At 39.1% G+C, this 72,089-nt stretch overlaps 2 protein-coding genes across 3 annotated transcripts; one reads left to right on the top strand and one right to left on the bottom strand.

Moving 5' to 3' along the window:
* The first annotated feature begins 11,684 nt into the window (after positions 1-11,684).
* LOC104230509 (uncharacterized) lies at positions 11,685-17,063 on the top strand. Of its 2 annotated transcripts, none has more exons than XM_009783339.2 (4): positions 11,685-11,894; positions 15,739-15,835; positions 16,391-16,445; positions 16,542-17,063. In XM_009783339.2, exons 1-4 carry the CDS (start codon positions 11,754-11,756, stop codon positions 16,663-16,665), a joined length of 417 nt encoding a protein of 138 aa, XP_009781641.1. In that variant the 5' UTR covers positions 11,685-11,753; the 3' UTR covers positions 16,666-17,063. The 2 variants fall into 2 exon arrangements, with proteins under 2 accessions (XP_009781641.1, XP_009781643.1); XM_009783341.2 differs by having other exon boundaries at positions 11,687-11,894; positions 16,535-17,063.
* A 776-nt stretch (positions 17,064-17,839) lies between these two features.
* LOC104230510 (serine/threonine-protein kinase BSK2-like) lies at positions 17,840-33,877 on the bottom strand. Its single transcript, XM_009783342.2, has 10 exons — positions 33,532-33,877; positions 33,106-33,311; positions 32,753-32,888; positions 31,071-31,204; positions 30,077-30,182; positions 29,034-29,119; positions 28,067-28,255; positions 27,823-27,981; positions 27,411-27,524; positions 17,840-18,605 (listed from the first exon to the last, which is right to left on the bottom strand). Exons 1-10 carry the CDS (start codon positions 33,614-33,616, stop codon positions 18,354-18,356), a joined length of 1,467 nt encoding a protein of 488 aa, XP_009781644.1. The 5' UTR covers positions 33,617-33,877; the 3' UTR covers positions 17,840-18,353.
* Between the last annotated feature and the right edge of the window lie 38,212 nt (positions 33,878-72,089).

Raw genomic sequence — 72,089 nt, forward strand, 5'->3', positions numbered from 1 at the left:
TAAGATGGAAAAGATATTTCCATGTGATGACCCAACCCGTCGTCAAATGAGAACCGCTTCGTCTTTCCCATTTTATGCTTCTTCATGTTTCGTTATCAGTCTTCGGTGTGTTAGAGTTAAATCGGATTGGTTTTGATAGGAAATGAGACACTTAGTCTCTTTAAGGAAGGCTTATTTTGGAAAAGTCAACCGGATGTTGACTTATGTGTTAGAGGGTTCGGATGTGAGTTTTGATGGTTCGGTTAGCTTCGGAAGGTGATTTGTGACTTAGGAGAGTGATCAGAAGTGGTTTTGGAGGTGCGGTGTAGAATTAGGCTTGAATTGGCGGAAGTTCGTATTTTGGCGAATTCCGGTTGATAGGTGAGATTTTGATCCGAGGATCGGAATGGAATTCCGAGAGTTTCTGTAACTTCGTTATGTCATTTTGGACTTGTCTGCAAAATTTGAAGTCATTCGGACGTGGTTTGGTTGGGTTTTTTATCAAAAATGGAATTTGAAAGTTCTTGAGATTCATAGGCTTGAATTCGATGTGATTTGAGGATTTTTGGTGTTAGTCGAGGTGTTTTGATGATTGGAACGAGATTAAATAATGTTTAGGATGCGTTGGTGCTTTTGGTTGAGGTCCCGAGGGCCTCGGGCATGTTTCGGGTGAGTTTTGAGCGAGTACGGACACCCCGAAACTTAGAAAATGGAGGGGGCAGCAGTTGTGGCGCGGACCGCGCTCCTTTTCGCGTTGGGTGCGCTGGCCAGCGCTGACCGCGTCAAAGTGGGTACGGACCGCGGTCACTGAAGATTGCAGGTTGCTGGTCCTACTTCGGAAGCTCATATATTTTGATCCACAAGGAATTTTGAGGTTATTCAAAAACAAAAGTTGTAGCCCTTTGTGTCTAGTTTCCAGAAAGGTAAACATATCAGAATTTGGACACTTGTAGCAAAAGTTATGGCCAAAATACTGAAGACTATCACTACAGTCAAAAGTTGTGCGGCCGCAGTCATTTTTGCGCGGACCCCGCTGATTTTGCGCGGATCGCGATCATTTTTATGCGGTCAGCGGTGTCGGAATCCAAAGGGTACTATATAAATATGAGGGTTTGAGTTTTATTTAATGTTTTGACCTAGAGAGCTCGGATTTTGGTTATTTTTCGAAGGTTTTTCAAGGAACTCATCGGGGTAAGTGATTTTAACTCAGATTTGGCTAGAATACATGAATCTATCACTGAATTCATCATTTAATTCGTGATTTGAGATGAAATTTGGGAAGAAAATTGTGAAACCTTTCAAAAGTGTAAAATGATCATTTGAAAGACCAAATGGTATCGGGATTGGATAATTTTGGTATGGTTAGACTCGTGAGGGCATAAGGATTCTAAAAATATAAATTTTACCCGATTCCAAGACGTGGGCTTGGGGCTCGGGTTTTGCTAATTTCGAGATTCTTGATATTTTTCGATTGTTTTTGATTGGGTATTGTCCCCTTAGCATATTGTGATGTATTCGCTTTGATTTTGGTTAGATTCGACGCGCGTGGAGGTCGATTGGAGGGGAAAAGGCATCGCGAGCTAGAGATTTCACCGGTTCGAGGTGAGTAATTATTGTAAATAATATCCTGAGGGTTTGAAACCCCGGATTTGCACATCGTAGTTCTATAGTGAGGTGAGACACGCACCCTATGACGAGTGCGGGTTCGTTTGTTATTGGGGATTGTGACTTGGTCCGTCCCGAGAGATGTTTCTTCTGTGTTTTCGGCTAGACCTTACTTGATAATCCTCCTACTTGGATTTATTTGATATATCTGGGCTTCGCGCCAATTATTTGAATCCTTGAGGGATTGATATCACTGTTTTTGCATATGTTGCATATTATTTGATCTCAGTTCAAGGTTTTAAATACTGTTTTGCAACTCAGCCATCTTTCTAAGATTTGAAAACTTAAATGATATTTCTAAATGATATTTCGGGCTGAGAAATACTGTTATACAAATGCCCAAGGGGCTTATTATGATTTCTGGACTGAGCATGGATCGGGCTGCGCGCCGCAGCAGTGACTTGAAATAGTGGTAACAATGACACTGTATGATGTGACTTGAAACAGTGGTAACAATGACACTGTATGATATAAATTGGTCAGGTAACAATGACTGACCAGGACTTGATTGATGCCACGAGATGGCTTGTTATTGCGCTTGGGCTGTAGGAGCCCCTCCGGAGTCTGCATACCCACAGTGAGCGCGGGTACCCATGTGATTTGAAACAGTGGTAACAATGACACTGTATGATGCAATTTGGTCAGGTAACAATGATTGACCAGGAATAACACCGTGCGGTCAGGTAACAATGGCTGACCAGGAACTAATTGTGACCGAGGGGCTGCTACTATTCTATATGATTGCCTGAGGGGCGAGGTTTATGTGTTCATTTTGCGTACTTACTTGTCTTTTACTTGTTTAACTGTGATATTTGTGCCCGAGGGGCGGATTTCTGTGCATAGAGGCACTAATTGTTTTGAAATTATTTCACAACTGTTGAAAAAGATCATTTTCAAAAGAGGTTTAAAACTGAGCCAAGGTATTTTCTGAAGAACAGTTTCACTGGTTTTTCTCAAGGAGTTTTTACACTACTTCTATATAGCATGTCGGTTGCTTTACGTGGTTTCTTGATGCTCAGTTATTATTTACCTTTATTACTCACTAAGTTGGAGTACCCACTTTACTCCCTGCACCTCGCGTGCAGTTGCATGTATTTTTTTTTCACCCGGTAGCGGGTATTGGCTGTGTGGAGGTAAAGTTATGGAGGTTTTAGCGAGGTGACTGCCAGCGTTCGCAGCACCACTGTCTTTCTATGTTATTCATTATTCTTGTTCAGTGTATTTCTAGACTGTAAAGTGGAAATTTCATTCTTATAGATGCTCGTGACTTGTGACACCCTGGTTTGGGCTGTGTCAGGATGGTTTCTACTGTTGTTTTGTTAAATTTCGTAATTTATGAAGATTATAGTATATGTTATTACTGTTTATGATATTTAACTGTTTACGAGAGGTGTTCTGTTTAGTTTGGCTGGCCTTGTCTTCACGAGATGCGCCATCACGACCGGGTTCGCGAATTGGGTCATGACAAGTTGGTATCCGAGCTAGGTTACATATGTCTCACGAGTCATGAGCAGGTTTAGTAGAGTCTCGCGGATCGGTACGGAGACGTCTGTATTTATCCTCGAGAGGCTGCAGAACCTTAGGAAAAACTTCACATTCTTGAATTTTTATCGTGCGTCCTTGATTCAGCTTGAAAAGTAACTCTTGAAATTCCTTCCACGTGTCCGTATGAACGCATGAGTGCTCAGTATCAGATGTGCCTTGATGGCTTGTGAATCCCCGATCGAGGGGCGAGATGTAATCCCTGTGAGTTTATGTTGGGCCAGTCTGGAGGACTTGAGGCCGGATTTTTGCCTATGGCTTGAGCACCGAGGTGTACGAGTAAGTGTTTTGAACTTATATGTTCAGTATTGTCCCTAATAGTGGGAGTGACAACTGGATAGCTATGTGATGAATATGCTAGTACTGCGTGATGTTTCTATATGACTTGGAAGTGTCGAGGAAGATTTGTTGGATGATAGATGGACTACTAAATGTAGGATTTCCATTGTGAGTGGAAGTGTAGTTCCGAGATTAGAGGTGTGTGAATAATCTTTTCAAGTCTCCTAGTTGAGAGTGAAGTAAATTTCACGTTGTGGTATGAGTACATACTCAAGAAGATCAAGTGACTGCGTAATGTTTATGGCGGTGGAAGTTATACGAAAAGGTTATATTGAGGCGAAGCAAGTGGGTTATCTCCCGCAAAGTGTGCTGAGGCGGTGTGATCCTTATGTGAATGATAGAAGACCTCATGTGCCAGTGAATTGTAAGTGTTGAAGTTTGAAATTTTGGGGTCGCACAAGAGAGTGAGCTTAACTGTTGCGAGGATGAATGTGAGATTTGCAGAAGATTTAAAGTACTAGATGATCTGTGTTTTCACAAGCTTACAAATGATTTGAGTTTAATCTCACTATGGTATTAAGGCAGCGGTGGAGTATACATGTTATGAGTGTTATGTGTTCTGTTCTATGGCTTCGAGCCAAGTTGGGGAGCTTGTTATTGGTCAGTTGATTGTATGGTGGTGTTGCTATGCTGGTTTTGAATTGAGGTCTGCTGGCGAGTGGAAATCGAGCCGAAGATGGCACGAGTGAAGGAAACTTTTAATAAAGGTTATATGGTGCTTCGTAGATGTGTGAAAATAATAGGATGTCTTGAGCTGTTGTAAAGAATGCTCAGCGTATAGAGAAGGAAGATGCTTGATTGTATTGGGATAAGGTTGTATCTTGCGGTGTTAGAGTGCTAATGAGGCATAGGTGGTTTTGTTAGTTGAGCAGGCTAAATGCAAGTTGAATAGAGTGAATGACTCTCGAAAATGGTCCTAATGTGTTCGAGGTTCCACATGTAACAATTGGGTATATTAAAGTTATATATGGGGTTAGAAACTGTGTTTTCATTGGATGAGGTCAAGACTTATGATATCTCTATATCGATTATAAGATCCTATGTATCAGTATCAGGAAAGCAAAGGTAACGGATTTAGATTCGCAGGAAGTTCTTCGGAGTGAAGTATGTTGGAATGTGGGGTATCTGGAAATAATTGAGAGAGGATTCAGTGGCTTATGGGTCTTAGACGGTGTGGTCTTGTGCTTGGGTCTCGCGTAGTGAGCCTGGGTTGAGGAATTGTGGTGCTACAGCAAGGAGAAATATCAAGTTGAATATGAATCAGAAGGAAATTTAGATAGATGGAGTATGATTAATTCTTGGTATGTGTTCGAGGTAATGAGTTCATACAAGTAATTTGTAGCAATGCTCTTGGGTTTTGTTGGCTTGCTTAGCTTGGTCGAGTTAGAAGGATTCCGTCCTGGCAGTTTAATTTATGCAAACGGAATTGAGAGAGTTCTTGTTGATTTCTACCGTGGTTGAAGAGGTACATTTTCTATGAATATGAGAGACATGGGATGTGTAATGATTTTTCTTCTAGATGGGATCGATGGAAGTTCTTGACTAGTGGAGTGCATAGATGTCTATGGCCCGGAAGGGAGGAAAGGTTTTCATGTATCCTCGGATGGTATGTTATATGCGGTATATTGTAGAGGACCGAGACTTGCGTGTGTTAGGTTACAGTTCGGTTCAGAAAGGAAGCTCATGAAACACTTAGGCAGTGGGTAGCCTCAGATAATCAAGGAAAATGGTACTGCTATTTGAAAGTGATTTGACGAGAGTATATGTTTCAGGAAAAGGGCAATGTGATTAAATGGATGGAACTTCGGTGGTATTGCGGCACTTTCTTATTAGATCGACTGGTGATATTCGGGTTGGCTTGGTAGTACAGGGAACTTTTAGAGTCTATCGTGGAATTATTGGGTATTAAGGTGTGGTATGCTTTCGAACGGTGAAATTGGGATATGATGTGGTGATTTATGTATCGCATGGATTTGAAGACGTAAGTTCTCATATTCAGGCTATGTTGTGATTGTGGATCGTGTGTAACGGCTATCGGGATTTGGGGGCCCGAGTGGACCTTTCCTTGTCTGATATATCAGATTTTGGATATGATATCGGGGTTTAGACTGGATTTATCAGTGTTGGATTATTATGGATTATTGTGTTATGGGCTATGCCGAAAATGCCACAAGGTGAGTGGCGAGGTGTGTCGGAGTATTCTCTAGTAGAGTGGTTTATGTTTCAAAGAACCAGCGAACGGCTGGGAAGGGTTGCTTTCCTTATTTGGGCCTCGTGATGGATGTCAGTGCAGAGGTTGCCATCATTGATTCAGTTCTGATGTTGAGGGACTTTTTGAATATGTTTCTTGTGGCCGGGCATGTCGCCGGACGGAGTTGTGGATTTCGGTATTGATTTGGTGCCGGGCACCGTATCGTATGACTTTGGCAGGAGTTATGGTAGTGGAAGAAGCAGCTTCAGGCTTCCTCGGTAAGGAGTTCGTTGGCAGGCTAATGTGGATGCGTGTTCTATCTTGAGTCGGCTCGGTTGGCTCCGAATTGTATCGTTGAGGGTTAGGTTGACTTGACCGTTATTGAGCCTATTAATGATCGGGAGGTCCGTGAGTTGCCTTCTGTGTTGCAAGACGTTATGATTTATTGGTTATGGGCACCAATGGTGCGATTCTGTTGGGGTTCATAGTGGAAGTCGAGCGGAAGAATAATTGGGTGTTGCTCAGTAGATGGCGTACCGGTTAAGTCCTATCGGGTTTGCATGGTATATGCTACTTGTCTCACCGTGGGTGTAATGATCTACTTTGGTTTCAAACATCAAATTGTGCGTGGCTGTCGATTTTGAGCATGGTGACTGTAGGTGTTTTATGTATAACAGTGATTGAATAGGATCGCGCGTTGTAGCGAGGCCACATGGAGATATGACCTTTCAGGGTGGATTCAGTGTTCTATTTATATGATGTGAGACGGGGTCTCAGCCTTGTGTTGTGATGGTATTGATGAGCTTGAGGTACAACTCTTTCATTTGAGTCATTTTTTTTTATGATTTAAGTATGTTCAGACCGTTTCTTATTGGTGCGTGTATTATGCAAGTTGTGGCTTAGGCCTGTATTGAGGCGTCATATCACCAGAGTGGTGTGTTGGATTCGAGGTGATCGTTGGGGTCATTAATGAATACGAACAAATTTGATTTCAGCTTGTTAGAAGGATAATATCGAGGTTCGGCTCAGAAACCTGTTATGGTATTAGTCAAAAGGGAAGTGGCTTCATGAGTGGTTGATCTGAGAAATGGTTATGGTTTGTTGCGTGTTTCATTTATCGTTGGTAGTATATGGAAGTGTTAGAATAATACCTTAGTTGATAAGAGGTTTCCTACCGGTATTCGGGCACTGTGGGCAACTGCTGTGAATAGAAGTTATTGTTTCGAGTGTTTGGGTTATGTAGTATATCATATGATTGAGGGTTATTACAGCTGGTTCGGGCCTATTCTGAGTATGGATGTGAGGATCGGATCTTGTGTATGATTTCGGAAAGTGCAATGTGGTTCTATGGTTTATAGACTAGATGGATTGTGAAATTTCAGCTATGTTGTGTTATCGGACCTATGCGAGATAGGGTGATGTAGGATCACCCCCGAATATATTCTTGGTAAGGTCATTCAGCTATTGGTTAGCTTCTAGGATAACTCTGGGTACGCTCGAGGACGAGCGTTTGTTTAAGTTGGGGAGGATGTGACGACCCAACCCGTCGTCTCATGAGAACCGCTTCGTCTTTCCCATTTTATGCTTCTTCATATTTCGTTATCAGTCTTCGGTGTGTTAGAGTTAAATCGGATTGGTTTTGATAGGAAATGAGACACTTAGTCTCTTTAAGGAAGGCTTATTTTGGAAAAGTCAACCGGATGTTGACTTATGTGTTAGAGGGTTCGGATGTGAGTTCTGATGGTTCGGTTAGCTTCGGGAGGTGATTTGTGACTTAAGAGAGTGATCAGAAGTGGTTTTGGAGGTGCGGTGTAGAATTAGGCTTGAATTGGCGGAAGTTCGTATTTTGGCAAATTCCGGTTGATAGGTGAGATTTTGATCCGAGGGTCAGAATGGAATTCCGAGAGTTTTTGTAACTTCGTTATGTCATTTTGGACTTGTCTGCAAAATTTGAGGTCATTCGGACGTGGTTTGGTTGGGTTTTTTATCAAAAATGGAATTTGAAAGTTCTTGAGATTCATAGGCTTGAATTCGATGTGATTTGAGGATTTTTGGTGTTAGTCGAGGTGTTTTGATGATTGGAACGAGATTGAATAATGTTTAGGACGCGTTGGTGCTTTTGGTTGAGGTCCCGGGGGCCTCGGGCATGTTTCGAGTGAGTTTTGAGCGAGTACGGACACCCCGGAACTTAGAAAATGGAGGGGGCAGCAGTTGTGGCGCGGACCGCGCTCCTTTTCGCGCTGGGCGCGCTGGCCAGCGCTGACCGCGTCAAAGTGGGCGCGGACCGCGGTCACTGAAGACTGCAGGTTGCTGGTCCTACTTTGGAAGCTCATATCTTTTGATACACAAGGAATTTTGAGGTGATTCAAAAACTAAAGTTGTAGCCCTTTGTGTCTAGTTTCCAGAAAAATAAATATATCACAATTTGGACACCTGTAGCAAAAGTTATGGCCAAAATACTGAAGCCTTTCACTGCAGTCAAAAGCTACGCGGCCGCAGTATTTTTTGCGCGGACCCCGCTGATTTTGCGCGGACCGCTGTCATTTTTATGCGGTCAGCGGTGTCGGAATCCAAAGGGTACTATATAAATACGAGGTTTTGAGTTTTATTTAATGTTTTGACCTAGAGAGCTCGGATTTTGGTGATTTTTCGAAGGTTTTTCAAGGAACTCATCAGGGTAAGTGATTTTAACTCAAATTTGGCTAGAATACATGAATCTATCACTGAATTCATCATTTAATTCGTGATTTGAGATGGAATTTGGGAAGAAAATTGTGAAACCTTTCAAAAGTGTAAAATGATGATTTGAAGGACCAAATGGTATCGGGATTGGATAATTTTGGTATGGTTAGACTCGTGAGGGCATGAGGATTCTAAAAATGTAAATTTTACCCGATTCCAAGACGTGGGCCCGGGGCTCGGGTTTTGCTAATTTCGAGATTCTTGATATTTTTCGATTGTTTTCGATTGGGTATTGTCCCCTTAGCATATTGTGATGTATTCGCTCTGATTTTGGTTAGATTCGACGCGCGTGGAGGTCGATTGGAGGGGAAAAGGCGTCGCGAGCTAGAGATTTCACCGGTTCGAGGTGAGTAATGATTGTAAATAATATCCTGAGGGTTTGAAACCCCGGATTTGCACATCGTAGTGCTATAGTGAGGTGAGACACGCACCCTATGACGAGTGCGGGGTCGTTTGTTATTGGGGATTGTGACTTGGTCCGTCCCGAGAGATGTTTCTTCTGTGTTTTCGGCTAGACCTTACTTGATAATCCTCCTACTTGGATTTATTTGATATATCTGGGCTTTGCGCCAATTATTTGAATCCTTGAGGGATTGATATCACTGTTTTTGCATATGTTGCATATTATTTGATCTCAGTTCAAGGTTTTAAATACTGTTTTGCAACTCAGCCATCTTTCTAAGATTTGAAAACTTAAATGATATTTCTAAATGATATTTCGGGCTGAGAAATACTATTTTACAAATGCCCAAGGGGCTTATTATGATTTCTGGACTGAGCATGGATCGGGCTACGCGCCGCAGCAGTGACTTGAAACAGTGGTAACAATGACACTATATGATGTGACTTGAAACAGTGGTAACAATGACACTGTATGATATAAATTGGTCAGGTAACAATGACTGACCAGGACCTGATTGATGCCACGAGATGGCTTGTTATTGCGCTTGGGCTGTAGGAGCCCCTCCGGAGTCTGCACACCCACAGTGAGCGCGGGTACCCATGTGATTTGAAACAGTGGTAACAATGACACTGTATGATGCAATTTGGTCAGGTAACAATGGCTGACCAGGAATAACACCGTGTGGTCAGGTAACAATGGTTGACCAGGAACTAATTGTGCCCGAGGGGCTACTACTATTCTATATGATTGCCCGAGGGGCGAGGTTTATGTGTTCATTTTGCATACTTACTTGTCTTTTACTTGTTTAACTGTGATATTTGTGCCCGAGGGGCGGATTTCTGTGCATAGCGGCACTAATTGTTTTGAAATTATTTCACAACTGTTGAAAAAGATCATTTTCAAAAGAGGTTTAAAACTGAGCTAAGGTATTTTCTGAAGAATTCACAGTTTCACTAGTTTTTCTCAATGAGTTTTTACACTGCTTCTATATAGCATGTCGGTTGCTTTACGTGGTTTCTTGCTGCTCAGTTATTATTTACCTTTATTACTCACTGAGTTGGAGTACTCACTTTACTCCCTGCACCTCGCGTGCAGTTGCAGGTATTTTTTTTCACCCGGTAGCGGGTATTGGCTGTGTGGAGGCAGAGTTGTGGAGGTTTTAGCGAGGTGACTGCCAGCATTCGCAGCACCACTGTCTTTCTATGTTATTCATTATTCTTGTTCAGTGTATTTCTAGACTGTAAAGTGGAAATTTCATTCTTATAGATGCTCGTGACTTGTGACACCCTGGTTTGGGCTGTGTCGGGATGGTTTCTACTGTTGTTTTGTTAAATTTCGTAATTTATGAAGATTATAGTATATGTTATTACTGTTTATGATATTTAACTATTTACGAGAGGTGTTCTGTTTAGTTTGGCTGGCCTTGTCTTCACGAGAGGCGCCATCACGACCGGGTTCGGGAATTGGGTCGTGACATTCCATGTGGTTTTTTTTATGTGATGGAACACCTTCCAATCCACCTTGTACATGAGGCACGACTTGGAGGGCATGTTCAATGCAGATGGATGTATCCCTTTGAGAGTAATATTATAAGTTTGATGTAATTTTTTGTTTTATTTGAATGTTCTTGGTTAACATGAAATTGTGTAGGACAATTGGCAAATGTAAACAATTTGTTAAGCAGAGGAATAAGATTGAAGGATCTATATGCGAAGCTTATCTTGCAAAGGAAACTGCTCATTTTTTTTCTTATTATTTTGAGAGTAACATGCCATGTTCTAGGAATAGGCTCAATAGGCACATGGTCAAATGTGTGAATGATCCATTATATCCGCCAATGTCCATATTCAATCAACCAAGCCGATGTTCTAAGGATGTTAGTAAGAGAAGTTTAAGTGATATGGAGTACAAGTCAGCTACACTTCATGTGTTGCTAAATTGTCTCGAAGTTGTACCATTTCTCAAGTAAGTATTGATTTATTAGTTATCAAAATATAAAATTTATTGTGATTACATCTCGATGCAACTCATAATAGTTTTCCTTGGTATGCATGTTGAGGCTGACAGTAAAGCCTCTCTACTTTATAGGAAAATGGTGGAACAACGTATGCTGCAGATTTTAACTCTTATTCTCTAGGATGCCAAGCATCTTAACGTAATACTTTTATGGTCTTAGGGTATTTCTTCTCGTGTATTGAATTGCATCTGTTGGATTAGTCCTTGTTGTATTCTCTAAATTCAGCAATTAGTTCTAAGCAAGTAACAAGACATTTTTAATAATTAAATTTACTCTTTTATGTACCTTTTTCTCACTATGGGTTAATACTTGCTAGTTTTGGATAATTTTTTTGTCAATAGTCATATGAAATTATTGAGCTTAGAATGTTTTTATTTTTATATGTGTGTGTACTTTAATTAAGTCTATTATAGTTTATGGCATACCAAATATAATCAGGTACGGTATTGCATTTTAAGAAAGTAAACACCGAAAATACCGAACCGAACTGTCTGATGACTTAGGGGAAATTTCGGGATTAAGAAAAATTATAAGGGATTAGAATGTAATATCCTTAGTCAAAACAATATGGCTTTTAAGCCAATTTTAAAAAGTTGAGTTTATCCAACTTGTTGGTTTTGACTTTTTTTAAGCAGATTTTAACTTTTTTTAAGCTCTTTTTTTAGTTGCCAAACACTTTCATGAGTTAAAAAGGGCATCTAAACAAGCTCTAAATATCCTATGGTACTCCCCTAACTAACTTACTACACTTCTCAAATAAGATGGGGAGTAAATGCCATATTTTGAAACCTCAAGGTGTCAACTGAATAATCTAATTTCATTTCATTCCTTATACTGAATCACTTGAACAGAATCTGGAACATTTGTCTCAGAATATGGGAGTGATAAGATTGACTTGTTTCATTAACCCCATTGGAGGGGAAGCCCCAAATTCAAGTAACGGCAGCCACCCTTCAAATCCAAAGCTGCCTCCGCTCCTTTCCGTTTCAAAGTCATCTTGGGTCGTCAGAACTGAGGCAAGTTAAATCTCTATTTGCCTTTTTCTGTCTTTTTATCTTTAATTTCTTTTTTTCTCGTGCTGACCAATTTTTTATCTTGGGCCGGAGGGTGTAATACTTGTTTGTATATTTTTTTTTAGTTCCAGAAATTGAATGGCTGACATACGGGAATAAATTTTATAGCTGTATTTAGCATTAGAATCTTAAAATTGTTTGATGCTCTAAGTTTTAAGATTCATTTCCACTTGATGGTTGACCTGGAGTTACTTCAAATTCTGTATTGTTTATCCAATACATATCCAACATGACTTTGTGCATCATGGTTTCATGCAACAAATTACTTGAAGGAACTCAATTGGTTGAAAAATAACAACAACAACCCAGTGACATCCCACAAGTGGGGTTTTTGGTAGACCCTCGAGACAAGAAGAAATGAGAGAGTGTATCAGTAACACCAAAGGAATCCATAAAGATAACATCAGTAACGCAATAACCAAAAAGTAGAGAGCAAAGTAATAACACTAAGCAGTAACAAAGGCACAGTACTACAGAAAAATAAAAGTGTCATAGAAAGGATTGGAAAATTGATCGGAATGATAATCCTGGGAGAAAAAAGAAGACACAGAGTCACTTGCTTATTAAAGTCAAAGAAACGAAATTGCATCAAGGTTTCTTTTTTCTTTCTATGTATTTTTGGTTCAGGAAGTTCCCAATGAACAAGAAAAGAATACATTAAGTTCTGTACCAAATAATGCTTAGGCATCATCTAAGCGTGTATTGTGGGCCGGGCCTAGCCCGGGCCAAACGAGCCGGTTCAAACGGGCCGGTATCTTAGTGGTGCAAAAGCCCATAGCGGGCCGGTCCTGACCAAATTCAACCGGGCCAAACGGGCCCCAACAGATTTTTTTTTTTTTTTTTTAAAATGGCCAACAGTCAGATTTTTAAAATCTAGCCGTTGGCCTTCAATTTCCAATCGTTTGGGACTTTAAAAAATAGCCATTTGGCCCCCAAGCTTTTTATAATTACACTTTTTCCCAATTCTCAACTATAAATACCCCTCATTCTTTCATTTTTACTCACAAATTCATCAATCTCTCTCTAATTTTCTTCTATAATTGCTTACTTTATTATTGCAATTTCGTGAAAAATTGTGAAGTTGGTGAATTGAAGTATTCAAGTCTTCAACGATATTCAATTTTCAAGAAGTTGTTCGTCAATTCGGTAAACTCGTTCCAACTCTTAAGTTTTAATATTATAGTTTTGTTTGTTTTATTTAGTATAATTATAATCAATATGGACTTTTCTTTGAAAAAAATATTTGGTGGTAAGGGTAAGGGAAAATCTAAAATTGTTGAATCTAGTCGCCAAGCTACTACTCTTCCCCCGGCTCCCCGACCCAGACCTGTTACCCGTCCTCCTCCACCTGTTATTCTTGATAGTGATAACCCTTGTTTTCAATTTTTCGATAGTCAATTTTGCCACGATGTTGCACCAGGTCAACAATTAAATGAAGAAGTTATGAATGTTGTTTATCCTAATCAAACTATCTTTGAAAATGATGAGGAAAATGACGATTTAGATGAAATGCAACCGAATTTAGATGATACACCTACTAGTCCTGTTAATAACCCAACTGATACCCCGCCTGACCCTCATGTAGTAACCCTTACTTTTAATAGAAAATCTTCTAAACGGCTCGAAACATCTCTTGTTTGGCACTTTTTTACTCAATTAAGAGAACAAAATAAGGCTAAGTGTAAAACTTGTGGGTCTTTGTTGGTTCATAAATTTATTGGAGACCGTAGCGGTACGTGTAGTTTGACTAGACACATATTGAAACACCCTAGAGATAAAGCTAGATATTTACAAATGAAAGTTGCGCAAGAGGGGACAAATGTAGATACTACAGTTAACCCTAGTACAGGTTCAAATCTAGTTCAACCGGGAATTAACACTGTTACCGGTGGCATTTTATATTATGATCCAAATAAAGATCGTGAAGAATTGGCAAAAATGGTTACTGTTATGTGCTTACCCTATAGTTTTCCTTCTAACCCTCATTTTGTGCATTATATTAGAAGAGTTTTTAATCCTACTTATAAAGGATGGCCTCGCGCAACCATAAAGAGAGATATTTATAAATATAAACATGAATATGAACAACATTTGCGCTATTTATTTACTCATATAGATTGTCGCATTGCTATTACTACTGATATTGATAGAAGTGGTAATGATTGTGATTATCTAACTGTTACAAGTCATTGGATAGATGAGGAGTGGATAATGCAAAAACGCATTATTGCTTATAGAATAATTAATTCACGCCATACAGGTAAGTATATTGCTAACACAGTTGCAGATATTTGTAGATATTTTTGCATTAGAGATAAAATTATGTCGGTTTCTAAATTTGATATAGTATATATATATATATATCTAATACATATAAGCTATATATAAGGCACTATATATATATCTAATATATATAAACTATATATAATTATATATACACACATACTATACATACTATATATACTATATATATTTATATAGCTATATATAAGCAATTTATATTAGTATATACATATATAGTTTACAAGAAATTGCCTTAGATAAAAAAAAAAATTTAAAAAAAATAGCCCGGAACGAAAAAGCCCGTTAGGCCCGTTTAGGCCTGCGGGCCTGGCCCATTTAGCCCGGGACCATGTGGGCTTAGGACTGTAGTGGTCCGGTTCCACTCATTTGGCCCGTTAGGCTCGGGACCGCCTCAGCCCGGCCCGCCTAAGCCCAGGCATGTTTGGCCTATTTAGGCCTGGGTCCGGACCACAATACAGCCTTAGCATCATCAACTAACCTATATCAAGGTCTAACTACTATATTTAAGGAAAGACCAGTGTTTTTAAAAGCAAAAAGCGCAAAAAAGCGATAATGTCCATGGAGCTCGAGTGTATAGAGAGAAGAAAAGCGCATGCCTCTTTGAAGTGCAGCGCAAAATTTTTGGGAAATTAAGAATATATCAAACGTATATGAATTTAGTTCAATAAAATTGCAATTAAAATAACTAATTTCAACATCCAATGTACAATAATGCCCATAATTATCCAATTCCTCAAAGTTGAGATTTAAAGAAGGGATCGATTCTTTTTGGTTGAATCACTTTGTTCACCATCATTTGAAGCGCAAGCTTCTCTAATGCACATGAGTTCACTGATGAAGCTATAACCGCTAGCTTCACATCACTTTATCAGATTAAGCGAAGTGATGGCTTTTAATATCATTGAGAAAGAAGAAACCTGAAAGCTATTGTTTGAAGTTTGGAGCAAAATTTAATTATGCTTTTGAGGATTTGACTCTCTTAAGATTTGGCTTAGAAAAACAAAGTTGAACCACTGATTGGTCTTCAAAAATCATATGTTTATAATATGATATGCTTGCTGGTATATTTTCTTTTGCATCAGAAATAGATTGGTGACACCTCTTGAGTATTTCAAACTTATTCTGAAGCTGTATTAACATTAAAAATTCTAAGAATCAGGACCGGATCCCTTTTCTGAAGTGTTATAGTGAAAATTGAAAATCTTGGAATGATAACCCGGGATCGATGCTGGATAAAGAATTATATATCGTGTAGTTTTAAGCTGGTTTAATTTAAATTCCATTCTAGTATCAGAAGTTTGGTCGAGCATTTTAACAGTTATTTTGTAGTATATGAACATTGAGTTAGTTATTTAGTTCGTCTGGAAGAGATTTGGTTCTCTGTTTGGTTTGATTGACCCAAAAAGCTTAATAAACACTTACTTTAAAGTCAGCAATGTCTTAAGCTTCAATAATTGGGCTTAGATCAAAATCTTTGTTGCAGTCTAATGTTCGCAAAGAAAGAAGAAAGCAGCCAGATCCTCCTTGTGTTGTCTGTAGAGGGAATGGCAGAGTGGAGTGCTACGATTGCCATGGCAGAGGTAACCCCCCCCCCCCTCTAACACACACACATGCAGACGAAAATGTGTTTGCACTGGGACATACATCTGATGCTATTTAAATCTCACAATCAAAGCAGGTGCAAAATTTCTTGAGACATTAAAAATGAAAATGCATTAACGTTGCCTTTGAGCTACGGTTTTCTTGTCATTTAGTGCTTGAAGTCTTGTTTGGGTTTGATCCAACTTGATTTAGTTTGGAGTACTAGAGATAAAGGAAAAATAAAAGTAAGAAAAGGATAATGATGCAAGAAGGCTTATAGTACTTCTTTTGGTTCACTTAATGTTTAGAATTTGGTAAAACAGTGGAAAAGGGCGAGGACCCTTAGAGGAAAAAGATAAATTAGGAGGATAGCAATATACTGTAACTCCTTGGTAGACAATTTGTTCTGGCGTAACCCTAGATATCTCCATGTGGCTCTCTCTCCTTTACATTTTCTACAAAATCAACTATTTCCCCTTCGAATAGTTTCACAAAAATATATGTGCTCCATTAATTTTCACAAGTTAACTTCCTATACAATTCCCTTGATACAGGGAGGACTAACTTTGTGCACCTAGAAGTGCTTCCAGGCGGAGAATGGCCAAAATGGTGAGGTATCAAGTTAATCAATTTCTTGCCAGTTGTAAAACTATGATATTATTACTCTGTTATTGAGAATCCTACAATCTAATCCACAGTTTCTAGGTGCAAGACTTGTGGTGGAAGTGGGCTTGGCTACTGTTCTCGTTGCCTTGGGACAGGTGAATACCGATATATAATGGGATTCCATTTCATGAGACGGGAAACTGATGATCCAGAAGGTATATAGTGATCAAGCTGACATCAAAATAGGGCCGAGTAATCCAGCAATCTGCTTCTAGAAGATGAGCGATTGGACTTTCTTGCTGCAGTTTGAACCAAATTGCGGATTATGTTTCTCACAAGAGCAAGGTGGGCTTACACCTAGTGCAGCACTGGAGGTTATTTAGTTGCATAACTAGAATGCTACATAATGTAATTAATAACAAAAAAGAAGTGAAATGATTATTGGTGTAGTTAACCTGCTACTAGAGTTTACTGTTATGCTGATGGTTTCTAGTGAGGAGTAGCTGCTTATGGTTCCATATGGAACTGTGTTCTTGGAACACTGTCTCAGGTCTATGTAATGATTTATGTGAACTGTCTGGCTGGAAATATTCTCAATATATGTAAAATCAAGTTACAAGATACCTATTATTTTCTTTTTCTGGCTAGAATTGTACGCCGATGCTTGTTATCTTTACACAAATAGCCTGTTGTATTTGTACTGATTACTTATACATGGTTATATCCATATTATTATATATATTTGCCAGCTATTTTAGGTTTAAACGGTTGTGTGGGAGGTTATTTAGGTTAATTCTTTTTGTTAATCTGGTACTTTGGTCCATACCACGGAACAAACTAAGATTTAAGGCTTTAACCAGAATATTGAAGCAGAATTTTTCCAAAAGCTCAATTACAACAAACATCCTCGTCAATAAATGTAGATTTACTTTTTAACATATACATTCGCAGGATAACGATTAGTACAAGGGAAAAGCATATTCAGTGGATGTAGATTTGGTTTATTTACGAAATGGTTCAAGTTCAGGGGACATTTTCAAAGCAGATAACGGAATACATTGAAAATTGATTAGTCAAATGACCAAGCTGGAGTAAGGCGCAAGTAAAAACAGAAGGGAAGGTGAGGATAAAAAGTTAATTCTGCACAAACTTTCTCCTACTTCATGCGATATAGATTAGACATGTAATCAAAATGTGACAGCTCTACTGTAGGAGGACTAGAGAAAATTTAATATGATTTGAGGTAAACAAGATTGGTCGGTTAACTGCGGTCACTGAAGAAATAAAAAGGAGTCCATGCTTATTTATCCTAACTTGGATGAGCTAACTAGTAATATGCTAGATGAGGGAACAACAATGTTATGAATGAGTAACTCAACTGCATTCTATACACAACAGACACAAGACAGATTATATTAGATCATAATGAGCAAACTCCCTTATATAATGCATATCAATGTAGTATAACTTCGCGAATAACTGTTTACAAATAATGTTGCACCTCACTGAATCATATTAACTTTACCTCAAATACTTAAAGAAAACAGAACCTCTATCGCATAATCATGGTCAACATGCAATATTCAATCAGCACCCTTGAATGTACACACCTCGGCAGGAATTGAACAGCTGAACAGCATAATGAATTGCACTCTTCCTTAATGAGTTCCAAAAACTAACAATTGGCATTCATTGGAAACTAAACTACCAAGGTTTTTCACCGGATGAGTGCTTTTTTACATTTGAGTATGGTACTATGTTTGCTACAGGAGAGGGTAGGTTGAAATAAATGTAACCCCACCTCCATATAAATTGTGGTTCATAATAATCCTTCTACATTGACTCCTTCCAGCAATTGGCTCCGATTTGGAAGTAGGATCAGAGATTCAGGATTATATTTTTGTGTGACAGTCAGTTGCGCCAACTGTTCTGCTTCTTTGCTTCAAAGGACGCTCCATCGTTTAACATGTCTTGTGCATCAATTTCCATTCCAAGTTTGGAGAGGGCAAGAGCCTGCATATAGAATGCAGTAGGCCACTCGGGCAAGCAGACCTGAGCCTGCATAGCATCCCTCAATGCAAGTTCTGGCTGGCCATTCATCAAATACGCGAGGGCTCTCCTCACAAAAACAGTCCCAGAAGGAACAGGCATCATAGACACTAACTGTGGGAAAAAAAGAGTCAAACAACACAGCTTTGATCCAGGCAAAGTTAGGGCTCAAAAGGTTATAAACCAGATGGAGAATAGAATTTGATAAACATGGAAAATGACCCCGAAGTCATTAGTCAATCATGAGAAGAATTATGTCGTGTGACGTGAAGAGGAGAAACAAAGCGTAAAATATACATAACATATAACATATTTCATGCTAAAATATGATACAACCATGCCTCAATCCCACGTTGAAATCGACTATAAGAATCCGTGAGGATATCCGTTCCTCTCCTTTATCAAAAAAAAAAATAATACCCATTCCTCGCCATTGGGACCCATTTCTTTCTATTACTGGATATTTTGTTTTAAGAGATACAGTAGGGGCTTTCTAGTACTAGAAATTTGGTACATTTTACCCAGGAATCTTAAAAGGTGTTGAGCATATGAAGATTTTGAGATCTCTACCACATACTAGAATGTAGCAAAAATCTGTAGAACATACTACTAGAAGACTTTTGGATGTGCTAAGCACTAGTTTGCCTGCAGTTGTGCAGATTTCCAATTTAAGCATGTAATAGTGAAGTACCTGACTATTACCAATTTTTTTTTATTTGAGATGAAGTAAGATTTTATATTACTGGCATCAAGAAGATGCAAAAACAGTACAAAAGAGCCCCATTTACAAAAAAATACAGTTCTGGTCAGGGAGCTAACCAAAAACATCAAAAACCTAAGGTTGGCAATCAAGCCAAAGTCAGAGCTAATAAAATCTAGAAAGGGAATTAACTCATTTACAGGGGAAAGGTTGCTCCAGCTATATAGATTCCTAAGACACTTTGCTTTCAGGGAGCAATTGGGAGTTGATATGCCATCAAAGCATCTGTGATTCCTTCTTTCTGTCCAAATACACCTCGCTATTGCTCTATCTTACAACATCTGATGCAGATTTTCAATTTAAGCATGTAAAAAAGGATTAACTTGCTAAGTGTATGGACAAGTTTTGCTCCTTTTCAGCACATCATGTTTGGAAATAATTACTTGTCTATTATAGAGCATTTCCTTCTGTTATTCTTTTTTTTTTTTTTGATAAGGTAAATTGTATTAATCAAAAGGGAGAGAACTCCCGTATACAGGAAGTATACCAAAAAGTAGAGAATTTACATCATAACATGATTCTCTACAAAAGATGCCCAATCTTCTATACAAGTAGGGGCTATATGAGTGCACCAAAAAGCGATCAAAGATAAAAGACTATTCTTAAGATGTGAAAAAGGAGACTCAATCCCCTCAAAAGCTCTCCTATTTCTCTCCCCCCAAACTATCCACATGAGAGCTAACGGGGCGAACCTCCCCGCCTTTTGCTTTCTTCTTCTACGGAAACCGGCCCAGCTATATAACATTTCCTTTACAGTGCTTGGCATCACCCATTGAAGACCAAAAAGGTTCAGGATCGCCCTCCACAAAGCCGAGAACACAGGGCAATGCAACAAAAGATGATCAACTTCTTCCCCTGAGCTTTTACACATATAGCACCAACTAACAAGTGTAATTCCTCTCTTTCGCAGATTCTTAGCAGTCAAAATCACTCCCATCGCCGCTAGCCATGCAAAAAAATACACCTTCGTGGGCGCTTTAGGAATCCAGATCGAGGAGTATGGAAAAGAGACCTCCTCTCTCACCAACATACTCTGGTAAAAGGACTTAATGGTGAACAAACCATCGTCATGCAAACCCCATCTCCAAGAATCACAAGATGACTGGGGTTTATCTTACCCATATAGCAGTGTCAATAAATCTTGGAGCTCCGCAATCTCCCAATCTTGCATGTTCCTTCTAAATGAGAGGTCCCATACTACCCCCTTCATGCTCCTTATGAATCTGTTAGACCATCAATTCCTTCTGGTTTGAAACTCTGAAGATGTGGGAGAAGGAGACCCTCAGAGTATCCTCTCCACACCACCTATGATTCCAAAAGCTGATTCTCCTTCCATCGCCCACCCTGAAGTGATGTTGCCACTGAAGGATTCCCAATTCTTCATGATGCTCCTCCACATGCCACACCCGAAAGGTGTTGTGATTGCCTTGGTCCTCCAACCCCCTCCCGTGGAATCGTACGTTTCTACTATGACCTCTCCTCCATAGAGCATGCTCTTCTACCCCGAATCTCCACAACTCATTTCCCCAACAAAGCTCTGTTGAATACCCTAAGATCTTTTACTCCAAGTCCACCCCACTTCTTTGGGGAAGTGACTGCCTGCCAATTCACTAGATGATACTTTCTAGTTCCATCGGCCGCATCCCAAAGAAAATTCCTTTGAAGCCGCTCCAGTTTTTCTGTGATGCTCACAGAAGCTTGCAACAGGGACAAATAATAGGTGGGCATACTCGATAAAGTGCTTTTAATAAGCACTTCCTTTCTGCCTTTTGACAAGTACTGTTTCTGCCAGTCTGCTAATCTTTTTTCAACCCTTTCGATCACTGGATTCCAAACCGTAGTATCCTTATGCGAAATGCCCAATGGAAGACCCAGGTAAGTAGTGGGAAGGGAGCCCACCTTACATCTGAGAACATAAGACAAAGCATCAATGTTAGCAACCTCACCCACCGGCAAACTCTCACACTTGTCGAGGTTGATTTTGAGACCTGATACTATCTGAAACCACTACTGGACCTGCTTCAGGTATGTCAACTGATCCGTATCGGCATCACGAAAATCCAAGGTGTCATCCGCAATAAGTAAATGAGAGACTCTTTGGGCACTGGGCACCCCGATCGGAGCTGAGAATCCTCTCAAGAAGCCTCCGCCCGCCGCACGATCCATCATTTTACTCAAAGCATCCATCACTAGAATGAATACCATGGGGGATAAGGGGTCTCCTTGCCTGAAACCCCAGGAGCTGCCAAAGAAACCACACATGCTACCATTAACCAGGACAGAGAATCTGACTGAGGAAATGCAGAACTTGATTCATCCCCTCCGTCTTGCCCCAAACCCCATCCGCATCATAATGAAATCCAAGAACTCCCAATTGACATGGTCGAAGGCCTTCTCAAGGTCCAACTTACATAATAAGTCGGGATCTCTATTTTTTTCTTCTGGAGTCTACAAGCTCATTTTCCATCAAAGCGGCATCCAAGATCTGCCTACCTTTCACAAACGCATTCTGGGAGAACGAAACAGACACGTCAAGAACCTTCTTGAGTCTGTTGAAAAGCACTTTAGAAATAGTCTTGTAAATGTTCCCCACGAGACTAATAGACTTGTAGTCTCTAATACAAGATGCACCTTCTTTTTTAGGCACAATAGTAATAAAAGAAGCATTGATACTTCTCTAGAAAACACCATTCACATAGAAGTATTCAATGGCTTCCATCAACTCCCCTTTGATGGTGTCCCAACAAAGCTGGAAGAAGGCCAAGGAGAAACCATCAGAGCCAGGGGCCTTATCACCAGCACAACTCGACATAGCCTCGTGCACCTCCTTTTCCTCGAAAGCCCTTTCTAGCCACTCACTGTCTCCCTCCCCTATGTGGTTGAACTCTATTCCCCCCAAAGTCGGCATCCAACTAACTTCCTCTTTGTATAAGTTCTCATAAAACCCCACTATCGCCCCTTTTACCTCCATCTCTCCTGCAATCCTCACCCCATCCACAACTAAGGACTCTATGAAGTTTCTCCTTCGATTTGCAACCGCCACCCTGTGGAAAAATTTGGTATTCGAATCCCCCTCCTTTAATCATAGCGCCCTCGATTTTTGCCGCCAACTAATCTCCTGAGCTATTGCTAACTCGACTATTTCCCTGTTAACCTCCCCCAATCTCTCTTTCTCAGATTCATCTAACTCCCTCGCCCCTTCCCCTCTCTCTAGTTCCCCAATTCATGTATAAGCTCCCTCATTTTAACATCTACCCTCCCAAAAACCTCTTTATTCCACCTAATAATATCTCCCTTGAGCAATTTAAGTTTCTTCGAAAGACGGAATGAAGGTGTCCCTGATACTCCGTAGCTTGTCCACCATTCGTTCACCTTGTCACCAAAACATGGCACCTTCAACCACATGTTCTCGAATCGGAAGGGAGCACGGACCCCCCTCCTTCTGCATCCATCTAGCAAGATAGGCAAATGATCCGAAGTCAGCCTAAGTAAAGGAATCTGCAGCACATTCAGCACCAGCTCATCCCAGGAGGGCGATATCAGAAATCTATCAAGTCTAGATCTTGAGTTGGAATCCTCTGCCCTGGCCCAAGTAAACCTTTCCCCTGACAGAGGAAGATCATTGAGAAAGTGATCATTGATGAAGTCAGAAAACTCCTCCATGGCCCTCGAAATCAGACTATACCCTAATCTCTCCTCCGGGAATCTAATAGTGTTATAGTCTCCCTTAGAACCCATGAATGTCCCATTCCCCTATCATATTGGCCAGTTCCTCCCAGGAAAACACCTTGGACCCTTCTCCTACCGGTCCGTACACTCCCCCAAATCCCCACTCCACCCCACTCATTCTATCTTTGACAAGAGCTGCTAAAGAAAAAACTCACTTCTTAATCTCCTTTACCTCTAAGCTTCTATCATCCCACATTAGAAGAATGCCCTGAGCACTTCCTGCTGGAACTCAGTCAAATTTTACCCAACTACCTCCCCAGACACTCCTCACAATCACATCCGGCAAAACTTCCATTTTTGTCTCCTGAAAGCAAACTAGGTTAGCACCCCACTCTTTAACTCCCACTTTGATGATGGACCTTTTGTTTGGGTCATTCATCCCCCTCACATTCCATGAAAGAATCTTAACTTCCATAAGTAACAATATCCTCGTTCTCCCAACCCCCCCCCCCCTAACTGAGCTCCCTTTCTCCCTGTCACACAACCGGCCCCTTCTCTGGTACACCACTACATCCCCTAAATTATTTTGCTTAACACCTTAACCCAACTCCCTCCCTGCACCATCATAAAAAGATTGTTTCTCAATCTCCCTCAACAGTTCTAATACCCTATCTTCCTTCCCTTCAAAAGAAACACCTAGAAACTTTCCAAAGTTTAATAGTTTATCCTCCATCCAGAAAGACATATCCCCTCCTCCAATCCGTGACGAAATTGGACAGGCGTCTTCTATATGTACCCTTTCCTTGCTCCTACCGGAGGAATACAAGACCATAGCATAGCTAGCAATAGGAACTTTAGGTGCCGAAAGGATCTCACCATTTTCTTGAGGGGTATCAACCTCTGAAATTAGCACTCCGCTGCTATAAGAATGACCAGAAACACCAGTAGGGTATAGGAAGGAGGAGAGCATGGAACCTTGGCGGCATCTTAACTGGAAATACTGGTCCGGCACTAACATCAGTTGGGGCATGCTCAACAATCTTCCCAGAAGAAGAAGCTTGAAGTGTAGCCTCAACACAACTAAGCCAAGGAGCATATGAGGGGGTAATGGAGCTGGGTCCCTCAGAGGCGGGAGGCCGTGGACTAACAGCACCATCTATAGCCGGTACTGCCCCTGAAGCAGCGACCATCGAAGAGGGGCGCAGGTCACTAGAGCTCGGTGAAGAAATGCCAATGTGTGACGCACCATTGGTAGAATAAGGAAGAACGACTGCTCTCATATGCTTAGGAGCCTTATCAAACACAACTTGAAATAATCTAGGCCCCTTAGGATCAATTCTAATAAAATTGGGAAAAGTTGTTGGGCCTATGTGAGGAGGCCCAGGCCTATACTTGCTGAAATCTTGCCTGGCCCTAGGATAATTAGAAGAGGACCGGCCTATTCTACCTTTCCAGCCCGCATCACTAACTCATTCACGTCTTTTCCTCCTGTTGAAATTTTGTCTTCTTCTCCCAAAATCAAACCTCCCGCCTCTTCTCGATCTAACGTCTGATTCTGGCTTAGTCCACTGATCCGGTGAGCCCTCCCTACCCTCAGAGACTGATTTCCCCTCCCCTCCCTTCTATTTGACCTTACGTTTTCTTCCGCCACTATCTCAGGCATAAAGATAGGGCGAAATTCAGGGCTCAACCAAACCCTATGCCCCCTTTCCTCACCACAATCCTCACTCGCGAGAGATCGTGTAAGCTGCAAGAGACATCAATAAAACCCCCACACATTTCCCCAATCTTCTTGAATAAGTCAAGACACCAAAGATGCATCGGGAGACCCACCATGTTGACCACCAATGATTCGCCGGTGAAACGAGGGTCTAGACACTCATCGTGCTCCACCCATATGTCTAGCTTTAAGAAGTTCCCATCGAACCACCTGTTTCCTCTTACAAGAATTTCTGAAACTTGAGATTCGTCGACAAAACAAAAGAGATATTGTGTCCCCCAGTTGCGATATTTTCAGTCCGTCCTTGTCGTTCCATGCCTCCGCTGCCCAGTTCCTAACAGCCTCTGGAGAACCAACCCATTTGAAGAAAGACCTAATCAGACAAGATTTCACGAATCCCTTACGCCTGAGAGTGTGCTCCTCAAATAGCGAGAAGTGCGGCTCCTGCCCTACGTTAAGCTTTCGATGGCATCTTTCCCCAAGTTCTAGTGATGGCCAAGAGTCAACTTTGATGAAAGACATGTTTTCCAATTTTCTAGATTCTAGAGAGAAGTAGGAGTTTCTTTCTGTAGAATCCATCATATTCTAGATGCGGCTGTCCCAAAAAAGAAAGGTGAGATCTGGCCGAAAAAACCTCAAAGGTTAGAAAAATCAGTAGTCACAGTGGGTGAAAAACAGAATATAGGAAGGGAAGAAATTTTCTGGTACCGAACAACATAAAAAGTCGCCGGAATCTGGGGTGAAAAAGAAAAAGTCGTCGGATTTTGGTAAAACTGAGACGGAAAGGCTCGAAAAAGCCTCAAGAAGAGGCTAGTTTGAAAAAGTCACCGGAAAATGCCACACGCGCCGGCGCGTGGCTAAATCTCGCTGGAAAATCCAACGCGTTGACCGCGCGTGAGAACTCAGATGCCGACGGTCTTCACTGGGGTTTGGTCACGGGAAGTATGGCTCTTGATGGGGGTGGTGGAGTCTTAGGAAGAAGAAGAGAGAGAAGAATCTCGGAGAGCGTGCCTGGGAGCATATTTGCTACTGTATCTCTTCCGTTATTCATTTTAAGTAGAAAGCCTGAATATCTTGTCAACCTTTTCCGTCAGTAGTTATATTGAGCGCACCAGTGTCCATGATATTCAAATTTGGAACCTGGATTCCTGGAGCACTACTATTACTCCTGTTTCATTTCTATATGGCAGTGTTTCACGAAGAGTCTAATAAAGAAAGGAATACCTTTGGAACTTGTGGTCTTAAACATGCCATGGACATTTTTATACTATAAAAGCTTGTCATTAAAGGTAAAATGAGAAGTTTAAAGTCAAATTGTTTCCAAAATATAGAGAGGTGTCATTCTATTGTTAACAGACTAAAAAGGAAATGTGCCACGTAACATGGAACAGAAGGGGTATTAGATATTTTAGTTATTACTTCGATTTAGGCTTTAACATCTTCCTTTGAATTTTTTAATTTTGGAAACCAACAACAACTACTACACCTCAATCCCAATAAATCCTCGCTATCCATGTTGGTCCATTGAGACCGTCTCAATCCCATATTAAACAACTTAGATTTTCTAACTTTAAAAGTTCTCTATATTTTCTACTTAGCATACAAATCTCAATCCCAACATAGATCTTCTTTTTTCATTCATTATGCTCTAGTTTTTCCAACTCTGCATGGATTCCATGAGATTATAGTTTTTTCAAGATATCATCGTTCCATGTGATTTTAGGTCTACCTTGTCCACTTTTAATACCTTCAATTACCATGGTCTCACACCCACAAAGTGATGCATCTGGAGTTCTATGTAGAACATGTAGGATATGATCAAACCATCTCTAGTAACCTTCTCTCAGTTTTTCCACTATATGCGCTACTTACACCTTCGGCTGAATGTGATCATTTTTAATCTTGTTTATTCTAAGTGATTAAAAAGTTCAAGTTGAAAAAGCAGGAAACATGGTATGTCATTTCTTTCATCATAAAGTAAAACTACGAGCATGTTTAAACAGTAGCAGTTAAACAAGCAAAATATCAAGATGTAGAGGTGATACAAGTTTAGTCCAGTTCTCATGAAGAACATCTAATGAAAAATTGAAGTACACATAGCCGAAAGAATCAAAATAGAATGAGAAGGCAATGATAGTTTAGCGTGAACAGGAACAGCCTATTACTGTTTAACAACTTCTTACTTTACACAAGTTCGACCTCTAAAGGCAGGAAAACTCTAACCGGTTCCTCTCTCTCTTTGGACATATCTAGCATACACATTTTGCACCAGGAAAAAATATCGATAAAAAACCTGTTCACTTAAATAACTGGAAGTACACTAATTTCACTGACAAGGTTCCTCTACAGTAGTCAATGAGCAAATAGTTCTGGTTTCAGTGAGGAATACAAGGGCAAAGCATGGAGTAACAAGCTGGGAAAGGATATGGATAATTCTCATAACTATTCACCATATGGAGTATTCTTATGCATTTGCACTACAACTAGTTATCCCAATATAACAACTTGAACACCAGTTACTGTTAAATGAGAACCAGAACTTGGTCGCGTTTCTTTTTTCAGCCTTTCAATTGTATGATAAATGATAATTTTGATGGAATGAATTCATACCCAATACTTGTATTACAGTCCATAGAATAGGTAACCAGAAATTACAAAATACAGAAAGGTATATCAGAATGCAGTTTGAGCTTCACGGAATATCAAACGAATCTGGAAGCAAAAAAGAAACATAGATTTTCTTTAAGTTAGTCAGAATAAAAGAGAGTACCTTCGAATAACAATCAATTGCACTCTTAAAGTCCTTATCCCTGAAAGCAATATCACCAAATTTCTTGGTGTTTAACATATCTTGAACTTGCTGTGTCCACTCTTGGAATGAGAGCTTCATGAAATATCACATAAACAAAGAACCAGAAAATCAGATCTCCTGCTACAGAGAGAGAATAAAATGTGTACTTCCATATAACGGCTAAGCTTGAGAACTTCTCCAAAACAAAGAGGCTAAACTGAGGAAAGAAAAGAAAACCATGTATAAAAAGAAGCATACCCAATGTAATAAAGGATAAGCAGACCTTTTATTTGGATTATGTCCCTAATTATCATCTCTCGCCATCTAGTTTGTCGATTTCTGATTTCCCTTTACACCCAATATGTGGTAGTATGCTAAGGAATTAACTCACCTCATTTTCGGCACCCTCTTCATCTTTATAACCTGTCTTAAGCAACATATCATAAACAGCGGTAAGGTCCATTCTTGCACAAGCCTTTCCAAGAGGAGAAAGCATGGTTGGAAGCACTACTGGAGCTTTTGTTAGACCCATTAAAACATATGATACAACCTAGGATATAAAATGTGAATAAGTAATCTGGTCAATTCATCATAAATAGGAACGGTTCCATCAGGATCAAAATTTTCTAATCTACCTCCCCTTGCTTCTGGAGAGGTAATACAGCATTAAGAATGAACTTGAAATCAGGCCGATCTTTAGCCTCGTACTGGAGGCACGTCGAAGCAAGCTCAACCAATGCAGTAGCATCTTCATCGGCATATTGTCCTTCCAAGGATGAATCCATTAGTAACAACATATTCTTTCCCCTTATCAAATCTAATGCCTGGAAGAAGAAGAATTACATGGTAGGCCACCAGTTAGAGATTTAATAGCACAATCCCTAACTAAGTATAACAAACATACTAACAAGATATATACTAAGGATCTTTGCCTATTGAATTGGTGAATTTGTTCAATATGATAGTGAACCTTTTAAGCTATTGAGAAGAATGACCAGCTTGCTTATTATGATATCACTCATTATCGTTACAACTCCATGTTGATTATAAAGGAAAAATTCATATTTTTTTCATGAGCGCAAGTTATATACACTGTAACTGTAATTTTTTTTTTACATTATCAGGTTACGCAAAGGATATCTAAAGGTAAGCCTCAAAATGTGGGATTAGTTATCTTGAATAAGACAATGTTACCTGCTACAACAGGTAAAGGTGGATGGTGTGAAAAATTTCTTACACTGATGGTGCTTATAACTTTAACTCATTTTACATTTGGTGGTAAGCTCTAGACTGTCTACACTTGATATTTCGGTCCTTAAAATTCAATAAATGATTGTAACACTAGCTTTTAATACGTTTTACATTTAGTGTATGATCTATACAGCAGACTCCTGAAATTTTGGTACTTAAAATTCAGTACAGTGGCCTACATCTTCACTTAACAGCTTTGTCAAAGAACCCCATATTGATAAATTGGAAAGGCATTAAATCCATTTTTGACATACATCATGAAATTTTGAATACAACTAACATAAACTGAAAACAAATTTAACCAACTGGTGCAGCAATCATAAAAGAGACGTGCATGCTAAAATCCATTACATGGCTTGGAGGAATATGTTTTCCACTCAAAAGGTCCAGCAGAACAGTCCCATAGCTGTATATTACACTCTCCGCAATGACCCTGCCTAAAAATAACAAGATTTGGTACTGAGCACGGTGCCAATTTTCTGAAACTTGAGGATTTCACATTTCAACTACGGTAAATAAAACAGCTTAATTTCAACATCCATAATTAAATATAAAAAATTAAAATACAAAATACAGCAGCTGATTGTGCACAAGAATAGAACCAGTTATTATGTGAGCTTAAAAAGCACAAGGCAGTGGTAAGTATATTCCTAGAAAGTAGCAAAGAACAAGGACTCCATGCATGTAATCATTGTCAAAGTCTCAAACTTCAAAAACCAATTATATTATCAAACAGATCCCCAAGAATATGTATTTTCTTACTTGATTGTGAAAGGACATTTTCTTAAAAAAATTTACTTTTGGTAGGTATTCAAGAACTCTGTGTATGTCATTTTCACAAATCATAGCTAGTTCCAAGCACGAAAAGCTCTACTCTGCAACAAAAATATTTTTAAAAAATAGCTTAACATGATGAACCCTTCAAATACTTGACAGGTACTCGAAAGACCTTGATATTAGACTCTCCTTTGTCTATGAAGGAATTTGAGGCAGACACAACTTTACAACTGCGGACGCAGTAATACTATGATGGCAGCAGCCAAACACGGTTAATCCAAGGTAATTATAAAAGGGTCTTCATTTTTACCCTATCTCCGTGGTGATAATACTCATAATCTAGATGTGCTTGCCAAGTTAGGTAGATGAAGTAACCACAGCTACAAAAGGAAAGTAAACCAAGCAAAAGAAGTACTTGGCACCTTGAGTCTCCTGACTTTGTAATGATTGGCAGTTTAGAGTTTAGAGTTTAGAGTAAGGATTAGGCGATGACATTATCATTACAGTACAACTGCAAGGAAATATCGGAATCCTACTTTTGAGTTTTAACAAACATTTTGTCACCTACTTCACGCAGGTAACTAATGGAAGGTGGTCTGCAAGGAAAAGGCACGCACCTGTACGCATAAACTCAGGAGGTGTATAGGCCAGATTAGTGCTATAACTCTTTCCATCTCTACTGTTTTTCATAAGGCCAAAGCTAGATAATCGAGGGTCACCATCCTGCAATATGAATCAAATTAAGCAAATTCAAGAACAAGCCGCTCAAAACCACAAGACTTAGTGAAACTTGCAGAACTGCAAGAGTTAGGTGACAAAATGTTTGTTTAGATAAGTGTATGTATGTGGGAGAGAGAGATAGGAAACGAGTGATATGTAAGAAAAATTAGTCTTGCAAACAAAGCAATTGGAAAGTCACAAGGTACGAGAATATGTTAAATAACATATCCCTATGGATCAATTATCATTTAATTATTACGACACACTACCATACTCGGCATAGTTTTTCAGTATGAAGTTCTCAAGCAACCAAAAGATGATGAATTTAGAAAGATATCCTCCAGTTTCATCAATTTAAGTTCCCAGCTTCTATGCTAAATTCATGGTCATAATTTGATTTATTGAAGAAATGATGTCACTTTAAGCTTTAAGAATAACCAATGACAAGTCATAGTTGCTATAACTCCTATTCACAAAGCACTCTTTCATATTTGTCGGCATTATGTTTACAATATTTTTACAACTTTTACAACTATGAAGAATTCAAAATTTCAAATTCATCCAACTATTTAAATTTTTAACTTTGATGTATTTTTTCCTTATCAAGCTACTTCTTCAACCATCATAGTATTATATTCTTCCACTACCAAATTTATAATCAGAATAAATTTGGAATCCTTGTCAAAATAAACACCCCATATAAAACAAGAACGAGGGAATATTTGTTTCTAAAGTTGATATCGTTATAATATCCTATTTTTTTTTTTGGGGGGGGGGGGGGGGTGAATCTACATCTATTTCACTTATATACAGAAAATGATACTATCCATCCAATCCAATTAAAAGAACTAGAAAATGATTATAGAACTCCAATATTTAAAGTTTGAATACCTCATCAAAAAGAACTCTGTAAGCATTCAAATCATGATATATTTTTCTGTTCTCAGCATTGCAATGATCCAGAACCTGTGCAATATGGTATGCAACTCTGACTCGCATCTCCCAAGGCAAGGGCTGTTTTTCCCCTGCAACACAAGAGCCAAAACTCATGCAACGATCATAGAGAAACCTGAAATGCTAGTTGTAGTGCAGTTACACATAAATGGTCGTTCTTGATGAATATAGCATTGGTGTCCCGTATATAAAGCTATGTACATCATAAATGGGTGATTAGACGCGTATAAAAGGATTCAAGACCAAGAAATAGTCTTTACGCATTCTTTTACACATTTTCTTGAACTCTTATCCTTCTCTGAACCTTGACTTATGCATCTATCCAGGAACAAAGATGCAAGATCTGGCCAGCTTTATTATAACATTGGAGAAACTTTACACCCAAGCTCAGAAATCGCATGATTCACTATCGTGATAGAAGCAACAACAGAATAGGAGTGCACATGTTCGCAACTGACTTTTCTCTAACTATTTCTTGCAGAGTATGAGAGTAATTATGAGAAGCTATGCATTACCATCAAAGCTCAAGAGAAGAAAATCAACACCGTGTATTATTTCAGCAACTGTCCCGTCTGTATGAGGTTTGGTTGCTTTCTATGAGTGCTGTGAATAAACCAGCATTACCGGGCAACTTGGTATGATTGTGTGACCTAAACCAAGAAGCCACACCACAGAGGAGATCCCAAGCGCCACCAGCAGATTGTGTGTTACGGTGTGGGCGCAAGTACAACAACAATAACAACATACCTAGTATAATCCCACGAGTGGGGTGGGGAGGGCGCGGGCGCAAGTATAGCGTACAAAATATTTCAGTGATGATTTTTTTTTTCTTTTGAAAAGGTAAGGGATGAATTAGTGCTACCTTATACTAATTAAGTAATTTCCTAATGACAAATCCTTTGGTTACAGGGATTACCATTTTTAATCAGCTACATATCATCCCGTTCACATTAAATAACAATAACCTAGCAATTTTCAACATGTATCTAACGTGTTCAACAAATTGGTCAGGAGATAATCATGCTTTGGTTAAACATGGCTTAGAGAATCACTGACCCAAGCGGAACAGCTACGCTAAGCATTTGTTGCCTAGTATAAGAATGAATTCGACTAAGAATTCCGCTGGCCTCTAATCAACTTGATATGATTGATCTCCAAAGCCAAAGCAGATGCTTCAAATCTCTACCCTCTGATCTCGTGTCTTAGTATGACATATAATTCGTGAGCAAGTAATTAAAGTTTTGAAAGGGATATGCTTCACTTCAAAATTCAAACAGCTGATGCAGCATATACTTGAGTAGGCGGAATTAGCACGCATTTAGCTTCCATCATCAACAGAGAATTATGTAAAAGCATAATACGGTGTTCAATGGGAAGTTTCAGCTAAACCATTGCACTTTTCAATGTCAGTGAAATGCCAAGGGAAGGTCAACTATGAATGGCACGATCTCTTGAGCTTTAAGGAGTGGAACAGCACAATTATGTTAGTTATGGAACATCTATCAAGGGATAGAAGGAAACACATGGTAATTGGAAGACTATAACTACGTAGAAAATGTGATCCCTCGCTATTCAACCATATACTGTATGTTTAAAAAATGCAAAAGGCAAAACCATACAGTGAAAGAGATGCTTTGAGAGTGTATCATTAGGCATGTACTCTGCCACCAAAAGTCTTTCATCTCCCTCAGCACAGCAACCAATTAGATTGACCAATCTCTTATGTCTGACTTTGCCCACTCCAGCAGCCTCTGCCTGCGATGCCAGTGGGAATTAGATTTTCTAGGAAGACCAATATTTTTAAACTAAACAGCATAAATCCATCTAGGAGCTGATGGAACAGCAAAGCTGACATTGCAATTTTGAGGTCTAACAATAAGTCACAAGTAAGCAAACAACAACAACTACTACTAAAATACAGAAGTCTTTAAAAAAATTCTAATCTTTAACTATAAAAGAGTAAGCAGTTCACCACAAACTGATGAGGATCAGGCCATGACTGCTTTGAGAAGCGCTTAATGGCAACAAGCCGGTTGCTCCGAAGCTTCCCTCTGTAGACAATATTGGGTGCTTTCTCACCACTTTCAGAAACTATCAATTCACTGCTAAACCCATTCGTTGCAGCTCGGAGATCCGCAAGAGCAAATTCCTTGAACGCTGGCACTTGATCCCCATTAGCTTCATCAACAACAGAATGAGTTTAAGTTCTATATACCGACTGTGTAAGAAATTATTTACACATAAAAATGTAGTTAACTCAATTTAAAAGCATTGATTGATAACTTAGAATAAATTGTAAGTAACCTCGCGCAAATTTCACTGACTACATTGTAAATAACTTAAATCCTACGGACAAATGAAATACATTGAGTAGAAATAGAGAGATATAAAATGATACCAAGATCTGTTTTGGAGTCGTCCTCTTTAGGAGGTTCTTCGATGGTGGACTTAACATTGACAGTTTTGGACTGGAAACAGCCCATTTATATCTGCTTGCATAGACAACTAACACTCACTAAAATCCCTCGCTATATATAGCTATGGGTGCTGGAATATGAAAGGCAAACTTGGGATGAATGGATAGGTGATGAGCGACAGCAAAGCGGGGGAAAAGTAGCTAGAGCTAATGATTGGTGAAGTGAGTTAGAAAGGTGAGAACAGGAAAAGGGAAGAGGAAAAAGCAGGGCCGAGAAAGTGGGTTGAGTCACATGATAAGTCGATGATGAGCACGTGAAAAGAGAGAAGAATTAGAGAGAGAATTACGATTTGCAACAGTGCTCAGTGTTCAGACTTCAGTGTGTTGCTTTTTCATGCAGAGCTGCTGCAAGGCAATAAGCAATCTTTGTAATCGTAGACGTCCTTATTTAGGCGCGTTAATATTGGGAATTTCTTAATTAGTTATCTGGTTTTAATGGATTCGATCTCTTCTTTTTAAAATATTTAATTACTTGGAACTCAACTGAAAGAATTAAAAATATACAAGTTGTTCTAGGCTGTCAACACTTACGTCAAACGTAACAATATTGCATATGCGTGTTAGTAAGAAAAAAATGGATGATTTAGTACTTTTTTGGATAAAAATATGTATCTAAAATGTGAAACATACATTTTAGGGGAAGCATGTCGAGTCCAAATATGTACCCAGTTTGTAGATATTTTGTAGATAAATTGTAGATTATTTGTATTCTGATTGTAGATGCTTTGTTTTCTGTTTTCACAAATCAAAAACGACTAAAACTTCCATTCTTCTGCAAAAAACGCAATTATGTCGAAAATTCCAATTATGCTACAATTGAAATGGGAATTGAGATATTTAAAATTCAATGTATTCAGTTTGTAGATATTTTATAGATAAATTGTAGATTATTTGTATTCTGATTGTAGATGCTTTGTTTTCTGTTTTCACAAATCAAAAACAACTAAAACTTCTACAAATCTTCTGCAAAAAACGCAATTGTGTCGAAAATTCCAATTATGCTACAATTCTATGATTCTCCTATATGCTATTGTTACTCCTTACGAAACTGCTATGCTAAGTATGGAATCCAAAAAAACATGATGAAGGGATAGATCTTCCTAAGCAAAATCCTCCCATGAACTGTTACAAGAAAATTGACTTTTGACAACAATTGAAGCATCAAAAGAAAAAGATAAAAAGATCTGTTCGAGCTCAGAACATATTGAGAATCAAACTTTGGGAGATACCTTAATGTGAAGGAACCCGAAATCATAACCATCAAATCGACCAGGCTTGTGCTCATCTTCCCCGCGCATAAAAACATTGGGACAAGATTGCAAAGGTGCCGACAGTGCCTTGGCTATGGAAGAAATAATGGGATTTTGATACAAAAATCGTGGGTGTGGGAGGGAAACGTGGGTGAAGGTGTGGGAATTGGAGAGAGAAACGTGGGGGAGTGGTATTAGAAGGAATATACGGTACCATTAAATTAGGAGTATAATTAATAACCTTAAAAACCACTAATGGTATATAATTGGTAATTAGGCATACTAAATGTAATTATATCAAACCTTAAACATTAATGGTAATATAGTTTCCTATATGGCATAGGAATGTAAAAATTCCTAAAGGGAAATCAATTGGCCTAGACTATTTTCGGTGCCTTTTGTTTTATTTATGGGAAAATTTCACATACGAACAATTGACATCTCTATTTTTCAATTTTATAGCTCATATTTCAATTTACAACCAACTAGCCCAAAAATAATAGGCTAAGATTCAATATCCAACTCTAATAGGTTCTCAAAATTACTATTTAATTTTTAAAAGAGATTGCTCAAACTTTTTAATTTTCGAATCAGTAACTGTAACTTAAATATTAGTTCAACAAACCAAATCCATTTGAGTGGTGAAAATTAGATTTTTAACAAGCTTAAATATGTGGGTTTAGATTCCGAATTTGATTTTGTGAGAAATTTGGAGTGGGTATTATCTAGAATTGTTAGAAATAGTATAAGGAGGTTGTATAAAATTTGAAGTCATTTAATGAAGATTTGAACTGATTTTGAACAAGAATTGCAACTGAAAATCGTGGAAAAAGTTCGTTTACAGACGCTTGTATAAAGGTGTATAAAAGTGTATAATAGTATATAAGATGTGTTTATACACTCATATACACTATTATACAAGATTATACAAAAAACTAACTTCGTCTTTTTCCTTACGTTTTTTATGAAATTTAACTCAAATCTTGCTCAAATCTACTCCAAATCACTTCAAATATAAATTTTGAACTCCTTTTGATATTTTCAATCAATTGGAACAACACCCAATCCAAACAACTAACAAACTCAAAAATTTTTATTTTTGAAAGCAAAAGCTTTGAATGGCTTTCAATGGTGGAATGATGAATCTTTAATTTTCTTACATTGCAACCAGATGACACAGGGGAGAAGCGGTAATGGCAGATAGCCCCTTGAAGCATATATAGAAGATGTGAGAAGAAAAAAAAGTGAAAGCAATGGTTGTAAGAACATAGATTTAACTCCATAACTTTTAGAAGCAATGGTTGTAAGAAAACAGATTTTGAATTTGCTAGTGCTTTCAAAATATGTACAATATGGGCTAGGTCGGGTAAAACTTAAAAATATGGGCCATTTGTTGTTATGGTGTGAAGTCAAGTGTATTTTCTTGTAATTCTTTCTTTATTTATTATGTTGGTTTTTTAAAAGATGGGATAGTAAAAATATTAAAAGTAAAGATTGAAAATGTTTCTCAATAATTTTATTAAGCATATCAAGGCTTTAACTAGCCAATTAAGAATATAATCTACAGAAAAATCTGCATAAGAGGAATTTAAAAATCCCAAAATATCTCAGCAAACCTAAAAAATCTATCCAAAATTTAAATTCAAAAAAGTAGATTTATCATAAAACTAAGTAACTTATTATGCTAAAAAAGTTACTACAGTAACTGAAAGCAACAAAATTTCAATATTTGATTCTGGACAATGATAGAATTTTTAGTGATTGCTGGTCTTTTACAACATTCAACAAATCATAGGTTTTAAGATATGATTTTATTTTCACTGAGCAAATCCGATAGTAATCGCCAGTGAAAGTTTGTGGAGCATTCAAAAAGAGATTGTCGCTTGCCATATTTGAAAATAAGTTTAAAAATTGATATTGGTTAAAAATAATTTGAAAATGGTTCTTTGGAAGAACTCATAGATCCCGTAAGACCAATGAAGCTCTGATATCATTGTTGGTTTACTTAAAAGATGGGGCAATAAAAATATTAAAAGTAAAGATTGAAAATGTCGCTCAATAATTTTATTAAGCATACCAAGACTTTAAATAGCCAATTAGAAACATAATCTGCAGAAAAATCTGCATAAGAGGAATTTAAATTCAAAAAAGTAGATTTATCATAAAACTAAGTAACTTATTATGCTAAAAAAGTTACTACAGTAACTGAAAGCAAAAAAATTTCAATATATTACTACTATTTAAAATTTATTACTATGATTTGTAGTGTATTTTTATTTAATTTTTAAATAATTGGATTTATTCAAAAGATTTTGTAAAATTCTTGTCTATATTCAAACGAAAAGTTAAGTAAATTAAATCAAGATATGAACTTTGCAACATAAAATAGGATAAAGATGAAAGTAGTAAACTTTGCAAGAACTTCATGGAAAAAGTTTCTGTAAAAATAATTTGTAAAAAGACTTCTCATGTGCTACTTGAGCTTTTCAACATTTTTATGTGTATTAAAGGTTTAAAGTCCCATGTATGTTTCGAATGAATTGTGTAAATATATATATATATATTGAAAACTAAGATTTATGTTATGTTATAAATGCTCATGACTTCTGTATTATTTTATACAAGAGGTGGAACATTTAGGATCGTGAGTGGATATTCGGTATCCCTTGAGGAATTGTTTATCAAGTGCAGGAAATATAATTTTTATTTGCTAATGAAAGGAGAGTTTTTATATTAAAAGCATAGAACGTTTAGTTATTACATAACATAGGGATGGACCGCATAGCGATTTTTTCCAATTTGACTTTAAGAAAAACTTATAAAATAAAGGCCGGAGGTGCTTCCCAGTACATAATGTTATCTTCCTCCGTTGATGTTTGTTGCTTGGTGCTTCCATACTTTGCCAGAGCGTCAGCTACAACATAACCTTCCCGATATACATGTGTTACTTCTGCCACTCCAGTAGCGTCAAGAAGAAAACTATGAATGTGTTTCCACAACGTCAGAAAATATTTGATATGACTGTCTTGCTAGTAATTTTTTTTGGTAGGCCTCACATAGTATATTGTACATAGAATTAATATGCAATCAACTAAAATACCATAATTTTGTACAATATTATATTATATCTATGGGCCTAAAAATATTAATTATTTTTTTCTTTTATATTTGATGAGAATATACTAAAAAGGCACATAAAAGCATGAAAAGGTGCACGCCAAATAACGTTTGAAAGGAAACTGTCCTTAAGCGGGAACACAAAGTTTCTTTTCTTTTCTTTTCATCTCAGAGAAGAATCATTTGTATACGGGTAAAATCGGAAGCAATGCATGCCTCGATTCCCGGTAAAGAAGACGAAAGGAGCGCACGAACACACGAGGTTGAAATTGAAGTTGGGAGCCTTTCGTACCGAGACCCACGAACGACGAACAATGGGCTCCTCGTCGGACGTGATAAAGTAACACTCCTCGAACCCGGATCGAGCTCTAGGACCTCGGGAGATATGGAAAAGGGTTACGCACGACTAATAGATGACCATGATATCCATACCTAACCGGATATCATGGCGCATATCTCGTGCAATATCGGTTACGGATCAGTAATTAGCGAGAAAGGGAGATTTTTACCTTTCTTAGACTTGTACTAGGGATAAAACTCTCTTACTATATAAAAGAAAAGTTTTTATTTGATAACTGTCACGACTCAAAATTCACTAACGTGATGGAGCCGGACATCATAGTTAGGCAAGCCAACACCAAGAAGTTAATTAAATTCCTTATTTTAGTATTTTTGAAATCATTCCTTTTCCTTACATTAAACAATAAATAATGAACTTAACCGAGAAAATAATAGTGTCTTTAATAAATTTAAATATTGAAAAATCTCATAGTCATCCCAGAACCCGGTATCACAAGTGTATGAGCAATTTCTAGGAATTAAAGTACAATACGATAACTGTCCGGAATACAATTGGACAGAAAAGAACAACTATACTCTGAAAGAGACTCTGTTGGTTATGGGTCGTCTCGAGAGATGAAACTCACCTAAGTCTCCGTGTCAATCATGCTACTGCCCAACGAGTCCACTAGACGTACATGTGCCTGTGCAACAAAAATGCACAGCAAGTGTAGCATGAGTACGAAAACAACGTGTACCCACTAAGTATTCTGTCTATCTCGAAGAAGTGGAGACGAGAAGTCGACTTCGACACTTACTAGTGGTCCAATAATAATATACCAATAATATAGTAAATCGAGGATTTTTATATAAACGGTTGTAACTCAATAGCATGAAGCAAGTAAATGATTCTTTCATTAATAGGGAATTTCCAAATTTATTTTTTTGTCATTTATACATTTATATCAAGCCAGGGTGGCAATATTATCATTTATAAGTTTGCAAGTCAAGCAACACAAGCATGCACAAATCATGCCGAGGTCGTATGGCCCGATCCAATAAATATTTAAACTGTGCACTGCCAGAGAGTCGAATGGCGCGAACCATAGATGCATCTATTTATTCTACCGAGGCATTCGGCCCGTTCCACAATAGATGAGTACATTCAAACAGTCAATCAAGAATTCATCAAGGTGCAATTATCCAAGAAAAGGCAATTTCTCTCTTAAAAGTCAAGAAAATGATGTCTAGTCTTTTAGAAATTTATTTACAAAGTTCAATATGTTTTAAGCATTTTCAATTGACAATAAGATTGCAATATCACAAGTAAAACATGTTTTTGGGTCCTAGACTACCCGGACTTAAGCATAATAGTAGCTACGCATGGACTCTCATCACCTCGTGCGTACGTAGCTCCCATAAATAGAAGTACATGTCTAATTAATTCACCTATGGGGACAATTCCCTCTTACAATGTTAGAAAGGAGACTCACCTCGCTCTGAAGTTCCATAACCGGCTTCCCAAGCCCTTCCGACGACTCAAATCGATGTACTGCGCTCCAAAACTAACCAAATAATGGGAAAATCAATGAAAATACACCCTAATACTTATAACAATTCAATTTATATAAATTCCCAACTCCGCTCGAAAAGTTGACAAAATCTCCCTCGGGCCCACGTGCCCGGATTTCAAAATTTTTTGAAGATAAATTTGCCCACAACCTCACGAACTCTAATATATAATTTACTCTCAATTTCATGCCCAAAATTGTGGTCAAAATCCAAGAATACCAAATTTCTAGGTTTTCCTCAAAATCCTAAATTTCTACTAATTTCCATGTTAAAACATATACATAATCGATGTATTGAACTCAAACTAGTATAAACCACTTACCTCATGCTTGGTGGTGAAAATGGGACTCCCAAGGTTCCCCAAAATCATCTCCCATGAAAACAATGGGGTGAAAATGAGCCAAACCCCGATTTTAAAGAACCTCACTGCCTCCAGCCTTTCCGCACTTGCGGTCACTTGACCGCTTTTGCAGTTCCGCAGGTGCGGCCCCATAACCTCTTCTGCAGTCTCTCACCAGGCCTCACAACTCCGCATCTGTGGCTCCACAAATGCAGGTGCGGTCCCGCTTCTGCGGACTTTGACCACATCTGTGGTCCACTCCTTCCCAGCCAAAAATCTGCTTCTGCGGGTCACTTCCCGCTCCTGCGGTTCCGCGCCTACGGTGCTCTTCACGCAGGAGCGGTTACTCCAGAAGCCCAGCTGCTTCAGCCCTTCCTCAAATTCCATTTTCAATCCGTTAACCACCCGGAATCCACCTGAGGCCCCCGGGACCCCGTCCAATCACACCAACCAGTTCCATCACATAACGCGTACCTGCTCGAGGCCTCAAATCACATCAAATAATGCTTGAACCATGAATCGCCCTCCAATCCAAGGTTAATGAACATTAGAATTTCAAACTTTAACATTCGATGCCGAAACCAATCAAATCTTGTCCGATTAACCTCAAATTTTGTACACAAGTCATATTTAATATTACGGACCTACTCCGACTTCCGGAATCAGATTTCGATCCTAATATCAAAAAGTTCACTTCTGGTCAAACTTCTCAAAAACCTTCAAATTTCTAACTTTAACCAAATGACTCCCAAATGACCTACGGACCTCTAAATTCACCTCCCGACGCGCTCCCAATACCAGAATCAACATACAGAGCTACTCCTAGACTCGGAATCCCAAACGATCATCGATAGCATTGAAATGCACTTCAACCCAAATTTATGAAATTCTTCCAAAATACTAACTTCCACAATAGGCACCGAAACGCTCCTGGGTCATCTAAAACCCGATTCAGACATATGCTCAAGTCCAAAATCATCATACAAACCTGTTGGAACCTTCAAATCCCGATTTCAAGGTTATTTACTCAAAAATCCAATCCTTGTCAATTCTTCCAACTTAAAGCTTCCGAGATGCAAATTCTTTTTCGAAATCAACTCTGAACTTCCCAGAATTCAATTCCGACCATGCGTACAAGTCATAATACCTGAAGTGAAGTTGTTCATGGCCTGAAAATGCTGAACGACACGCTAGAGCTCAAAACGACCAGTCGGGTCGTTACATTCTCTCCCACGTAAACATACGTTCGTCCTCGAACGTGCTGAGAGCTGCATTGGAGTTGTACGAAATCACTGTTTAACACCTCGTGCACATACCCGTGCTACCACAACCCGGTTGAGCACATTAGCTCGATCAAATATGAAGATATCCTCTTTTATTTAGGCAAATGAGCCTTAGAGCCCAGTTTCAACATCCGAAATTCTCTGCCAGACATGCTTCCAATATGTGAACACCGTATCAATCACCACACGATGCACCAATACAAGATTGCATACCTTTGCTGAATTCATACTATGCACTGCATAACTCACATGGCCATAATAACATCCTCTAATAACAATAGCTAAAATTCCACGAACCTGATGCTCCCAATGCACCCATGACATATATAAATCCTGTTTTAGCCTTTTGCAATACCACCACGGCGGAAGAGATGTGTAGAAATTCATAACCAACTGCCGAGCCAACAAATCATTGAGGCTATACTCCTAACAAGAGTCGTTACCTCATTTTGAACCAAATAATTATATTTGCTCTTTTATATACTTCATATAATCTGATCACATCGATCCTAGATCCAATAATCTTGTCTCACCCAGTATGAACTGCTCAGGGAATAAGCCACCCCATACATGACCGAAAGTCTCATATGATGCCACAATGTGCCAATAGGCTACCAACTCGAACGTGATACATAAGGAAAACGAACTCTGGAAGGGACTACTTAACTCACACAGCTAATATGAACTTTCCTCATAAAATGGAAAACAAAACACACAAAAATTTGAATATAGAAAATAGTACTCAACATCATACTGTTGCGGTGTGCAACCCGATCCAAACAATATACCCGTGACGGCGTACCACTCGATCCACACATAGAACTCACATAAGGAGATACACATTGAGCTAAATTTCTCACTACTACTACTAAATACCGAATATCGGCCACAAGCATGCTAAGTGCATACTACCATACATGGGGAGACATATAGCTCCCATAAGCTACAAAACTCAAGCACAACCGAGGTGCGATATATCACCTGAATCTTAAGAGCCATTCTGCTCACATAACACCATCTCTACGCGGAACCTCAACACATAAGAAATTTATCAAGCCGTTTTACAACTCACACGACACCATATAGTATTACATGAAATAACTAATGACGAAATAACATCCCACGTCTGAATACTCCTCCATGAGGAGTGCTATGCTGAAATGAACTTATCTGGCCTGATATAGAGCCCATATTCATATTTAAATCCACTCACATACCACAAGCCGATTCTGATCACACCGTACTAGGAAAATAACCTTTCAAGGGTCCATAAATACCCCTTTTTCCTATAACTCACAAGAATAACCATCATAACTGAAGTAACCTCCCTAGTCCACAACGCGATAAACCGAGTGCCCTCCAGGCATAAATTCTCACATTAGTGATATTACCACAATCTTCAGACTTGATTTAAATCTTCAATCAATCAAGTGACTACATGTCACACTTATACAATCTTCCCGTGAGGTATGCTCTCATGACCTTCCGCACTAGATAACAAGTATGCACATCTATACCACAGGTCACACTAACGCTTTAAAGCATAACAAGAATCTGTAACCAAGATGCAAAGTCTCCTACAGAAACACCGATCTCAGGTGACGCTGAAGACAATACCAGCTTACTCTAAACATCCCAATCCTTTTCCCTACTCATCCGAGCTCGTGATATCCTTGTCAACACCGAACCGTAACCTTGATCATCACTTCTAAATTTCATACCGCTCATTGCACCTAGCGTCAAAATTTCATCATAACTCTTAAACCACTAATAGGGTAAACACTTTATCACCTAGAAACTTTTTACTTAACTCGTTCCAAGAGAACCATGGCAACACGCAAGTAACTTCTCATAACCGTAGGACATTCCAATCCTCAAGTAGTGGTCTGAACCACAATAACCCTTCCGTGATCCGCCTACACATAACATGCCATAATACTTGAATACCTCCAAATAAAAGCAATTACGGCGGCCGACAAGCCTCGCACGTACCGTCGTGAATCACATGCATAATTTAATCATGCTGAAAGAGCTGATCACTACTACCAATATGCCAATTCCACTATGGCTAACCAATCTAACTTCTTCCCATTTATCCTTGATTGCCTTAGAAATAATAATAACTTCATTTAACACATCATGCATTACATCCGCACTCATCCCGAGTGGTCTTGTATCACGAGACCATGTTGTCTCAAATCCCACGAACCATCGCATACCTTGCTTGGGCGTATATTCGCATCCTCAACTGATACACCCATTCCGATAATACCTCTACGAATCCGAAGTCTTTTTCGCTCATTCACCCAAATGTTACACTACAAGCTGAAAATATCATAGAACATTCGGAGCCTCCTATCACGATCTGCTGCAAAATCTTGGTTCTTAACCACATCGCGGGCTTGAAATCTTTAAGCACCGCATTCTAACCTTTGAATTCATTAGGACCATTGTTGAGAGTCACCCACTCTAGCTTGGTCCCGAATATAATCAACTCCAAGGCTCCACTGGCACATGAACTCCCATCTCCAAGGAGCACACAATTGAATCACTTCCTTGTAAACCACCTCCGTACAAAACCCAAATCTTTAGTCTTCCCAAAGCCCAAGAAAGAATTGATAAGGCTATTTATGGCACATATCTCACAAATTATTTACTCGAATTGCCACCTATATTCCTTTCCCTTAGCTGAAATAACTCGCCATTATGCCGATAGCCAGAAACCTTACAAGTAGGTAACCATGCAACCCAATCGCAGGTGGTGGGACTCTCTCACTTAGCAGGGAGACACCTATTACATAACTCTGGAATCCACCAAGATTCTTTATCTCTTATTGACATAACCTTGCGCAATCAAATTGCCAAATTCCTCGAAATCCTTCCGTTAGCATTTCTTGAACACTCCCCATCTCTAGCAATATTCACATTTTCAACCTCTTACTGGATAATCAGTAGAATTCTTCGCAGAAGCTTTTCCAACTATGTGACCGCTGACCTGCTCACAGGAGATAACCCACATGTGGAAATTACATGCCGACATCTCCCAACAATGCTGCAATGCACAATTACTACGAAATCAATAACCCATCCTGAGCCCATTCTCATTCACTAGCTGCACAAGTCCGTTCATTCCACATGGACATCAACCAAATACACAGCAATATCTTCCAATTCAAAGTTATGTTGCATCCTTCCTCATATCAAGCAACTCATTTCTGTTGCATCCAATCTCCCGGCATATAATAGCCAATAATTCAAATTAAGCCCGTAGACCCAATCATCGTCCACTAAAATTCCCAAATCACTCCAAACTTTCCTCAAAAGGGTGTAGTTATCCTGCCACTGAACCCATATGCTACTCCACCACTCTCCAACTTTGGGCAAACTCACTTCTTTATGAAACTACTCGACTTCCGCTTCTTACACCTGGCCTTCTAGAAGTTTAACCATCACATGACAATTCCCACATGTTCTTCCTCATCCTTTGCTGCTCAGCTGATGCCTTAGATCAAAATCTATCTCAGTGGCACTTGAACCAATAGACCGCTACTAACTTTAAACCTTTCCGAATGTCATCTTTTCTTGATCCATCGACCTTAGAAACATCAATTCAATCCTAAACCATCGCACCCTGTGATCACTGACAGCCGCTTCTTCAATACTATCCCATAATATCCTGCCCTGCAAACGATTTGTAGAAGATCTTGACACCGGCGAACTTAACATATTTAATCGAGGACGACGACACCGCGTCGCAGATAAAAATTCCACCACACTTGAAAACACCAAGTCTTGTTACTCTATCCACCCAAACCTAAACATCTATAGTCCGATAGACTTTCCTCCGTCAGAAATACAGTACCAAATCTCTAAATCATGCACTGAGAAAACCTCCTTCCAAGTCATACAGTGCTCCCACACATGGACAAACATCCCACCATCATATTAATACCGTGCGATAGCCATTCATGAGTATCATAGCAACCTCTGTATAGCCTCAAAGCTCTCAGAAGTACAACTACAGAGCTGAAATGACAAGATATCCTCTCGCAAAGCGACGATAATAATCCCATCAACTACACAGGGAGAAACATTCTGCACCACATCTCTAGTACTATTACAATTCCTGATTTATAATAAGTGTTTCGCGTTGCATAAGAACGAGTAGGAAGGAAGAAAAGGCATGAGCCTCAAAGGAATCAAATCGCACGATGAGGAATCAAGAAGGGAAGTGCTCCTAACAGCCTTGTAGCCTCTCGAAGATAAGTACAGACGTCTCCGTACCAATCCGCAAGACTCTACTAGACTCATTCATGACCCATGATACCTAAGGGAACCTAGTGTTCTGATACCATGTTGTCACGACCCAAAATTCACTAAGGGTCGTGATGGCGCCAAACATCACTGTCAGGCAAGCCAACACCAATAAGTTAATTAAATTCCTTATTTAGTATTTTTGAAATCATTCATTTTCCTTACATTAAACAATAAATAATAAACTTAACTGAGAAAATAATAGTGTCTTTAAAAAATTTAAATACTGAACAATCCCATAGTCATCCTAGAACCTGGTGTCACAAGTGCATGAGCAATTTTTAGGAATTAGAGTACAATACAATAACTGTCTGGAATACAATTGGACAAAAAAGAACTACTATACTTTGAAAGAGACTCTGCAGACTGCGGGTCTTCTCGAGAAATGCAGCTCACCTAAGTCTCTATGTCAATCATGTTGCTGCGCCCAACGAGGTCACTAGACGTACATGTAATAAAAATGCACAGTAAGTGTAGCATGAGTACGAAAACAACGTGTACCCAATAAGTATCCCGTCTAATCTCGAAGAAGTAGAGACGAGAGGTCGACTTTGACACTTACTAGTGGTCCAATAATAATATAGTAAATCGAGGATTTTTATATAAACGGTTGTAACTCAATAGCATGAAGCAAGTAAACGATTCTTTCATTAATAGGGAATTTCCAAATTCATTTTTCATCATTTATACATTTATCTCAATCCAGGGAGGCAATATTATCATTTATAAGTTTGTAAGTCAAGAAATACAAGCATGCACAAATCATGCCGAGGTCGTACGACCCGATCCAACAAATATTTAAACTGTGCACTGCCATACGGTCGAATGACGCGAACAATAGATGCATCTATTTAATCTACCGAGGCGTCAGCCCATTCCACAATAGACAAACACATTCAAACAGTCAATCAAGAATTCATCAAGGAGCAATTATCCAAGAAAAGGCAATTTCTCTCTTAAAAGTCAAGAAGATGATGTCTAGCCTTTTAGAAATTTATTTACAAAGTTTAATAAGTTTTAAGCATTTTAAATTGACAACAAGATTGCAATATCACAAGTGAATCATGCTTTTCGGGCCTAGGCTACCCGGTCTATGGAATAATAGTAGCTACGCACGGACTCTCATCAACTCGTGCATATGTAACCCCCACAAATAGAAGCACATATCCAATTAATTCACCTATGGGGACTATTCCCTCTTACAAGGTTATAAAGGAGACTCACCTCGCTCCGAAGTTCCATAAGAGGCTTCCCAAGCCTTCCCGACGACTCAAATCGATGCACCGCTCTCCAAAACTAACCAAATAATGGGCAAACCAACGAAAATACACCCTAATACTTATAACAATTCAATTTATATAAATTCCCAACTCCGCTCGAAAAATTAACAAAATCTCCCTCGGGCCCACGTGCCCGGATTTCGAAATTTTTTGAAGATAAAGTTTGCCCACAACCTCACGAACTCAAATATATAATTTACTCTCGATTTCATGTCCAAAATTGTGGTCAAAATCGAAGAATATCAAATTTCTAGGTTTTCCTCAAAATCTCAAATTTCTACTAATTTCCATGTTAAAACATATACATAATCGATGTAATGAACTCAAACTAGTATAAACCACTTACCTCATGCTTGGTGGTGAAAATGGCACTCCCAAGTTGCCCCAAATTCGGTTCCCACGAAAGAAATGGGGTGAAAATGAGCCAAACCTCGATTTTAAAGAACCTCACTGCCTCCAGCCTTTCCGCACATGCGGTCACTTAACCGCTTCTATGGTCTCTCATCAGGCCTCACCACTCTGCATCTGCGGCTCCACAAACGCAAGTGCGGTCCCGCTTCTACGGACTTTGATCACATCTGCGGTCCACTCCTTCCCTAGCCAAAAATCTGCTTCTGTGGGTCACTTCTGCTCCTGCGGTGCTCTTCACGCAGGTGCGGTTACACCAGAAGCGCAACTGCTTCAACCCTTCCTCAAATTCCATTTTCAATCCATTAACTACCCAGAATCCACCCGAGGCCCTCGGGACCCCATACAATCATACCAACCAGTCCCCTCACATAATGCGGACCTGCTCGAGGCCTCAAATCACATCAAATAACATTTAAACCCTGAATCGCCCTCCAATCCAAGCTTAATGAACTTTAGAATTTCAAACTTCAACATTCGATGCCGAAACCCATCAAATCTCGTCCGATTGACCTCAAATGTTGCACACAAGTCATATTTGATATTACGGACCTGCTCCAACTTCCAAAATCAGATTCCGATCTCGATATCAAAAAGTCCACTTCTGGTCAAACTTCTCAAAAACCTTCAAATTTCTAACTTTAGCCAAATGACTCCAAAATGACCTACGGACCTCCAAATTCACCTCGAGACGCACTCCCAATAGCAGAATCACCATACAGAGCTATTTCCAAATTCGAAATCCCAAACGGTCATCGATAGCATTGAAATGCACTTCAACCCAAATTTATGTAATTCTTCCAAAATTCTAACTTCCACAATAGGCGCTGAAATGCTCCCGGGTCATCCGAAACCTGATCCGGACATACGCACAAGTCCAAAATCATCATACGAACCTGTTGGAATCTTCAAATCTCGATTTCGAGTCCGTTTACTCAAAAATCCAATCCTTGTCAATTCTTCTAACTTAAAGCTTTCGAGATGCAAATTCTCTTTCCAAATCAACTCCGAACTTCCCGTAATTTAATTTCGACCATACGTACAAGTCATAATACCTGAAGTGAAACTGCTCATGGACTCAAACTGCTAAACGACGCGCTAGAGCTCAAAACGATCGATCGGGTTGTTACAATAACACACATTGTAATATGCATACCAAGGTAATACAAATTCATTTTTCTACTCTCTAGCTATTTAAAAGTTCTTAATTTATTGTTTGTTCATCATTCACAATTGACTTCGAACCAAGGGTCTAGTCGAGGCTAAAAGTATTGTTCAACTTAATCTCGAGTCAGGCTGTAACATTGTGATTGGTTTGATTATTCACTTAGCCTTTGACTCATTTATCTAATATTCTTGATTATTTTTATTAAATAAATTCACATATCCTTAAAACCGCATATAAATTTAATTGTTATCCATTTTAAAGGTAAACAGTTTGGCGCTCACCGTAGAGCTAGGGATAATAGTGGTGATTTGATACAAATCTCCATAACACACTCTATTTTACGCTTGTTCTTTAAAGTCTCAATTTCAGGTCAGTTTAAAAATGTCAAATTCTCAATCTGCCCACTTGAACATTGACAATGAGTCTGGCTATCATGGCGAAAATAACAATCTGGTGCCTAGCAACGAGGTACCTCCCACTGATCCCAACGGAGTCCTAGTTGTCGATTCGGTCGATGCTAACTCCTAGGTGGCCATCGATGTCAACTTGCTAACTGGTCCCCAAAATAGCATTCGCGAGGACCCCGACCAATGGCTCGAGAAGAGCCAAAAGGCGAAGGCGATGGGATTAGCCTACGATTAATCTTTGAAATGTTGCTAGCTCAACAAGAGGCGATCGAGCGACTGCAAAATCAAAGCCACGCCCCTAGTAGAGTTGAGCCCTAACCATCCCGGAAGAACATCCGAAGGAATAAGTAGATCACTGAGAGTCCGGGTGAAGATGAGTCTGTGGTCAATCCTGATGAAAATGCTTGAAGCATTAATGAAACAGGTGGAATCAGGTGAAAAGAAATTTGAGGCATATGACAAGGAGGTGGAAACATACAATTCCATGGTCGACCAAATCCCAGGAGCACCCCTGATATTGAAGGGGCCGGATTCCAAGAAGTTTATCCAGAAGCCTTTTCCTCTGAGCACGGCATGAAAGCCGAACCCTAAGAGGTATCATATGCCCGGTATCCCAAAATATAACGGAACCACGGATCTGAATGAGCATGTGACCTCCTATACATGCACAATCAAAGGGAACGACTTGGAAGACGATAAAATCGGGTCGGCGTTACTAAAGAAGTTTGGGGAAAACTTGTCTGAACGAGCAATGATACGATATCACAACTTACCACCAAATTTCATTGACTCGTTTGCTATGCTTGCAGATTCTTTTGTGAAGGCCCATGCCGGTGCCATCAAGGTCGAGACCAGAAAGTCAAACCTTTTTAAAGTTAAACAAAGAGATAATGAGATGCTCAGGGAGTTCGTGTCGAGGTTCAAGATGAAATAGATGGACCTACCTCCGGTCGCAGATGAATGGGTCGTTCAAGCATTTACTCAAGGACTTAACCCTCAAGCTCCTTGGCTTCACAGCAGCTAAAACAAAGTTTAGTAGAGTACGCGGTGGTAACTTGGGCTGACATCCATAAAGGTACCAGTCAAAATCAGAGTCGAGGACGACCGAATCGGAGCCCCTTCTAGGTCTGTTTATCCTATCAAGGCCAACGACAGGTCTAAGAGAGCCGTTGATCATGAGCTAATGCCAGTCCGAGATAATTACCAACCGTACAACGCGGACCAAAGGGGAAATGGGTCTGAGCGTCACCAGCAAGGAATGAAAAAAAAGGAGATTGAGGTCCTAGCAGCCGAAGTCTGATGAGCAAAAATGGTTTTGATAGGTCACTGGGGGGCAGGGAAGCACCAATATTATCAGAGTATAACTTCAATGTTGATGCTGCCAGCATCGTATCAGCCATCGGGCGTATCAAGGAAACCAAGTGGTCTCGACCATTGCAGTCTGACCCTACCAAAAAGATCCTAACTTGATGTGTAAGTACCATAGAACTCATGGCCACAGGACCGAGGATTGTCGACAATTGAGAGAAGAAGTTGTCAGTTGTTCAATAACAGTCACCTCCAAGAATTTCTGAGTGATCTAGCCAAAACCCACTTCAAGAACAGGACGCCAACAAATAAGTCTAATAAGAGGAGCCTCAGCATGATCATTGGAGGGGTCAATGTACCTCAGGGGCCAATAATAAAGCGCACTAAAATATCTATCACAAGGGAGAAATGCACCCGAGATTATGTCCCAGAGGGAACCATTTTGTTCAACGATGAGGATGTCGAGGGCATCATGCAACCACACAATGATGTGCTGGTAATATTCGTGTTTATCAATAAATCCCGAGTTAAACATGTGTTGATTAATCTAGGTAGCTCGGCTCACATCATCAGATCAAGGTTTGTAGAGCAGTTGGGGTTACAAAACCAAATAGTGTCGCCGCTTGGGTGTTGAACAGATTTAACATGGCATGCGAAACCACTAAAGGGGAGATAAAACTGCTAGTGAACACCACCGGGACGATCCAAGAGACAAGGTTCTATGTTATCGAAGGGGACATGAGGTATAATGCCCTTTTCAGAAGGTCGTGGGTTCATAACATGAGAGAGGTACCCTCAACCAGCAGGCACTGAAGTTCCCTATGTCGGGAGGAGTCAAGACGATTTAAGGAGAGCAGCAGGCCATAAAGGAAGTGTTCACAGTCGGCGAGGTAATCCTGGTGCTTGTGGTTTCAACATCAAGGAACACGAAGTTGACCAAAAAAGAAGAAATTAAATAGCAATCATCGATATCGATCTCGATCGAACTGGAGGAACGGGGAGTAGATGAGGAGGATGATTATGGAGTTCTGAGATCATTCATAGATCCTGATGATACTGACGCAACCAAATCAAGGGTCGAGGAGTTGGAAAAATTCATATTGACCAAACACCTACCCGGATCGAAAGGTATAACTAGGCACGGTCTTAACTCCCAAGCTTAGGAAAAAACTCATTGATTTTCTTAAAGCTAACATAGACTATTTCGCTTGGTCCCATTTTGACATGAAAGGGATCCCACCGGAGGTAACCACTCATAAGCTGAGTTTGGACCCAAAGTTCCATCCGATTAAGCAGAAGAGGAAACCACAATCAAAGGTCAAACATGCATTCATCAAGTATGAGATATCCAAACTCCTTAAAATAGGGTCCATTCGAGAAATTAAATACCCAGACTGGTTAGTTAACATAGTGGTAGTGCCTAAAAAGGGAATAAGCTAAGAATGTGTGTAGATTACAAAGATCTAAACAAGGCATGCCCCAAGAATTCTTTTCCTTTGCCAAACATCGATCGAATGATCGATACGGCGGCCAAACATGAGATACTCAGCTTTCTCGATGCCTATTCCGGTGCAACCAAATTCGGATAGATCCGGACGATCAAGAAAAGACTTCTTTTATCACTAATTTCGACACCTACTGTTATAACATAATTCCATTTGGATTGAAGAACGCTAGTGCCACCTATCAATGCCTAGTAAATCGGATGTTTGAAGAACGGATAGGGAAACAATTGGAAGTTTATATTGACGACATGTTAGTCAAGTCCCTGCGAGCAGAGGACCACTTGAAATATTTGCAGGAAACATTCGACATATTGAAGAAATATAGTATAAAGCTGAACTCGAAGAAGTGCGCGTTCGGGGTCAGATCGAGAAAATTCCTCGTGTTCATTGTGTCAAATCGAGGGATCGAGATCAATATCGACAAAATTAAATCCATAGAGGACATCATCATAGTGGACAACGTCAAGGCCGTTCAAAGGCTAATTGGGCGTATAGCCGCCCTGGGCCGATTCATATCGAGGTCCTCGGATAAGAGCCATTAGTTCTTCTCACTATTAAAGAAGAAGAATAACTTTTCCTGGACCCCGGAATGCCAGCAAGCTTTGGAAGAACTCAAATGGTACCTATCGAGTCCGTCCCTACTCCACACTCTAAAGGCGGATGAACATTTGTACCTTTACTTGGCGGTTTTTGAGGTGGCAGAAAGTGGAGTCTTAGTCCGAGAGGAAGAAGGTACGCAGTTTCCTATTTACTATGTCAGTATAAATCTAGGCGAGGCCGAAACAAGGTATCCTCACTTGGAAAAATTGGTGCTCGCTTTTCTAGGCGCCTCTAGAAAGCTAAAACCATAGTTTCGATGCCACCCCATATGTGTCGTAACTTCATACCACTGAGGAAAATCATGCACAAACCTGAGCTCTTAGGTCGATTGGCCAAATGGGTCGTTGAAATTAGCAGGTACGATATTGAGTATCGACGTCGAACTACTACAAAATCTCAGATTGGGCAAACTTCATGGCCGACTTTATCCAACCTTTATACCCGAAGTCGAGAGGGAATTACTATTGACTTTGGGACCACCTCGGGAATCTGGACCCTTTTTACGGATGGTTCCTCGAGCACGAAGGGGTTCGGGCACGACATTGTATTAAAATCGCCTACAGGAAATGTAGTTAGGCAATCTATTAGAACTGTGAAATTGACTAACAATAAAGCCGAGTATGAGGCCATGATTGGAGGTCTGAAATTAGCTAAAAGCCTTGGGGCCAAGGTTATGGAAGGCAAGTAAGAATCCCACATCGTGGTAAACCAAGTTAACGGGACATTCGAAGTAAAAGAAGTACGAATGTGAAGGTACCTGGACAAATTGTAGGTAACACTTCATCAATTTAGGAAATGGACCATGCAGTACGTACCCCGAGATCATAACAGCACGGACGACGCCTGGGCTAACTTGGGGTCATCGGTCGATGCCGATGAATTCAGTTCGGGAACAGTAGTGCAGCTCATGAAGTTGGTGATAGAAGAAGACCACACTGAAGTAAACTCAACAAGTCTAACTTGGGACTGGAGGAACAAGTATATAGACTACTTGAAGACTAGAAAATTGCCTTCGAATCCAAATAATCGAGAGCTATGCATACCAAGGCTGCCATATTTAGCTTGGTCAAATGGGCATTGTTTAGGAGAACCTTTGATAGTCTGTTAGCCAGATGCTTGGGACTAGACGAGACCTAATACGCCTTGAGAGAAGTTCACGAAGGCACTTGTGGGAACTATTCGGGGGCATAATCTTTGGTTCAGAGACTGATTAGGTCCGACTATTACAAAAATTCGAAACCTAATAAAAGGTTACCCCCGACAAAAACATTGTTTAAAACACTTAATCATCTTAGAAACCTCTGGCCTCACCAAGGCATTCGAAGCCATGATTAAACAAAGTGGCATCGAAGTCGAGCTTCGATCGAACCTCCATAAAACAAATGCCCTAGAACTACATCTGATTCTATGACAAGGCATAAAAAACAACACACGAATATAAATTGCAAAAAGATGCTAGAAAATTGAAGACACAATATTGCCGGAAAGGGAAAAATCTTATATATATTCCAAAAATATATTTACAAAGTCATGATAGAACAGCCTCAAAATAAAAAAAATAGAGAAAAATACACAAGGAAAACAAAAAACTAAAAGATAAGGAAGGCATATACGCCTGGTCAGTACCAGGGCCTGACTCGTCGTCGAAACCGTCAAAACCCTTAAGATCCCTTAGAGCCCTAGAAACCCTTGGAGCTTCGGCACCCTCAGGATCGTAGAGCTCATTTGCCTTGGCCTTGAGTCTATTATCTTCTTCATCTCGTCCAATCGGTCGAAACCTCGGGCGTGGATCTCTTCGAGGGTCTCTCTTTAGGACAACAACTTCATGTATTCAGTCTTTGTCTTTAGGCGGTCTTGGTTGCCTCCACATCGGCGTTGTAATGGATACCATTTCCTCGACATCAGTAGAAGTTGTGTCCAATTTGGACCTCAGTGCCGCATATTCTTTTCTGAGATCATCCCATTCCGTGATGGCCGAGCTCAGTTGTGCTCGAAGATCATCGTTAAGCCGAGACCACTTTTCGTCTTTTTCCTTCACTGCTTGAAGATGGTTCTCGAATGACACCAGCTACGCCTTTGCAGTTTCCTTCTCTAAGGCCAGTAGGTCCATCCTGCCCTTCCACACTTTTGCCATGGCCTTGACCTCGTCCTTCTCCATCCATAGATGGGCGACCAGATCTATCTTCTGTTGGACCTGCAAAGTTGTGTTGTTAGTCACCATGTCTAGCTCCTTATTTTTAGCTTCAAAGACCTTTACCTTCTCAACTAGGTCGGCATGTTCCCGCTTCAAGGTCAAAGCCTCCTTCTGAGCCTTTTTCTAGCTCGGCCTGAAGCTTCAAGAGGTCGTTAAAGGCCTCATCTTGTTGCTCACTAAGGAGACTATACATATCTTTCGTCTGGACCTGCTCTTTGAGCTCAAACTCGAGCTAGCTGATTTCTAAGCGGTACTAGAGGAAGCTTTCGTGGTGAAGTAAGAGACATCAAAACTTAAGTGGAATTCATAAAAGGGTGTAAAAGTGTTGGCGCCTTATCTATTTCAATGCCTGATGTGCCTCGTTGAAAAGGCTTGACGTGCCCACCTTGTTCATCTTTGCCTGGTCATCCTCGGTTACCAGGCATCAAAGGTAGCTAGCTACGCCCACCGGAGCAGATAAGACTCGAGCATCCTTCAGGGACTGTAAGAATGACCATTCTCTTATGTCTGAGGTCTACGCTCGGTGCGGGAAACTACTTCACCAGTTTTAGGGTCGAACTCGGCCCGCCAGCTCCTGAGGGAACATCCTTCTTCGGGCTCTCCAGGTGACCCAACCTAGAAAAATCTTCCAATATGGACATGTCCAAGCTGACAAAAAAGGAGTTGAAGGGTTCATCTGAACCCTCCACTCCCTCACTTGACTTTTCTTTGCTGCTTGGGCCTCTTCGAGCATGGACTCGGTATAGGAGGGTGTCCTATAATGTCACTAACACCGGTCGCCTCCTTCGGAATGGGAGCGGCTTACTGGGAGGTCACAACCTCCATCTCCCCCTCAAGTTCCCGAGCCTGAAGGGGATCGACCTCGTGGTCTCTTTCTCGATCGTCTCCTGCTCCCTAGTGGGGGGTCGATCCATGGGCGATGAAGATGTCATCTTCTTTGGGCTTATCCTTGATCTGGTAGAGATATCCAGGGTCCGGTGCCCTAGACTTGGTATTCTTCTTAGGCTCTGGGCCCAGGTGGCTTCCCTCTTCTTCATCTTCCCCTTGGGGTCTGAGGAACCCGAAGATTTTCTCTTTTTCTTGTTTTTCTCCTTTGTGGCAGCCCCGGGCTATCCCAAGATGGAGGCTCGGCAGGCAAAGACGAATCCTCATCCTTATCAAATGACCTAATTTTAGTGGTCTTAGGCCGACCTGTAATAAAAAATAAAAGTTAGCACTATATAAGTTAAGAGCGTGATGGTAACTATTTTAGGGAAGAACCTCACCGTGAGAACATGCCTCATATTTGCCCTTTGAAAGTTTGCGCCATGCACGTTCGGAGAAAGGCATCTGCTTACAAATCCCCTCGATCCACTCCTTGAATCAGGGGATTACATCTAGAATTTGGGAAATAACTACACAATCACAAACACAAGCGATGAGAAAAAGAAATAGAATGGAAGAAATACCAAAGAAATACAATACTTAAGGGATACGTTCCACTCCTCAGAAAATGACAGAAACTTTGGGGGGGGGGGATCAGGTCTTCAGTTTTCACCCGAGCAAACTATCCTGACAACCTTTTTCTCGGTCCTCATCAATACTCGAGAAGGGAGCCTTTCTTGCTCGGTGGACGAGCTTGATCAGTCCCCCTCGAAAGATTCAGGGAGTGTACATGTAGAGTAGGTGGTCGAGGGTGAACCGGGGAGACTCGATATTATTTACGAAGTGGTGTAAGAGGATCACAATCCTCCAGAAGGATGGATCGATTTGCCCAAGGCATACCTTGTACCTCTTGTAGAAAGCAAGAACTATGGGATCCGTAGGGGCAAGCATAAAGGGGTAAGTGTAAACCCTCAAATACCCCTTCGCGTGTATTGTTATATCGTCATTGCCCCCAGGGAGGACCACATCCTTACCCTCCCACTTACAGTCTGCTCGGACTACAGGTAAGGTTTCTTCTGTGATAGAGAATATGTATCTCGATGCTCTCTCGCCTCGGTCTTGTTGGCTGGAGGCCTTCTCGACCTTGAAGTCATCCCCGATAGAGCAGCCCCCGGGTATGAAGCCCTTCATGGGGGCTCTGGAGATACCTCGGGAGCAGCCAACTCGGCATATATGGCGGGGTGGGAAGATGAAGGGGTAGCCTGCTGAGGCACAGACTTGAAAGTCTTAGCCATCGTGATCTGGGAAAATATAAGGATTTGAAGGGAAGTATGGAGACTTGAAGGAAAGCATGAAGATTCGAAGGAAAAATATAAAGATCTGAAGAAAGAGTCTGAAGGTCTGAAGGTGGGATGAAGATATGAATATTTGGGTTCAAAATCTAAGAACAAATATGAAGGTTTGAGGATCAAAGATGAAGATAAAAAGATCTGAAAAGGTTAAAAGCTGCAAGAAAATTCGAAGGTAAAAGCTAGGATCAGAAAGTGAAAGAAGTATAAAGGGTTGAAGCTTTTATAGGGAAAAGGCAATCAATGCGCGGCGTTTCACATTCGAAGACAACTAGTCGATGACCAACACGTGTTTGGAGTCAGAACGACGCGACTGATGGGACGTTTCGACTTACGCGGCATCTCAGTTACAATTTATGAGGGAAGAAACCAGGGCTCGTTTATTCATCTCCCATCGATCCGGTGAGCACTCTCCGAAAAACGAGGGGACTATTTGTATACGGGTAAAATCAGGGGCAATGCATGCCCCGATTTTCTGATGAAGATGGAAGAAGGGCACAAACACACGAGGTTGAAATTGAGGCTGGGAGCCTTTCGTACGAGACCCATGAACGACGAACAATGGGCTCATCGTCGGACGTGATAAAGTAACGCTCCCCTTTCGTACGGAGACCCAAAACTACTGTTCAACCTAATCTCGAGCCGAACCGTAACATTGCGATTGGTTTGATTATTCACTTTGCCTTTAACGCATTCATCTAATATTCTTGATTATTTGTGTTAAATCTATTCACATATCTTTAAAACCGCATATAAATTTAATTGTTATCTGTTTTAAGGGTAAATGCCATTACAAGAGCATTATTCAAGATATAAAAGATTCTAACTTCTTCAAACCGTTTTCTACAACGAATCAAAGTTAATATTCTCAGACGTTCTTTCCCAGTTTGGGGGATTATAATAGACTAGTGAAATTCTCCGCGCTTCGCGCGGTTGTACTCAGATAATTTTATAAATAATATTTTTTGAAATTAGTATATATATATATATATATTGATTATATATTTTTGAAATTTCAATCAAATTCATATGTGAAAACATTGGAGAAGAGAAGATCATGAGAAAAAGTATTTAGAGACTTCTGGAGTGTCACATTAAATTCTCTTCAATTTCATTACGGCTAAATGCTATTTATAAATAATATATTTTATTTATTATAATATAATAATAATAGTAGTTATAAATTTTATATTTACTCTTGCATTTTTATGAGGATAAAACTTTGCATCACTTGTTTGACCTGCAATAAAAATCTCAGCTTCAACACAAGTTAGGGTTATATATATCAATATTTTAGATGAATCACAATAAGAAAATTACCTTGAGTAATAGACGTATATAGAAAACAAAATGAAGATAATAAATTTTTTCCTTGAAATAGAGTACTCTAAAATTCAAATGCAAGAAAAGATGAAACGATAATAATTTTCTTAGAGTATATCCACTTTTCCACGATAGCTACATCAAGGTGTTATTCAAATTGAAAAATATGTTCTCACGATTCTGTAGACATATCATATAAAATTATATTACCGCATACGATGCTATTGCAAAAAAGGAGAAAAAGAAAAAGATTAATTAATTATAGAGAGTATTAACTCAATGTATAAGCACTACCTTGATGCAGTCTTTACATCTCAAAATCGTCACAACTTATCTCTTCATTGTGCAACTGCTCGTAATAACAATTATATATCTAGAACCTAAGTATTTAAAGCAAAACCTAAAAAATTCTTAAAATAGAGCAAAAGATAAAAAGGCATCCCCGATAACAAAAAGCACATAATTGTACAACTTTATTTTATTCCAAAGCACCAAAAATCTATACCTTTCCAAAGAACTCATAGAAGTGTTTGTTATACTAACCTCCATTCTTAAATTTGAATTTGTTGGCTGGTAATGTAAAGAATAGCAGAAGAAGAGTATTATTCGGAGACCTTCTGTTAGCCCAAGATCGTTAACCAAGATTGGAGGATTCAACTAAAAAAGAGGAAGCTTGAAAAAAGAAGAGAGATTTTAGATAGGAGAACTTATTTAGGAAAGAAGGCTTTCTTGGTTTTGGCTTACTTATAAATGAACAAGATACCCCCTATTTATACTAGCCTATGGATGATTCTAGATAATGTACAAAGAAAATTCTAGCAACCTTATCTTCTAACAACACTCTAGAATATCTAGATATGTCTTATCTTCCTACAACATTCTAGAACATCTAGATATGTCCACTAGATAAATATTAAGTATACTAAACTAGGACATTCTAGAGAATTCTATATTATTCCAAAAAATTAACTTTATTTTTTTCACAGGTAGTGGGGCTGAATATATAAGCCAAATAAGCACAAAATATCATATGTAAGTATATCAATTAATAAGCAATTATAGGGGAAGAAGGAAGTATTGAAACGGTGGAGTAAGGTTTCAGAAGTTGACTTTTGGAGTTTTTAAACTGAATGGTTTAAAGAGTACAATAAAAGTGGGCAATCAAAAAGGCTCAATCTATCATTGAGCTAATTTACTTAAATAAAAATAAGAGGAAAAGGCAAAAAAAAGGAGAAAAAAGATAAATAGAATTCTTGGTCAAAGAGAGACACCTTCTCTATTCCCATTTATATATATATATATATATATATATATATATAGATTTGTTGTTATTGTTGTTGATCAAAGTTAATGCCCTTAACGGTCATTCTAGAATCGTTCATCAATGTCTAATCATTTACTTACGTATGCCAAGTGCGGCGTGACTTTGGCTTACTAGTGGTTCACTCTGTCATATCACACATGTGGTGGCACTTATCTTTTCAAGTGGACGGTTGGCTCACTTAATTGAGGAGTTGATATTCGGCCTCCATGTAAATATACATGAGATGTGAGAGTGGATACCCGATGGTAAGCAACCTCCACTTCCAATTAAGAGGTTGTGAGTTCGAGTCACCCCAAGAGTAAGATGGAGAGCTTTTGGAGGGAAGGATGCCGAAAGTCTATTTGAAAACAGCCTCTCTACCCCAGGGTAGGGGTAAGGTCTGCATACACACTACCCTCCCCAGATCTCACTAGTGGGATTATACTGGGTTGTTGTTGTTGTTGTTGTATGTCAGAGTGGATACCTCCCCGATATAATTTCCTAATGTTAAGAAATTAAATTACATACATACATAATAGGGGCCCCTAAGGTGGTATTATTATGATTTATTGTATTACATTTTGCAAGCATTATACTGTTCAGTATTCACTATGTACAGATCTACTTTAAGTCTAATCCCACTTTACAAAAGTGATAAATTATAATGGGTCGGCTGGCTCATTAACGTAACATTGAATTTAGAGATTTTGTTGTTGGCTGACGAACTCCGAGACTGATCTTCTTGGTTCGGGACGCAGTGATTAGTCTCCATACTTAAGCTAAGGCTACCAAATGCTTTATTTTGCCTTTCTTTTGTGTACGATTTGTGCCTCATATTTTGATGTAATCTAATCGCTCCATGAACACTATGAACATGATTAGATATATTCTGGGATTTACGTTGGATGATTGTCTCCTAAGGGACTTATATTAATGGCCAGGCCCTTGAGCCACGCGTTATATTTTTATATGTTTATTTCTTACACTTATGATGAATAGGCCACCTGGGGTACTATATATATGCATATTGTTATGTATGGCATGATAAAACGGGGACAAAATAAAATATTAGCTGATCGGCCGAATTTAATTACATTCGCTAGTCAAAAAGTATACAAAATCTGTATCAAATATATATACAAAAAGATATATATTTTGTCAATTATTATTTTTAGAAGCAACTAAAATATACATTTCTCTCAAAAATATACCATCTCATCCCACTAGGAATGGAATATTTATCAGCGATATCGTAATTCCAGACAAAGAACGGTTACAAATAAAGTTCCACGAATCCAGATCTAAATTAAAGACAGTTTGCTTAGGCACCGTAGCATAGAAGTTTTCTTTTGAACAAAATAAAGCTACGTATAAGTAATTAATAACACATGTACGCAAATGCAGGAAAAAATAAAAAGAAAAGATTCGTTGACCGAAACCCTAATGGAAAATTCTTGGTACTATAACATCTAGGAAATCAAACTAAAACAGAAAGAGAAACAAAACATTACTTAGCAATAACAAAACATCACTAACAATTACTCTTTCGTCTCATTTTATATATCGTGATTTTTAAAAATAATTATTTCAAATTATTTATCATTTTAGAAGTTTAGGACAAAATTAATATTATTTTTCTTATTTATCTTTAGTGGTAATTATTCTTGAAGATGAAAATATCACATAAATAAAATAAATATTCAATGAAAGTAGATTATATCTTAATACATAAATAAACATAAAATAGTCAAAAAAAATCCTTCTAATTAATGTTTTTTAAGGACCGTGTTGAAGAAAAATATGACATAATTTGAGACGGAGTAATTTTTTAACAACTCAGGACAAGAAATTCATCAACTACAATGCAAAGAATGATATATTAACCTTCTCGTTATAAACCCTAGCTATTCTAGAATTCTCTAGACAAGAAATTGATCTAGGAAATTAATAAACTAAAACAGAAAGAAAACCGAAAAATTCACAATAAAAAAACAGAACTACGTAGTAATTAATCTTTTAACAATTCAACGCCGATTCTATAAGCAAGAAAAGAATCCAATGATCCAAATTTAACCTTATCATCTGAAAGAAACCATTCAACTTCTGGATTCCACCATTCCATGGTAGCAGGCTTCTTCACATCCCATTCATCACCCAAAACCTTCTTAGCCAATTTCTCCACACTACAATTCTTAGTAATTTCACCAAAAGTAGCCTTTTCCCTAGCCTTATCCCTCAAATCAACCCAATTGCTAATCTTTATATTATAATCCTTCTCGAGCTTCTTGACCACATCCTCAATTCCTAAACCAACCACAATTGTCTTGTTATCAGACAAACATTTCCAGAGAGCAAGCGGATATTTCTTATGAGGGTAATAATGTTCGAATTCGTAGAAAAGGCAGTGATTATCAAAATATAGTTGTAAGAGCTCAAACGGAGCTTTTGATACTTGGCCTTTGCAATCATATTATGAAAAGCCACTGTTCTTGTACTGTGCCTTACGATCAGCGAAAAGACTCAAGATTAGATTCTTTTATTTCTTTTTGTCTTGATTTTTTTTTTATTTTGGATACCCAATATGACTAGGGAATCGTTAGGATAATCTATTCCATGCCATAAGGTTTCCACTATGATAGGGTTTTTTATTTGCTGCTCTGATATCACTGAAGGATTGTATATAGGTGTTCATAACACGCAGCGGAAGACAATAACAATTCTAGACAAATCTTTTTGTGTTTAAAATTTATTTACATGTCAATGATCGGATCTAAGACGTACCTGGTGAAGAGAGTTTCGTTTCAAAATTCTTCGATAGTGCGAAGACTCTATGCGTATCTACACCGAGATCGATCCTTGCTATCAACTCTTTGATCAACGAAACCCGTGAACAAACTGAATGAAATATTGTGTTGAAATTTTTCTCAAAAATCTCAACTCAATGTTAGAAGAACAAGAAACACTTTTCTTGTAATTGTATTTTCTCTCTTGGCTTGTGTTGCACTCTCACTTTCACAAAGTGATTTTTCTTCTCAAGAATTCATAATGCAAATTTTGTTCCATCACCCTTTATATAGCATCACCTATAAACTCTTTTCCTATTTGGTTGAGGTAATGATTTACTTAGGGTAAAAGTTTATTCCAAAATAAACTTATTGAAAAATTAGAATCTCATCTCAATGGGAAGATACCGCCACGTCCTTATGGACTTTCACGTGAATGCTGCTAGCGTCCAATTCCAAATTGGACTTTTGGTATAATTACCAATCCCATTTCTTATGGGTTTGAAGTCAACTTTCACGTCAATCCAATTAAGATTTGGATTGATCAAATTAAATTTTTCATTAATATTATATATAAATATTTGTTTTATATATATATATATATATATATATATATATATATATATATATATATATATATATACACATATATTTCAACCAAGAGATATGATTTAATTTCTATTCAAAATAGAAAACTTCAATTTGTTCACAATATTAATTATATCCTCTGTGCTAGCAAAGAATATAATAATATTTCATTTGGACTAACAACTAAATGTATTTGACTAATTAAATTCCTTAATTTAATTATCAAATAATAAGTTAATTAATCCTTTAGCAAAGATCAGAACACTCGTTAGTGTGCGACCCCATAGGTTCAATACTAAGCCGGTAGTAAATTGACCACATCAATATACTAATCAAGGGTGGCGTCTAGCAACACTCCTTAACGTCCGGATAGTATGAAGTATACAATTTACTCTCAAGAACCAGTAGAAGAATAATGTAGTAATTCCTTCTGTCCTTATAGCTCTGGATCACCTTAGGATATGGTTCAACTGTCAAATCCTAATAGGCAACCAACTATGTGTTCATGTCAAATATAATCGACCATTGAATGACCTAAGAAACTCTTTTCTTCTTTCATTAAATTGCCCTTGCCAAGGTCTTAATTTGATCGTTTATAATTCATGACAACATAGAGCTTAAACTCATTACCAAGAGTTGACAGATTCCATCTTGATCAATCACTAATTCTACAAGTATTTAATCGTACCTAATATCCTTTCAACTATCGCTCTAGGGCCATAGGTGTCTAGTATCAAAGTACAACAAATAACTTGTCAATTACTATGACGATCTCAGGTCAAAGGAAATTCTTACATCACATTCTTCAAGAGAATATCCTATTGACAGTTTATGGTAATTCTAACCATTAGGAATTATCCAATGAGTCGGTTCAATGATCATATCTCTATATGCATCATCTATCTATGTGATTTAGTTAATGAGATCAACTAATCTTTATCCCATAAAGACGATCACATAAATATTGATCTAACCGGATTACTAATGTCCAAATTAATAATCCTATGATCAAGAACAAATTTAGATTAAATTGTAAGTGACTTTACTCTCTTTATGATCTCTATCACGATGACAAGTCTCAAAATTTAATCAAGGACCTTATCAAATTAATCAAACAATTAATAATAACTATGATAAAAGAATGCCATATATTTTTATATCGAATAACGTTCACAAAAATATGTTCGAATCATCAAATATGAGATTGGATCTAGGGCATATCTACTATATCCCTAACAATCTCCCACTTGCACTAGTGTCAATCGCTTTTGTACTTCATTCCCAATTTTCACTTGCGCTTGTAAAACTCCTTTGCACCAAGAGCTTTAGTGAATGGGTATAGAGCATTTTCCTTTCCATCAACCTTTTGAATCTAGACGTCTCCACGTCCAATGATTTCTCTTATCAAGTGATCCCTTGGCAGAACATGTTTGGATTTTTGGTGTGATTTTGGTTCTTTTGCTTAAGCAATGGCTCTAGTGTTGTCACCTAACAATGGAATTGTACCTTCTATCGAAGGAACCATACCAAGTTCAGTTAAGAACTTTTTCATCCATACATCTTCCTTAGCAGCTTCACTAGCTGCTATATATTCTGGTTCAGTCACTGAATCAGCTACTGTATCTTGTTTGAAACTTTTCCAACTCACTGCACCACCATTTAAGGTGAATACATAACCAGAAATAGATTTGCTATCATCTCTATCTGAAGAGAAACTTGCACAGTATAACCTTCAAGTTTAATTCAGAATCTCTATAAATGAGGAATTGGTCTTTAGTCCTTCTTAAGTACTTAAGAATGGTCTTCACCACCTTCCAATGTTGCTCACCAGGATTTGACTGATATCAGCTAGTCACTCCAAGTGCATAAGCCATATCAGGATGTGTACATGTCATGGTATACATGATAGCTCCCTTTGCACTTAGCGTATGGGATCCTACTCATGCGTTCTCTCTGTTCAGGTGTTTTAAGATAATCCTCCCTACTTAGAGTAATTCCAGTGCCTATCGGTAGATAGCCTATTTTGGAATTATCCATGTTATACCTTTTCAAAATGGTATCAATGTACAAAGACTGGGAAAGTCCAAGCAACTTCCTCGATCTATATCTATAGATCTTTATTCCTAATATATAAGTTGCTTCTCCCAAGTCTTTCATGGAGAACTGTTCAGATAGCCAAATTTTGGTATTTTGCAATGCCAGTATATCATTCCCTATGAGCAATATATCATCAACATACAATACTAAGAATATAATTATGCTCCCACTAATCTTTTTGTACACAGAAAGTTCTTCGCCACATATAACAAAATTGAACTTTTCAATTGTCTTGTTAAAGCGAATATTCCAACTTCAAGATGCTTGCTTTAGTCCATAAATGGATCTTTGTAGCTTGCAAATCTTATTATGATCATGCGAAGATGTGAAACTTTCAGGTTGTGTCATGTACACATCCTCTTCTAGCTCAGCATTAAGGAAACTGTTTTCACATCCATTTGCCATATTTCATTGTCAGAACCTTGTGTCGCCTCTTCATAGGTCTCAGGGTCATCATCATTATGATCAACCTCATTTGATACATCATCTTTTACCATTAGATTTAATCTAGTTGGTACATGACGTTCTCATATAGACCTTCTAAGAGGTTCTTGTACAACTTGTTCACCTTCTGCTGGATTTTGTTGTTGTTCAATTTGGTTTGGAACTGGTTCATTAACCTGTTCTTGAACTACGTTTAGTTCTTGAACTTCAACCATTGAAGATGGCAACTTCCTTGTCAACTTCAAAACATCCAATAAAGGTTCTTCAACTTGGGTCTCATGATCTTTACATTGTGTTGATTCATTAGTATCTTGAACTTCATCAAGTTCTATTTCTCCATTATAATTTCCTTCTAAAAGAAATTCCCTTTCCAAAAAGGTTGCTCCTCTGGCCACAAACACTTTATGGTCAGAAAGGTGATAGAAATAATATCCCATTGTTTCCTTGGGATACCCAATGAACCTACACTTATCAGATCTTGAGTCAAGTTTATCAAACTGTAGTCTCTTAACATAAGATGGACAACCCCAAACTTTAATATATTTAAGTTAGGCTTACATCCTTTCCATATCTCATATGGTATTGTAGAGACTGACTTAGTGAGAACTTTATTAAGTAAGTATGTTGCTGATTCCAAAGCATATCCCCATAAATTTATTGGAAGATCAGTGAACCCCATCATAGATCTCACCATATCTAATAAGGTTTGATTTCTCCTTTCAGATACACTATTGTGTTGTGGTATCCCTGGAGGTGTCCACTGGGAGAGAATCTCATTCTCTTTGAGATACCTAGTAAAATCTTCACTAAGATATTCTCCACCTCTATCAGACCTTAGTACTTTGATACTTTTACCAGTTTGTTTCTCAACTTCACTATGGAACCTTTTGAACATTTCAAAAGATTCAGATTTGTGTTTCATAAGATACACAAATCCATATCTTGACATATCATTAGTGAAGGTGATGAAGTAAGAATATCCACCTCTAACTTGAATTTTCATAGGCCCACAAACATCTGTATGAATTATTCCCAATAATTCAGAAGCTCTTTCTCTACTTCCAGTAAATAGAGATTTGGTCATTTTTCTTTTGAGACAAGATTCACAAGTTGGATCAAAATCATATTTGTCAAGGTACCCTTCCTTGTACAACTTGTTAATTCTTTTCTCTCCAATATGACCAAGCCTATAATGCCAAAGGTATGCATGATTTACTTGATCATCTCTTTTGCTCTTAAGACTTGAAACATGCATAATCGAATTAGCATTCACATTAGGTAAGACATAAACGTCATGTTGGAGATAGCCATTCACATATAAATTATCACCATAATAAATAGAGAAAATAACATTGCCTATGTTAATGTGAAAACCACATTTGCCTAATATAGAAGCTGAAATTATGTTCTAAACAAATTTAGGAACGTAATAACAATCATCCAACATAAGTACTTTTCCCGTAGGCATTATTAAAGAAATTAATCCTACAGCTAAGACTGCAACTTTTGCGCCATTTCCAAATTGTAGATTAACTTCTCCTTTCTTTAGTCTCCTACTTATCTTGAACTCTTGCAACATATTGCAGATGTTATGATGTAACGACCCGACCGGTCGTTTTGAGCTTTTGCACTTTGATCGCCAGTTCTCGGGCATGACTTGCCCCGTGTGATGTATTATGACTTATGTTAATGGTTGGTTTGGGTTTCCAGGAAAATCGGAATGAATTTGGAAGAACAATTCTCAGTTTGAAACTTAAAATTTGAAAAGTTTGACCAAGATTTGACTTGTTTGTATATGATCTCGGATCGGGATTTTTATGAATTGGTTAGCTCCATTAGGTGATTTATGACTTAGGAGCGTGATCGGAATACATTTTTAGAAGTCCGTAGAAGGTTTAGACTTGAATTGGCGAAATTGATATTTTGGCGATTTCTGGTTGATAGACGAGATTTTTATATAAGGGTCAGAATGGAATTCCGAGAGTTGCAGTAACTTCGTTGTGTCATTTGGGATGTGTTGCAAAATTTTGGGTCATTTGGACGTGGTTTGGTTGGGCTTTTGATTAAAAGCGTATTTCAAAAGATTTTTAGAAACTTAAGCTTGAATTCGATGTAATTTGGTAGATTTGATGTTGTTTGAGGTGTTTTGATGATTGGAACAAGTTTGAATAAGGTATTGGGTTATGTTTGTACTTTTGGTTGAGGTCCCGGGGTCCTTGGGATGATTTTGGATGGTTATCGGAAAAGTTAGATGTTGGTTGCAACTTCAGATTTGCTGCTTCTGGTATTTTCGCATCTGCGGTTTGGGGACCGCAGATGCGGCGCCGTAGATGCGAGTGATTCATCGCAGAAGCGAAAAAGGGTCAGATGGGATGAGACCACGGAAGCGGCTATGTGGACTACATCTGCAAAGCCGCAAATGCGGGGAAAGGATCGCAGATGCGAGATTTGGCCGGCAAGTGATTTCCGCAAAAGCGGAGGGAGAACCGCATATGCGGTACCGCAGGTGCGTCTTTGGACCGTAGAAGCAGGTCCTGGGCCATAAGTGAAATCTGCAGAAGCGGATGTTTCTCCGTAGAAGCAGAAGCGCAGATGCGCTTACTGGATCGCAGGTGCGAAAGAGCTGGGCAGAAGGTATAAAAATGCCCTTTCGCGATTTTCAGTCATTTGTTCATCATTTTTGTGCGATTTTGGAGCTCCAAGCTATGATTTCAGGAGGGGATCAAGTGTATACGCAGAGGTAAGCTATTTGGGCTTTATACATTGTGTTTATGGTGATTATATCATTCTTTAATCATGAAAATTTGTGGAAATTAGAGGAAGAGTTGGGAAATTAGGGTTTGAAATTGGAGAGTGAATTTTTAGAATTTGAGTGACCATATGAGGTCGTATTTTGGTAAATTTGATATGTATGAACTCATGAGGAGATAAGGAATCTAATGATGTGAAAATTTCTGAGTTTCAAGAAGTGGGCCCGGGGCTCGGGTTTTGCTAATTTCGGGATTTTTGGTATTTTCCGATTGTTTTCGCTTGAGCTTTATTCCCTTAGCATATTGTGACATATTCGTTCTGATTTTGGATAGATTCGACGTGCGTGGAGGCTGATTTGAGAAGCAAAGGCATCGCGAGCTAGAGAGTTAGCCGGTTCGAGGTGAGTAATGATTGTAAATGATATCCTGAGGATTTGAAACCCCGGATTGCACATCGTAGTGCTATATTGAGGCGAGACACGCGCTTGATGATGAACATGGGGTCGTTTAGCATTGGGGATTGTGACTTGGTCCATCCCGATTGATGATTTTACCGCGTATTTGACTAAAACCTGTTTGTTATCATCATGGTTTGGGCTGATTGCCATATTTGGGCTTCATGCCAACTATTTGAAACCTCTGTGGATTTTTATCAGTATTTCCTCACTGTATTGATTTATTACTTGAACTCAGTCCTGTTGTTTCCTACTGTTTTTATAACTCAGCCACTCTTACTCAATTTTAAGACTTAAATGATATTTCTAAATGATGTTTTGGGCTGAGAACTACTGTTTTACTAATGCCCGAGGGGCTTGTGATGATTTTCGGACTGAGTGAGACCGAGGGCCATATGTGAGGATATGCTGAGTGATATGAGGCTGAGGGCCTGAGATATTTTTATACGCCATGAGGTGTCTTGAGTGATGTGAGGCCGAGGGCCTGAGATATTTTTATACGCCACGAGGTGACTTGAGTGATGTGAGGCCGAGTGCCGAGTGATTTAAGGCTGAGTACTGAGAGATGATGCCATGAGGTGGCTTGATATAGTGCTTGGGCCGTAAGGGGCCCCTCCGGAGTCCGCACACCCACAATGAGCGCGAGTACCCATTGTGATCTAAGAGTGAGCCCGAGGGGCTGGTACTGTTCTGAATGGTTGCCCGAGGGGCAGATTTCTATTTGTTAATTACCTGCCAAATTACTTGTTTTACTGGTTGAAAAAGGAAATTTACTCGATATTTTCACTGATTTACTGTTTTAATTGATTTTTCTGCCTTGGTATAGAATGCTTTGTGCTTTTACGTGTTTTCTTGCTTTCAGCCATTATTTATATTTATTACTCACTGGGTCGGAGTACTCACATTACTCCCTACACCATGTGTGCAGATTCAGGCATAGCAGATCCCGTTCTTGAGTGTTGATCCTCCCAGTCCAGGCGGTGTTCCGGAGACTACGAGGTAGTTGTTGGCGTCCGTAGCCCCTATGTCTCCCTTATCTTATTAATTTTATGTTCTTCAAACAGTTGTACCAGATATTATATTTAGTAGACTCGTATCAGGATCCTCAGTTGCTCATGACTTGTGACACCCCGGTTTGGGCTGTGTCGAGATGGTTTCTTCTGTTGTTATCTATATTTTCGCAAATTGTTGCTATTAAATCATGCTTTAAACCGTTTTATGGTAACTAACTGCTTAAAGAAGTATACCATGTTGGATTGGTTGGCCTTGTCTTCACGAGAGGCGCCATCACGACCGGGTTCGGGGTTAGGGTTGTGACAAGTTGGTATCAGAGCCTAGGTTACATAGGTCTCACGACTCATGAGAAGGTTTAGTAGAGTCTCGCAGATCGGTACGGAGACATTTGTATTTATCCTCGAGAGGCTGCAGAACCTTTAGGAAAACTTCGCATTCTTGAATTCTTATCGTGCGTCCTTTGATTCAACCTGAAATGTAACTCTTTGAATTCCTTCTACACGTTCGTATGTGCGCATGAGCGCTCAGTATCAGATGTGCATTGATGGCTTGAGATTACTTGATTGAGGGGCGATATGTGACCTTTGTAAGATGATATTGGGCCAGTTTGGAGGACTTGAGGCCACATCTTTGCCTATAGCTTGAGCACCGAGGTGATGATTGTGTGAACAAGTGTTTTTGAACTTATATGTTCGGTAGTGTCCCTACTAGTGGGAGTGACGGTTGGATAACTATGTGATGAGTAAGCTAGTACTGCGAGATGTATCCATATGATTTGGAGGCAACGAGAAGGGTCTGCTAGGGGATAGAAGAACTATTAGGTTCTTGATTTTCATCTTGATTTGAGGTATAGCCCCGAGTTATGGGTGTGCGAAGAGTCTTTTCATGTGCCCTAGTTAGGAGTGAAGTAAATTTCATGTTGCGGTATGAGTTCAGACTCAGGAAGGCTAAGTGACTGCGTATGTTTGTGACGGTGGAAGGTATATAGAAATGTTAGTTAAAGACAAGGCAGATGGGTTATCTCCTACGAAGTGTTCCGAGGTTGTATGATCCTTATGTGTCTTTTAGAAGGTCTCATTTACAAGTGAAATATAAGTGTTGAAATTTGAATTTTGAGTCGCTTAAGAGAGTGGGCTTGACTGTTGCAAGGATGGATGCGAGATTTGCAAAAGATTCAAGGTACCAGATGGTTTGTGTTTCACGAGATTATGAAGGTTTGAGTTTAATCTCACTATGGTATTATGGCAGCAATAAAGTATATGCGTTATGAGTTATTGTGTGTATTTTGGTCTACGGCTCCGAGCCAAGTGGGGGAGTCTGCTATTGATTAAGCGAATGCACGGTTATGTGCTATGTTGGTTCCGGTTTGAGACGTTCGGGTGAATCAGTTATGGCCTACGGAGGTTGAGACCGAGGATGGCTCATGTAAAGTAAAATTTTGACGAAGATTATATTATGCTTCATAGGCGTGTGAGAATCACGGGACGTCTTGAGTTGTTATTGGCAAGAATGCTCGGTGCATAGAGCAGGAAGTTGCTTGGTTATATTGGGATGAGGTTACATTCTGCAGTGTCGTGCCAATGAGGCATGGGTTGTTCGGTTCATTTGATCAGACTAATTGCAGTTTAAATATAGTGAATGACTCTCGAGAATGGTTCTAATGTGTTCAAGATTCTACATGTAACAATTGGGTATTTTAAAGTTGTATATGTGATTAGGAACTGAGTTTTCATTTGGAAGATGTCAAGACTTGTGGTATTTTCTACATTAACTATGGGATTCTATATATCAGTATTAGGAAGGTAATGGTTCCAGATTCGCAGGAAGTCCCTTAGGGGTAGGTATTTTGAACGTGGTGCTTTTAGAAACATTTAAGAGAGTACTAAACGGCTTATGAGCCTTAGACAGTGTGGTTTTATGCTTGGGTCTCGTGTGGTAAGTCTGGGTTGAGGAATTGTGGTGCTACAGCAAGAGGGGATATCAAGTTGAAGGTAAATCAGCAGGAAACTCGGATAGATGGGATAGCTAGGTAGTAGGCCGGATTGGTATGGTAAGGATATGATTAGTTCCTTGGGTGTGTACCGGGTAATGAGTTCCTATAAGTATTTCGCGGCAATGCTCTTAGGTTTTGATGGCTTGCGTAGCTTTGTCGAGTTAGAAGGATTTAGTCCTGGCAGGTCTGGTTTGTGCAAGGGGAACTCGGAGAGTTCTTGATGGTTTCTACCTCGGTTGGAGATGTATATTTTCTATGGGCATGATGAGCATGGGATGCATAGTGATTTCCTTCTATATGGGATCAATGGAAAGTTCTTGACTAGTGGAGTATGTAGATATTTGTGGCTTAGAAGGGAGATGAAGTTCTCATGTTATCCTAGGATGGTAGGGTATATGCGGTATGTTGTGGAGGATTGAGATTTGCGTGTGTAAGGTTACAGTTTAGTTTTGAATGGAAAGTCATAAAAATTCGTAGGCAGCACAGACAATT

The sequence above is a fragment of the Nicotiana sylvestris genome, chromosome 12 (genome assembly GCF_000393655.2).
Source record: "Nicotiana sylvestris chromosome 12, ASM39365v2, whole genome shotgun sequence".
In the NCBI taxonomy this organism is placed as follows: Eukaryota; Viridiplantae; Streptophyta; class Magnoliopsida; order Solanales; family Solanaceae; genus Nicotiana; species Nicotiana sylvestris.

Bases quoted from the DNA above. Each gene is read 5' to 3' on its own strand.
- LOC104230509 (XM_009783339.2), top strand. From the start codon at position 11,754: ATGGGAGTGATAAGATTGACTTGTTTCATTAACCCCATTGGAGGGGAA. The intron at 11,895-15,738 runs GCAAGTTAAATC...TCTTTGTTGCAG, and splicing joins CTTGGGTCGTCAGAACTGAG to TCTAATGTTCGCAAAGAAAG. The intron at 16,446-16,541 runs GTGAGGTATCAA...CACAGTTTCTAG, and splicing joins GGCGGAGAATGGCCAAAATG to GTGCAAGACTTGTGGTGGAA.
- LOC104230510 (XM_009783342.2), bottom strand. From the start codon at position 33,616: ATGGGCTGTTTCCAGTCCAAAACTGTCAATGTTAAGTCCACCATCGAA. The intron at 33,312-33,531 runs GTATCATTTTAT...TTGTTGATGAAG, and splicing joins CGACTCCAAAACAGATCTTG to CTAATGGGGATCAAGTGCCA. The intron at 30,183-31,070 runs GTATTCAAACTT...TTCATATTGCAG, and splicing joins ACAGAGTTCTTTTTGATGAG to GATGGTGACCCTCGATTATC.